The 70,797-nt window shown below is 44.6% G+C and overlaps 3 protein-coding genes and 1 non-coding gene across 7 annotated transcripts; 2 read left to right on the forward strand and 2 right to left on the reverse strand.

Annotated features, from left to right (window-relative positions):
* Positions 1-8,777: 8,777 nt before the first annotated feature.
* Positions 8,778-8,849, reverse strand: TRNAP-AGG (transfer RNA proline (anticodon AGG)). Its single transcript has one exon. It is a non-coding gene; the product is annotated as a tRNA-Pro (tRNA).
* Positions 8,850-16,506: 7,657 nt separating this feature from the next.
* Positions 16,507-49,607, reverse strand: LOC128328875 (C-type lectin BpLec-like). 3 transcript variants are annotated; one of them, XM_053259052.1, is made up of 7 exons: positions 48,686-48,758; positions 41,572-41,631; positions 38,539-38,766; positions 18,170-18,261; positions 17,478-17,618; positions 17,086-17,200; positions 16,507-16,805 (listed from the first exon to the last, which is right to left on the reverse strand). In XM_053259052.1, the coding sequence occupies exons 3-7, from the start codon at positions 38,573-38,575 to the stop codon at positions 16,738-16,740; spliced, it is 453 nt and encodes a 150-aa protein (XP_053115027.1). In that variant the 5' UTR covers positions 38,576-38,766; positions 41,572-41,631; positions 48,686-48,758; the 3' UTR covers positions 16,507-16,737. The 3 variants fall into 3 exon arrangements, with proteins under 3 accessions (XP_053115027.1, XP_053115030.1, XP_053115029.1); XM_053259055.1 differs by lacking the exons at positions 41,572-41,631; positions 48,686-48,758 and adding an exon at positions 49,501-49,607; XM_053259054.1 differs by lacking the exon at positions 41,572-41,631 and having other exon boundaries at positions 48,686-48,774.
* On the forward strand, positions 22,083-30,021 carry LOC128328874 (C-type lectin BpLec-like). 2 transcript variants are annotated; one of them, XM_053259050.1, is made up of 6 exons: positions 22,083-22,111; positions 25,900-25,978; positions 27,679-27,770; positions 28,548-28,688; positions 29,222-29,336; positions 29,901-30,021. In XM_053259050.1, exons 2-6 carry the CDS (start codon positions 25,912-25,914, stop codon positions 29,966-29,968), a joined length of 483 nt encoding a protein of 160 aa, XP_053115025.1. In that variant the 5' UTR covers positions 22,083-22,111; positions 25,900-25,911; the 3' UTR covers positions 29,969-30,021. The 2 variants fall into 2 exon arrangements, with proteins under 2 accessions (XP_053115025.1, XP_053115026.1); XM_053259051.1 differs by lacking the exon at positions 22,083-22,111 and adding an exon at positions 25,574-25,668.
* Positions 38,548-42,336, forward strand: LOC128328876 (C-type lection lectoxin-Enh3-like). Its single transcript, XM_053259056.1, has 5 exons — positions 38,548-38,720; positions 40,968-41,053; positions 41,135-41,278; positions 41,371-41,485; positions 42,269-42,336. Exons 1-5 carry the CDS (start codon positions 38,654-38,656, stop codon positions 42,334-42,336), a joined length of 480 nt encoding a protein of 159 aa, XP_053115031.1. The 5' UTR covers positions 38,548-38,653.
* Positions 49,608-70,797: the final 21,190 nt, after the last annotated feature.

The following is a 70,797-nucleotide window of genomic DNA, read 5'->3' on the forward strand; positions in this document are numbered from 1 at the left end:
AACGCAGAAAAGCATACCTGGGGGCTCAGATCTAATCTCCAGCCTGGATAGAACTGTTCAAGCGAAGGCTAACATTCATGATCCTGCATTTCAACCAAACTTTATTTATGATCAAATATCAACTAAAAAATGTAAGAACTAGTAACAGTAACCAGAACAAAACAATCACAACCAACAGGATCATGACTGAGTCATTTGTTGTATTTTCACCACTGATACACAAAATGTAGCTACCAATATACAGGCTGTAAATTGGTTTGTATCAAAAAGAAGTAACATGATCTAAAAACCCTCCATTCTACCTAGATACCTGAACAAGAGTGGAACAATATATTTCATACGAGAGTCCTTATAAAAGGGGCAATATAGCAAAACATGTTGTATCATTTTGATCTCCTCTGACCTACACGGGCAAGTTCGCTCCATTAATGGCACTTTAGAGTATCTACCCTGCCTGAGTGCGGAATGGAGAACATTTTGTGGTTTATTTCCTTCCATGTCTGCTTTGAGGTGCCTTTTCAACTTTGCTAAAATAAATGTTTTCCTTGCTTAAGCATCACACTGTGTCTAATCCTTGGTTGTTCCAAAGCCTCTGGCCCAAGTCCACAAAGACTGAAGGGAGTCAATTAAGGGAGGGCACCCACAATGACAACCTTCTTTTGATAATATTTTTAAAAATAAATAAAAATAAAAATCTTGAGGGCTCATATTCCCTGCAGGTAACAAGGTCAGCTGCAGAGCCACCTGAGACACCTTTCAGCAAAGCTTAAAAGAAGCACACCTGCATTTGGAGAGTCGGGCGGTTCTGCTCCTATGAACTCCTGAACAATCACACATCGCGATGTTACTGCCATTATTCTCAATAGAAGTTGCATTGGAACATGTGCTTGTGCTACAGTCAGGAGGAGAAATCACAAGAGATAGTCTTGCACTAGCAAGCATGAATTGTCCACTTTGCTAAGCAGGGCCTGCCTTAGTTTCCATTTGGATGGGAGACTACATATGAACACTGTAAGACATTTTCTTTAGGGGACGGGGGCCATAGCTCAGGGTAGTGAAATCCAAAGGAGACTCTGAGGAGCTCCAAAAAGCTCTCTCCAAACTTGGGGGGGGGGGTCGGCAACAAAATGGCAGATACAGTTCAGTGTTAGCAAGTGTAAAGTGATGTATATTGGGATAGAAAAGCCCCAACTTCACATATACACAGATGGGATCTGAGCTGTCAGTGACTGACCAGGAGAGGGAACTTGGAGTTGTGCTGGACAGCTCCTTGGAAAACTTAACTCAACGTCCAACAGCTGTTAAAAAGTCCCAACCCCTTACTTGGAACCATGGGGAAGGGGTTTGAAAATGAAACTGCTAATATTATAATGCACTAAGATATGGTAAACCCCTCCTGTATTCTACCAAAGACAACCAGAGGACACTGTGGTCGCCAGGAGTCGACACTGACTAGACGCAACACTTTACCTTTTATGCAAAACTATGGTGAAGCCACATCTGGAGTACTGCCTACAGTGCTGGTCACCATAGCTAAAGCAGGATGTTGTACAAATGGAAAAGGGGCAGAGGAAGAAAAGAAAAATGATCAGGGGCCTAATGCACTTTCCTTATGAGGCAAGGGTAAACACCTGGGGCTTTTTAGTTTAGAAATAAAGACAACTGAGGGACCATGATAGAGGTCTGTGAAATTATACATGGTCTGGAGAAAGTGGACAAAGATAAATTTTTCTCCATCCCTCATAACACTAGAACATAACACAGTTATCATGAGTTTTTGATCACTACACACTTACATTTCAACCAATCTTTATTTATGATCAAAGATCAACTACAAAATGTAAGAACTAGTAACTAGGGTTGTGCGTTTTGTTTTGTTTTTTGTTTGTTTTTGGCCCGAATCTGAAACACCCCCATTTTGTTCTTTGTTCTAAATCAGCCAATCTGAAACACTCCAATTTTGTTCTTTGTTCGAAATTGCAAAATCCAAATCCAAAACCTTTTGGATTTTAAAAAATGGCCCCAGGGAAAAACTAGTGGGTGGGGGTGGTAGTGCCCAATGGGTGGAAACTACAACCCAAATTTCAGAGGAATTGGGCAAAGGGCTGGTTTTTGGTGAATTTTTGAAGTATAGGATTTTTCCCATAGGGAAGAATGGAGGTTTTAGCAAAAGTATAGCTTCATGTTGTGGGGAAAGGGGTGGCCCAGAGCAGATTAGGGTGGGTGGTAGTGCCTAGTGGGGGAAAGGAAGCGGCCAGAATTATTTCAAAGGAATTGGGCAGAAGGCTGATTTTTAAAGATGTAATGGAGTTTGCGTGTCTGTAAAGTTCTTCCCCATAGGGAATGATGGACCTCCATAATTCCTGCCCCATAACTGCACTTGGGGGGGGCACCAAGGTGGCCCAGAGTGAGTGGTGGTGTAGAGCACATAGGGTGCCACCCACCCACATGGGTTGCTAACCCATGGGGTACTGGGTTCTGTTGTTTCTGAGATGTTTTGAGTGTAGATTCAGATTCTCTGGTAGCATATGAGAGTGGATTCATGGTTTGTCATTGAAAATCTCATATGCTACCAGAGAATCTACACTCAGAACACCTCACAAACAACAGAACCCAGCACCCCATGGGTTAGCAACCCATGGGGGTGGTTGGCACCCTATGTTCACTGCACCACCACTCACTCCCGGCCACCCCAGTGCCCCCCAGGTGGAGTTATGGGTCTCCTGAAACCTCCATTATTCCTTAGGGGGAGGGGAACCTTAAAGGAGTGTAAACTTCCAAAAATCCCTAAGAAATCAGCCCTTTGCCCTATTCCTTTGGAATCTGGGTTGTGGCAGGCACCCCTTGGGGCACTGCCACCCAACCCATTGTTTTGCCCCTCAGGGCCCCTTTCTGCCCCGTATCTGCCCCATAGACAAGTCAACTTCAGAAATTCTTTTAAAAAACAGCCCTTTTACCAATTCCTTTGGAAGCTGGGTGGCAGCAGGCACCCATTGGGGCACTACCACCTGAACCACTCTTCTGCCCCTTAAGCCCCCTTTCTGGGCCCCAATCCACCCCATTAACATCAACATCACACAACAAAAACAGCAGAGCTTTGGAAAAAATCAGCCAGATCTCCAAAGGTCATGCACATCCACATCCCCCCCGTCCGAAATGCAATTGATCTACACACAACAGTGTGAAGCAACAATGAAATGCACACTGCCCCACTGGCCAATGAGGGTAAAATTTACCCTTAAATTTGCTTAAAAGGAATAAGGAGGCAATTGCCAGCAGATCAGCCCATGCTTTCGCTGGCCAATCTGCGGGCTGGAAGGGCTGGAAATTCAAACAGATGTCAAAACTCAAAATGGAGACTGAAAGAGAAAGACCTTCTGCTATTGCAAAATGGAGTTCCAAAACAGCCGAAACAACAAAACATTTTTATATGAAACAGGGATGTTTTGTTTTGGCTACAAAATGTTCTGTTTTGAGCATTGGGTGTTTTGCTTTGGCTACAAAACAGCTGAAATGGCTAGTTTTGTGCACAAAACGTTTTGTATCCAAAACGAAATGCACATCCCTACTAGTAACAGCAACCAGAACAAAACAATCACAACCAACTGGATCATGACTGAGCCATCTGTTGTATTTTCACTGCTGATACACAAAATGCAGCTACCAATATGCAGGTTGTAAATTGGTTTGTATCAGAAAGAAGTAACATGATATAAAACCCCTTTGATTTACCTGGATACCTGAACAATAGGGGAGCGATATACTTCATACGAGAGTCCTTATAAAAGGGGCAATATAGCAAAACACGTTGTATCGTTTTGATCTCCTCTGACCTGCACGGGCAAGTTGGCTCCACTAATGGCACTTTAGAGTATCTACCCTGCAGGGATGCAGAATGGAGAACATTTTGTGTTTTATTTCCTTCCATGTCTGCTTTGAGGTGCCTTTTCAACTTTGTTAAAATAAAAGTTTTCCTTGCTTAAGCATCACACTGTGTCTTGTCCTTGGTTATTCCAAAACCTCTGGCCCAAGTCCCCAAAGACTGAAGGGAGGCAATTAAGGGAGGGCACCTACAATGACAACCTTCTTTTGATAAACAATTTAAAAACAAACAAACAATTAAAAATCTTGATGGCTCATATTCCCTGCAGCTAGAAAAAAGACAACTGAGGGACCATGATAGAGGTCTATAAAATCATACATGGTGTGGAGAAAGTTGACAGAGATAATTTTTTCTCCATCCCTGATAACACTAGAACATAACACAGTTTCATGGTCATCCCATGAAACTGATGGCCAAGATATTTAGGACGCACAAAAGGAACTAATTTTTCACACAACGCATAATTAACCTGTGGAATTCTGTGCCACAAGATGTGGTGACAGCCAACAGCCTAGATGGCTTTAAGTAGGGTTTAGGAAAGGTCTATCAATGGCTACTAGTCTCATGGCTATGGGCCACCTCCAGCCTCAGAGGCAAGATGCTTCTAAATACCAGTTGCAGGGGAGCAACAGCAGGGGAGTAGAGATAGTGAGTCAGAGGGGCTATTCTCACAATTAGCAAAAATTGGGCTAGGAGACCCTAGCCCGATTTTTGCTGATCATGTAAACCACCAGGCTTGCAGGCGAGCCCAGTGGCTTACAAGTGGCTAGCCCGCTTTTTTAGCCCTCCCCAAAGCCCAGGTTTGCAGAGCGAGTGCATCTCCCTCTCGCAAATCCCCGCAGTTGGCAAATTTGTGGTTGGCAAAGCATTAAAGTCAATTGAAAATGGGGTTAGGGGAACCACGATCATGAAGGTACTGAAAAATAAAGGAAAAAATACCCCCAAAATAGCTAAAACCCGCCAAAAATCCTGTAATATTGCCAAGTCACCAAGAGGAATGAGCAGATTGAACCTCTGAACATTTTTTGAACTCTGAAAAATCTCTCAAAGGTACTTTTAATTGGCAAGCCTCACCATGAGAAATGAGCAGATCAAACTTCTGAACTCCCCCAAATCGATAACCCCCCATCACTAAAATACCTCACCAAGCACAGATATTCAGGTCACGGTTGGCGAGACCCAACACAATTTCCCATTTGCAAATATTTAAAACTGTGGTTGGTAAAACCGCCGTTGGTGAGGGGTGACTGTACTACAAATCTTGGCGGACATACTGTGCAAAGCTCAGTGAACGGTGCAACAAAAGGTGCACACAGTTGTGCAAGAACGCTCCTTGCACAAATGCAAAAAATTCACAAACAGCCCCTGCTACACACTCTTGTTGCTAGCCACAATGCAGTATAATGAAGTCAATACCTGGCAGCAGCATGTAGCGGAGGTGGCCTGTTCTGGTGACATCAACAAAGGGCAGCACGGCTGTGGTGTCAAATGGTGGATCCAATGGGGCCCCAGTGGCTTGGTGGCCGATGTCCATAGAACACAGGTGAACACCGATAGATATGCCCCTGTGTATATGTTGTTTTAAGATGATTTTGCCATTTTTTGTGGTTACATTCCTTGTACACCAGTTTGGGAACTATATATTTTAAGGTGGCATGATCATATTTTAAGTTGGGAGGTGAGGCCTATTGTTGAATGGGCAATGCCATTTTTGCATAGATTGAATTTAGAGCAAAGTTCAAGAAATAAAATATATGTAGTAGAATTTTTTATTAATGCACTTGCTCCCACTAGCATCAACCAATGATGTAACTGGTTGTTATCTGGTATTTTCTATCTCTGTGTGTGGTGGGGCACCATTGAGATTTCTTGCCTCAGCAAGTTCCTCCTGAGAGCTATCCCTCCCATAAAGCAATGTGAGCCAGCCTGCTTCATGTGACAGAATTATTGGCCACAGAGTTATTAAAGAGCAGGAAATTGTCAAATATTTTATTTATTTCTTTATTTATTGTTAAATTTGTATACCACCTTTCATTAAAACAATCTCAAGGCGATTCACATAGAAAAATTAAAACAAGACTGTAAAAATTACACAATTAAAATATTAAGCTAGAATATAAAGACATAGGTCTGACTAAAAAGATTTAAAATACAAGCACAGTATACCCATACAAAATACAAATCAGCAGCAGTAGAGACAATCATACAAAAGCCTGGGTAAAAAGCCAAGATTTCACATGCTTTCTAAAAACTGTGATGGAGACTGAAGAGTGAATAGCTACCAGGAGAGCATCCCAGAGCCTGGGGGCAGTTATGTAGTAAAGAAAAGGAAAGGTTGTGCCATCAAGTCGGTGTCAACTCCGGGTGACCACAGAGCCATGTGGTTTGCTTGTACATGACTGAATTTTAATCCCTCATGGAGGCGCCATTTTGTTTTTCTGCATGAGACACCAACTGCCTAGGGCCTGTCTGTACTTCCACCCAGTTCTGCTTCCATCCATGTCTTTCTCTTCATCACTTATAGACCAAGGCAGAGACAGCAATGGTGCAGAAAGTGCCACATCCACAGCTGACCGGCTTGGTCCTCCTGCCTTGGGCCTGGCTAGCCATGGCCGGTGCTACAAGTTACCACAGTTTCCTGAGGGAGCACGTCGAGTACCCAATGACAGACGTTCCTGAGCCCCAGCATTACTGCAGCCTCATGATGCAATGCTGGAACATCACAACCTCCACCCACTGCAAATACTGCAACACTTTCCTCCATGTGGACCCCTCCCGTATACAAGCCATGTGTGGCCAGGCTGGACACCCCACCATGGGGGACCTCTGGGAAAGCAATGCCCACTTGTCCCTCATTGTTTCAAAGAAGCTCCAGGGCACACAGTTGTGAGTACAATGGATTCAGCACCACCAAAAGAATCATCATTGCCTGTGCCAATGGATACCCTGCACTTTCAGGCAGAAGTCCCATATTACATGGGGTAGGGCAAGTGAGATGTGGGGCAAGGAATACTCTCTCGCCCTCTCCCCCAATTCAGACATTATGCTATCAGATATCTGTACACTCATACATCTGTTTGTGTGGATGACTGTACATGAATGACTGTTCATGTTAAAAGTGAAACAGGATACAGGCCCCCTCAAATGCATGGCATAGATAGAAATGTACTGTTGCAACAGTGTTCAACATAACATGTGAATAACTACCTGTGCACAGATCTGTACAGCTGTGCACACTGTATATTGAAAATAGCATGTGCTCTCTCTCCCTCTCATTTCCCCACTACAGCTTAATGATTGTGAAATAAATCCGAGTTCCACATGTTTCACTTTTATCTTGAAAATAAACCTAGCTGAACTTAATACTTGTTTTTGCTTCCCTTTTTCAGAATAAATTGTTTGCTAATATTACAGGGTTTTGTTTTGTTTTTAAGGGGGAAACCCCACAATTTAGAAAATCAGTTGTTTTAACAACATATACGGTGCTCATATGCTGAAGTCTATTTGTATTTAGTTATCTATACGCTATATTGTAATGTTCCTTACCTGATTCTGTCACTCTTATAGCATTCTTCATAATTGTGAGCCGCTTTAAGGGCCCCTTACAGGCATAATGGTATAAAGAACTAGAAATAAACAAACCAAAAGACAGATTTATGTCATGTTCAGACTTTATTTATTCTGAACAATTTTAGCCTACCTTTCCATTACTAAAAACACAAGGTGCTTTAAAATCATATTTTTTAAAAAGCATTCAAAAATCCAATCCCATCTAACAATAACAAGTCAAGTTGTTCTAGTAAGAACTAATCAGCCTACTTTCCTTTCATTATCTGTACAACTGAACTAATTTTGGTTCAGATCAAGGTCCACAAGTTAGATCTCTTGCACCTCAAATGTTCATGCGTCCGTCATCTTCGATCGGGGTGGATGACATCATTACAAACTGCACCATTGAGTTGTCCCTGTGTGTTACTCACTACAACTGTACCATATTTGGTTCAAATTAGTTAGACTGTCCACAAGTTAGTGCACTTGCACCTCAAAAGTTTACATGTCTGCCATCTTGAATTGGGTTGGATGATATCATCACAAACTATGCCATTGAGGTGTCCCTGTGTGTCACTCACTGCAACTCTACCCACTTTAGTTCAAATGGGTAAGACAGTCCACAAATTAGCTGGCTTTCACCTCAGACATTCACGTGACCACTATCTGGAGTGGATGATGTCATCACAAACTATGTCGTGTCTCTATGTGTCCCCACAGCTGTACCAAATTTGGTTCAAATCGGTTAAGCGCTTCACAAGTTAGCCCACTTGCGCCTCAAAAGTTTATGTGTCCATCATCTTGAATTGGCATGGATGACATCATCACAAACTACGCCATTGAGGTGTCCCTATGTGTTCCTACAGCTGCAGCAATTTTGGCTCAAATGGGTTAAGTGGTTTACAAGTAAGCCCACTTGCGCCTGAAATGTTTACGCATCCGCCATCTTGGATCATAGTGGATGACATCATCACAAACTACGCCATTGAGGTGTCCCTATGTTTCCCTACAAATGTACCCGATTTGGTTCATATTGGCCCGGGCGTTGCGAAGTTGATTCGGGGGTGGGTGGGGGAGGGACACACATAGACGGATACACAGACACACACACAGAGAGAGAAAATGTTGGGTAATCTCATAAGCCTACTGGAAAGTAGGCTAAAAAAGAAGAAAAAGAAGCACCACAGAATATAATAATAATAATTTTACAAAACCAGAAAAGCAAGCCCATGCCACATATGTATTATTTGTGTGGTGAATACATTTCCCAGTGAGGAAGTCATTCCATGTGTTGGTGAGTGACAGGCTCCCCTGGTTTGTGATGGAATATGCTTTGCAAAAGATAGGGCTCGTCCGGGATTTGAACCCGGGACCTCTCGCACCCTAAGCGAGAATCATACCCCTAGACCAACGAGCCAGGTGGTTTTGTTAAAGTTGGAAACCAACTTTATGTGATCTATTGCCACCTACTGCTCACACTCTGTTACTGCCTTTTCTGTCCAAAAGGGATGTGTCATAACTTTTTGTTTTAAAGCAACTTGTTTTCAGATTCAGACAGAAAATCAAACTTCTCCATGGTCTTTTTTTAATTTAAAAACAAAACAAGTGAGAGGAGAGCTGGTCTTATGGTAGCAAGCATGACTTGTCCCCTTAGCTAAGCAGGGCCACCTTGGTTGCATATGAATGGGAGACTTGATGTGTGAGCACTGTAAGATATTCCCCTTAAGGGATGGAGCCGCTCTGGGAAGAGCAGAAGGTTTCAAGTTCCCTCTCTGGCTTCTCCAAGATAGGACTGAGAGAGATTCCTGCCTGCAACCTTGGAGAAGCCGCTGCCAGTCTGTAAAGACAATACTGAGCTAGATTGACCTATGGTCTGAATATATATATGTTCAGTATAGTATATAGTCAGTATATGGTCTATAGTCAGTATATGGCAGCTTCCTATGTTCCTATGTACTGGGATCAGTGTTCCCTGTGGCAGGGATCCTCAGAAGTTGTTGACTACAACTCCCATATTTCCCTGCCACAGGCTGTTGTAGCAGGGGATGCAGTGAATTGTAGTCGACATCTGGGAGTCCATGTTACAGGGAACACAGACTCAGATGAAACTATTTACAACATTATGGTGACAGAGATTAAATAATTCCTTCCAGAGATAAATTATTCCCCCTCTCTCACAGCACTAGGACCAGCATTATGGTGACAGAGATTAAATAATTCCTTCCAGAGATAAATTATTCCCCCTCTCTCACAGCACTAGGACCAGGGGTCATCCCACGAAACTGAAAGCCAGGAAATTTAAAACCGACAAAAGGAAGTGCATTTTTACACAGCAGACAATTAATCTGTGGAATTCTCTGTCACGGAATGTGGTGATGGCCACCAGCTAGGGTGGCTTTAAATGGGGCTTTGACAGATTCATGGAGGACAGGTCGACCAAGTTTCTTGGCTATAGGCCGGCCTCAGAGGCAAGATGGCTCTAAATGCCAGTTGCAAGTGAGCAGCAGCAGGAGAGAGGGCATACCCTCTCCTCTTGCTGTGGCCTTCTCAGAGGCCTCTGGTGGGCTACTGTGTGTAACAGGATGCTAGACTAGATGGGCCTTGGGCCTGATCCAGCAGGGCTCTTCCTCTCTTCCAAGCCGGAAACAAACAAGCAAAGAACATAAAGTAGCCTTTCAAAAGAGAAAGGGCAAGAGAGGCATCCAGGTGGACATCAACAGGATGCTGAAGTGCTTGAGATCATGAATGCCTCTGTTTCCTGGGGCCGGGATTATCAGACCTGGGTCCCCAGATGTTGTTGGACTACAACTCTCATCATCCCCAGACACAATGGCCCCACTCCACCATAGAACTCATTAGGTGATCTTGGCCAGGCACCTAATCTCAGTTTAACCCACTTCACAGGGTTGTTGTGGGGAAATGGAGAAAACCCTGAGTGCTATGGGGAAAGGATAGATACAGATATAGTGGGCGAAGGACATTTTCCAGCCGAGCAGCAGTCTCCTCATGTCAGATTGAGAGACACTTCACTGACCCATATGCTTAACTGTATAGGGGGTCAAACTGTCCTTCTTTGCACCTGGTCAGTCACGAGGATAAGTTGAGAGATCATTTTGGAACAACAGAACCACACCAAGTAATACATGCGTAATAAACCATCTATGAGGATTACAGTGTGCTGCAGTCAGGAAAAAGGGTCAGGAGAAGTGGCAGATTCAAAAGGCAGCCCTTCAGAGATGCTATTTTGAAAATGATGGATGGGAGCCAGTCTTTAGCTTTGGGGGATGGACACCCACAGAGCTAGTCATTTTCTCAGAGTCAGATCCAGTCATGTCCCAGCAGGCACTGCTTGGAGCTCCGGTTTATTCTAGAGTTCATGCTTGCAGATGTAAGCACTCTTCTTCTTGCACGGAGCATCGTTCCACTCTTTAAAATCAAAAATGCAAAAAGAAAAGACCCAAGTTCCTACTTTGGATGTCTTTTTGTCATCACGGATTCTTGTCTGAATGGGTGTGGTCTGGAAGATGCTGTCAGTCTCTTCAGAATCTCTGCTTTCATGCATTAAAAGAAAAACCTCTTGTTCCCAGATTTGTAAACTCCCACCCAGCCACCCCCCATGACAGACTGAAGGACCAGAGTTGCTGTCAGGGAAGGAATTTTGACCCAGGACAGATGAACTACTGATTCCACTAGTCTAGTGATGACCCATGACCTCCTGGGGCCTGAGGCAGGTTTCCAAAATGATGCCCCTCCCTATTTTTCAAGTGTCCGCAGAAATAGTCAACACTTGAGTTTGTGTGCCCACATGTGTGCATGCGTTCACCTCTGCCACTTCTTCCTCCTCCATTTCAATGGCAAATTGCTACCACACACCGCACAGCTCATGCACCACTACTCCACCTATAAAGCAGTGTGCTAATGCACTTTCCTTATTTCTTCTGCTGCTGCCTCCCACTTCTCATTATCAAGTCAACAGCAAAGAAGGGAAGCAGCAGCAAAAAGCAGGGAGAGGAGAAGGAGCTGCTGGTTATAGTGAATCACTTGGGTGGCACCAAACAGTAGAAGGAGATAGGTTGATGGCATCTTTCTGCTCAACAAGTGCCCCATTGTTTCATTGCCTGCCACATCTCATCTTGTGGAAGGATCACCCTTGCCCTTGCCTGTTTCTGTTTTTGCTTTCTCCTGCAATCCTTAGCCTGGCATGTTTGCTGTTATTCAGCTCCCGGATGGACTGCACTACTTCTCCATTGCAACTCATTTCTGTTGGTTGCTCATTATGATCACGCTGTTTCCCCAATGATCCAACCCAGAATGTCTTGGAAACGGGGTGGAATGCACTAGGGGTGTGCATGGCTCGGAGCCCCCCCCCCAGTCTGGCAGGGGGGGACTGTGACTTTAAGCGGGGGGTGGTGGTAGTACTTACCCCGCCCCCGCCACTCTTCCCCCTCCGGCGCTGGTCCTTGGAAAGATCTTCTTGGGGTGGCAGAGCTCCTCTCTGCCGCCCCTGCCCCCGTCATTGTTTGGAAAGCCTTAACAGAGACGAGTGCTAGCTCCATTAACCTCATTTAAGGGGAGGGTGTTTTAGGCAGGGTAGCCACCTTGGGAACGAGCCCGTTGGTTCCCATGATCAATGGAAAACGGGCTAAGCTCCCCTAGCCTGCTTTCTGTTGATCGTGGGAATAGCCTCATTGTTTCTTCCTTCCAGAAGGGGAGCTGTGTTACTCTGCAGCAGCAAACACTGCTGCAAAAAGTTTTGTGGCATCTGAAAAATGAACACAGGGGTCCTCAAACCTGAGTTACCATTGTTGCTGCTCCCAGATGTTTCTGGAGGCCATTGTGACTAGGAATGATGGGAGCTGTACATCAACATCTGGAGACCCAAGGACTAACAGATTTATTGTAGCATAGGTTTGTGTGGACTACAGTTCACTTCTTCAGATGCATAAAGTGTAAACATTTTGAACATGAAATGTAATTGCTGCTGCATGGAACCTGAATATGGAGGCCTTCTTATGGTCTGATGCAGTAGAAGGCTGCTTCCTGTGTCAAAATACATTCAGTGGTAGATTAGGGACAGGAGACAGAAGGCAGGGGCTGTCCCTGAAAAGGAGGGACTGTTGAAATCTTTGATATTTCCTCCTCAGTGATGTGGTTCTGAGGAGCAAAGAACAAAATGTAAAGAATAAAGAACAAAATTCACAAGAACAAAATGTAAAAGGTGTTAGGTGATAATAAGGCTACTACTCATTCATGCCTCAACTCAAGTATATCTAAGTGATTACAACTTGAGATGGCTCTTTCTCCAAAGAATACAGGGTGCCTGATGTGTGATTTCCAAGTAGTCTTTCTCTCCAGGCACCTCATAAGGCCATACCTGTTTAGCTTCTGTAGAAGAACAGCATAATCTGGCTACAGAACATTCCTTACATTAATATAACCATTTGCACAACAGCTCTGTAAGGGTGGTTGGGTTGCTATAAGCAGTAATTTCTGACCGTCTATGTGGCACAATCTTACCCTTCTATTAGACATGGACCAGAGAAAGACAGAATGGTCCAGGTAGGAAATCATGACAGGCAGCACTTTCTATCAAAATATAAGAATATAAGAACAGCCCTGCTGGATCAGGCCCAAGGCCTATCTAGCCAAGCATCCTGTTTTGCACAGTGGCCCACCAGATGCCTCTGAAAGCCTACAGGCAGGAGTTGAGGGCATGTCCTCTCCCCTGCTGTTACTCCCCTGCAACTGGTATTCAGAGGCATCCTGCCTCTCAGGCTGGAGGTGGCCTCTAGCCCTCCGACTAGTAGCTGATGATAGACCTCTCCTCCATGGAGTTATCCAAACCCATCTTAAAGCAATTCAGGTTGTTGATTGTCACCACATCTAGTGGCAAAGAATTCCACAAGTTGATTATGCATTGTGTGAAAAAGCACTTCTGTTTGTTGGTCCTAAATTTTGTGGCAATCTATTTTCATGGGATGAGAAAAAATTCTCTCTATCCACTTTCTCCACACCATGCATGATTTTATAGACCTCTATCATGTCTCCCCGCAGTCGTCTTTTTTCTAACCTATATAGCCCCAGGTGTTGTAGCCTTGCCTCATAAGAAAGGTGCTCTAGGCCCCTGATCATCTTGGTTGCCCTCTTCTGCACCTTTTCCAGTTCTACAATGTCCTTCTTTAGATGTGGTGACCAGAATTGTACTCAGTACTCCAGGTGTGGCCACACATATTGTGCTGATGGTCAAATTTTAGATGGGTAAATGAGATAAGGGGAGCTGTCAATCATCCCTGGGACCCACCTCCAGGGTCAGAGTGTGGTTTAGGCTTTAGGGGAAAGGAACTGTTCGTGCTGATGAACAAATGATAGATGGGCAAACGAGCTAAGGGGAGTCATCAATATTCCCCAGGCCCCACCTCCATGATCATTTTTCAAAGCCAGGAGTCAAGCAGCTGGAGAGCAACACAGGCTTTCCTTCATGCTAAGGAGCTGATCCCGGTGATGGACAAATCTTAGATTGGCAAATGAGATAAGGGAAGCCATCAATCATTCTTGGGCTCCACCGCAAGAGTCCGAGTGGACTGTTTTTCAGAGCCAGGAGCCAAGTGGCTGGAGAGCAGTCCAGGCTTTCCTACTTGGTAAGGAGTTTAGTTTAGTTTAGTTGTTTATTTATGATCTTAGATCAAACAGCAGTAGAAACAGAACATACTCAGTAAAGAAAAAAAACGAGAACAAAAACTAAAATATTATCACATACATAAAATCAAGAACCTTTGGCAGTAGGTGATTGTTGTGCTCTAGCCTCTCTTAATTTGGTCAAAACGTAACAGAATTTGGCAACCGCCAAGGATATTGTTGGGTTCCTATCTTCTAATAAACTTGTAAGAATCGTCTCCTCCGAGTGTCTTTTGAGACCTTTCAGGTACTGGGATAAAAATAAATCTCTTTCAGCGATATAAAGCGGGCAATGTAAAAAAGAATGCTTCAGTGTTTGGGGAGCAGTTCTGCAAGGGCATAATAGTCTCTCCTCATAGGGTTTTCTCTCAAATTTCCCTAATAACATCGCTGAGGGTTAGGGTATTCAAGCAAGCTCTTGTAAACGCCCAGCGAAGTTTTAGTGAATAGATTGTGTAAAAATATGAGGCTATGGACCAACCTTTCTTGGCGCTTAGCAGTTGTGGAGGCCTATTTATAGAGGCCCTTTCCTCCTGAAAGTTTATGTCCCTGAGCCTTTGTTTATCTAGGCGTCTTGCCATTGACTCGCCAAAACAATTTTGCCGGGCAAAAGCCCATCTTCCGGAGTCTCTCCTCAACCGCCTTACACCAACGGGGTTGTGGGGTAGCGGCAAGGAGGTTAGATATAAGTCCTACTGGGTAAATATAAATCTTAATCCCAAACAGGATGATAAGAAGCCAGGCCCTAGTCTCCAATTTCAAAAACCCAGTTTCCAGCCGTATTAAGGAGTTCGGGATGCATTTTGGTACCCCCAACAATGATCAGAAAGCCCGATGGGACTTTTTCTAAAGCTTGTAGGTCTTTTAATGGTCTAACCTGAACCCTGTATAGCAGCTGAGGTATTACTTTGGCCTAAAAGGCTTTATTTGCTGCTGGAATGTAGCCACTACCTTGTGACCAGAAAAATTTCCTGATTGCCATAGAAGATCGAATGGCATTCAATTTAGCGGCACTGGTGTGCATAGAAGTACCCCCATTAAACCGAAACACCACCCCCAGGTATCTGTAAGACTTTACCTGCTCTACTCTTGCTATGTCTATAGACCATCTGAAGATTGGTGGCTTCTTTGCAAATCTCACGATTTTGGTTTTGGTATAATTAATTTCCAAAAATTCCTCTTTACAGAGCAGACTCAAGCATTCTAGTGCTCTTTTTAGGCCGACTCTGGTCTGTGATAGTAAGGCCGTGTCAACTGCATACATGAGGATAGGTAAACACCTATCCCCTATCTTTGGCGCATGAGTTTCAACTTTCCATAGGCAGGTGATTAGGCCGTTTACATAGAAATTGAAAAGAGCTGGTGCTAGTATGCATCCCTGCCAGACCCCGCTTCCTACAGGGATCTCTCTGGATAATTGGCCATTATGGTCACGTTTTACTTGCATACTCATGTTCTCATAAAGTTTATATATTAGAGTTAGCAATCTCTTATCAATAGAAGAGATTGTCAGTTTCTCCCAAACAACATCTCTGGATATTGAGTCAAAGGCGCTCTTAAAGTATATAAAGCCTGATCCTGGTGATGAGCAAATCTTAGATGGGCAAAAGAGATAAGGGGAGCTGTCAATCATCCCTGGGCCCCACCTCCAGGGAAAAAGTGGGATTTAGGATTTAGGGTAGATAGGATGGAAGGAAGCTCTCCATAGAGGCCACCGAATGGGTGCCCATCACCCTGCTTGTGCCATTGGGAAGGTCCGAGAGAAGGGCCAAGCACCACCCTAGCAGGACACAGTTTCCTAGAGGTGGGTGAGTTCCCAGCAATGTGGGCCCCAAGTGATCTTCGAGATGGGGTCAGGAGAAGCAGGTGTGGGGCTACGTGCTCTTCCCTGTGAATGCCTCAATGGTCCACCTGGGTTTTGGAAAGGACTCGGTGAAGTAAGTATCAGCAGCTTCATAACCCAATTCAGACTCATCTCCACCCAGCATTTTCTGCTTGGTCTGTTTCATAGGAATATATTAATTTATTTTATTATTATTTATTTTACATTTATATCCTGCTCTTCCTCAGACCATTGGTGGATCTAGCTCTGTTTTGTCTGCACAGACTGGCAGCAGCTTCTCCAAGCATTCAGGAAGGAGCTTCTCTCAGCCCTATCTTGGAGATACTGCCAGGGAGGGAATTTGGAATCTTTGGCATGCAAGCATGCAGGTGCTTGTAACTCAAAGAAGCGGAAACCCAAGAACTCTAATTTTAAAAAATTCACTTAAATTAAAAATAGTTAAAAGTACAGGTGGAATCCTACGATCTTCCTTTGCATCTAGTCACCCAAGAGGTGGTTAAGTGAACTGAGAATTTTTTAAAAAATGACACAAACATACCAAGAAATGCATGCATAATAGCTAGTTTATTAAGTTTACAATGTGCAGCGGCCATGAAAGGGATTAGGAGGAGATGAGGAAGACCCAAAAAGCAGCTCTTTGGGGCGGACATTTGGGAAAATATGGATGGGAGCCCGTTTGTTGATTTGTGAGATGGAGATATAATGGCAGTAGATGCTCATCCGAAAAGCCAGCCAATTTTTCGCTGTCAGGACCAGTCACGTCCCAGCAGGCACAGCTTGGGTTAATCTAGAGCTCGTGCTTGCAGATGTAGGCATTTCTTTTCTTGCATGGAGCATCATTCCACTGATTAAAACCTAAAATGCCAAAATAAGTATCTCATTAAGAACATTGCAGAAAAAAGGAGAACGTCTCTCACACCCTTACAAGTGGTTTGGTAACCACCACATTCAGAAAAATGGAATGTAAATTATGGTAACTACATGCAACCAAATTTTGGAGATTGGCCTTGCCCTTCTGACCCATGAAGTGGTTTATGAAGCTGAACAAGGAGACCATTGCCAATCAGGCAGGTTTGCATAAACCTCAGAACTTTGGTTGAGTAAGGTAAATCACTTAGGATGTCAGCTTCCTTACCTGTAGAACGTCTCAGCTCCACACAATGCTCAGCCTTCCCATAGTTGTCTGGCTGGCCTGGCATCCAAGCCTTATAGTTGTAGGTTGATTCATCAGCCCATCTCCATCTCCCAGTCTATAAATATGAGACAGAACATAGCCTATAATTAAGAAAATGAAAATCCTAGAAAGTGGAAGTAACCGTCAGGATAGTGCAAGTATTAAGATCAACTAGAGACCGTGGCAGCCAATGGGAAGCTGCTGCAAACACAGATGGAGAATGTAGAGGAAGACTGCCATAGAAAATGATGGAAAGTAGTGTACAGGGTTCAGTGTAGATGAGGCTACAGTGGCAGCTCTAAGGAGCTACCAGTGAATGATCACCATGAATGGAGCATATTAAAGTTGCTCACCTGACAGACATCACTCAGCCCAATCCAGACATTGCTCAGGCCTGTCTGGTAAATGGAGATGTGTTCAGACACCAAATGAGGCTCTTGCACAATAAGAATGGAGGTGAAATGTGCCCTACGGCCATAACTCTGGCACTCAATCTGAGGGTGGAGAAGAAACAGGAGTTTGACCACACATTGTTGCTTCCCATCTGTAGGACTGGTACAGCATTTGAAACTTCTTTAACTACAAGGACATGTTTACAAAGCATAATTGTTAAACTCCCCCCTAAATGTGATAGGTCTGAATTGGGTGTGAATAATCAGGAACTTTGTGTTGTGCATAGGTCAGTGAATACATTGGTCCAGTGTGTCACTGTTGTGAAAAAGGAGCTTTAACGGCCCACCATGAAGGACTAAAGCATTTTAATTTACACCAAAAACAACCATACTTATAAAATTATGCATTATGGAGAGAATTAACATTTTCATGCCCTGCTAATGAGGGAGAGGAGTGCTGGTCTTGTGGTAGCAAGCATAACTTGTCCCCTTAGCTAAGCAGGGTTTTTATACATGAGGGTTTCTTTATGTGCTCATCAACCCTGAAATGCAGGAACCATCATATTTGGAGTGTCTGAAAAGGCTCCTGTATTCTATTCCCTGCTCTGGCGAGCACCAAGACATTCTATGACTTCAAGGAGAATGCTTCTTACTTCAGCCTCTTGCCAGGTTTTCAGATCATCGAAATACACATAGCAGTTGCCCTGGTTTTGCAGCCATTCTCTAGCACAGGTATCAGCCTCCGCTGGAGGGAGAGAGGAGATGAAGAGGAATACAAGGAAAGACAAAACAATTAGAGCAGGTGTTTTTTTAAAGTTCATTCTTAAACAACAATTTTAAAAATCCCTCTGTATTGTTTGCCAATACAGATTTCCCAGACTTGCATCCTATGAAATTCCCTTCGGGTAAGGCTACCTGGATCCCTCAAGATGGGGGCAGGCAACCTTTGGGACTCCAGCTGTTGCCTAATTACAACTCCCATCATCCCTAACAACAATTTACTGCGGCTGGGGCTGATAGGAGTTCAACAAGAGTTGGAATGCCAAAGGTTTGCACCCCCAGGCTTAATGTCTAATAGATCACCAGATTGGCTGTCAGAGAAGGAATTTTGCCCCAGGTCAAGCTGGCCAATCCTTCCATTTTTCTGTCTGCTCTTTGGTCCTGCCCCGGGAGTTATTGACCTGGATCCCTTGATCCTCGGGAGCTATTTTCTCTACTGAAGTCCTTCTCTACTGCACCTGTTTTCCATTGATTGACCTTTGCAGACAATCTATGGAAGAAATGCTTCAGAGGATTGAGTTCTCACTAGTAGACAGCCACACCCTCAGCAGAACATAGTCTGAGTGTTGTCAATATTGGCCGTTTCTCCAGAGATTGGTTCCATCCCATGATGCCCTGATAATAGCTGCGGGAGTCCACCCTTCATCTTGGGTCATTCCTTAATCTGGGCTCCATTGCCCAATTCATCCATTCCAGCCAGGGAAGTCAAGACTTACAGATATTTCTTGAAACATGGTTCCCCTGCATGCTAGGTACGAGAAAGGAGGAGTTGCTAGGCCATGGGTAAGCAACCTTCGGTACTCCAGCTGTTGTTGCCTACAACTCCCCTCATCCCCATCCAAAACAAATTGTGACTGGGGATGATGGGAGTTGTAGTTCAACAACTGCTGGAGTGCTGGATGTTGCCCATCCCTGATCTAGGCATTTACTCATTACTACACCTGCCCATAGGAAGGCATCATCCTTGCCTACCTTTTCAAGCAGTGAGCTGCAAATACTATTTATATTCCACTTTTTAACAAAAAGTTTGCAAAGCAAACTGCTGTATATTATATAGCTAATTCGTCCTTCCATCCACCAAAGCTAGCCGATAGGCAGGTTAACATCTTTCTATATGTGGATGATGTTGCGATTCTCTCTCAGACCCCTGTAGGCCTTTGCAGAGCGCTTCGCTCCTTGGCTCTTTTTTGCCACAAATACACCCTAGAAATTAATTATAGTAGGACTAAAATCCTAGCTTTTGCAAAACATCCAAAGATCTTGAATTGGTCTTTGGATGGGCATAAGATGGAACAAGATAAGACCTTTAAATACCTAGGTGTTGTTTTCCAGGCCTCTACGAGACGTTGTGCACATCTGCAGTATGTCACTCAAAATGCATGAAAATCGTCAGCAGCTATTCAATCCTATTTTCATCAGGGGGGGTGATCAATTTGTCCCAGCAGCGCTTACATTATTTTTAGCTAAATCCTGCCCTCAGATGATGTACGGATCACAATTGGGCCTGTATGCTAATTTTGCAGTTTTGGAGGGCGTTCAGACAAAGTTTTTAAGATCTATTTTGCAGACCCCTAGATGCATCCCAAACATGATCCTGAGGCTGGAAACTGGTATTACTAGAGTGCAGGCCTGGGTGTGGCTTTCCATTTTAAGTTACTGGCTGAAGTTATATTTCTTTCCTACAGGCCTTGCTCATCTTACCCTTATGGATAGTTTTAACTCCTGTTGGAAATCATCATTTTCAATTTTTTATTTTTTATTTTTGTAGTAAACTAAGCCTTTATGGCTTAAGCTTCGATGTCCTGCTGAAGATGGGATTCATCCGTGCGGGATTGGCACTAAAACAACAAATATATGATATGGAGGCACAAATTGATTGGTCTTTAATCCCCAAGGAAGTTTTTTTAGGGCTACAGCCCTATAACAACAAACCTGCGAGTTATTTAGATAAACTTACACTTGCTAAATACTGCAGGATATTCCTGTAGGCCCGATTTAATGTATTACCTTCAGCTGATTTGTAGTGTAGCTTCAGAAGGATTCCTAAAGAACAGAGACTGTGCCTGTGTGATTCTGGAGTTTGGGAACCGATTTTTCACATTTTACTTTACTGTTCCCTTTACAGGGACGTCTGTCAAGGTTTTATTGCTCTGCTATTGGTCAATTATCCAGGGCATACAGACATATTTTATGTTAATTACTTGCTTTCTGACCAGAAGAAGGAGATAACAACTAATGTCGCAAAATTCTGTGTGGTAGCTAGGAAAGTTAGGCATCAGATCGGAGACCAGCTCGTGTAACTGGGGGTTTATTTGTTAGGCTGAGACATTATACCAAAGTACTGTAAGCACTGTTGATTCTTATTTGTACATATGTTTTGAATTCTGGTCTTTGACCATAAATAAACTTGACAGTATGCAGTATGCATTGGCCAGCGAAATGGCCAGGCAGCTGCATAGGAGTCGATTCAGACCCGATGGCACAACTTAACTTTACCCCATCTATGGAATAACCTCCCCAGTAAAGCTTGCTTGGCACCTTTCAGTTCACTCAAGCTTTTTAAAATTGATTTTTTAAAAAGTTTTGAAATTTTTTAAATTGCTTTTTAAATTATTTTTTAATATTGTAATTTGTATTTGTAATTTGTTTGTTTAGTGCTAGTGTTATGTGTTATGTTAGTGTTAGTGTTATGTGTTTTAATTGGATGATTTTACTGTGTTGTTATTGTGAGTTGCCCAGAAAATAATTTGTTACAGGACAGCTAACAATGTTAACAGTATTGTTGTTGTTGTTGTTGTTGCTGCTGCTGCTGCTGGTGCTGCTGTTGTTGTTTTTATTTCTTTTATCTCTGAGTGCCTCTCTGGGGTGGCAATTGTTGTGGATTTTCTATAATTAAATGGCTTTTCACACCTCAGTATTTAGATTGGACTTAAGGTATATCAGGAAGCCACAGGGTGTGCAAAATTTGGAATTATAAGAATACTCCACGTTGTGAGTTTATGTTCACTAGAGTATAGTAGTGACAGTATTAAATATAAATAACACAAAAGTTAGCTTCTATTAAAATATTAGATTACATATAACTTCTAGGACAATGTATGTAGAACGTACGTAAAGCATTAAACATCAAATCAGAATTGATTACAAAGGGAGTATTTATATTTCTCATGATAGCTGTGTGTGTGTGTGCGCACACACACACACCTACCTATATGGCAGTTGTTTAAAAATACAGCAAAAATAAAAATGACACATTAAAAACAAAGCAGCTTAAGAAATGTTTTTATTAAGAAATATTTTTAGAAAGCAGGTGTGTCTTAAGGGTTTATATGGAATATAATTCTATGAAATATAACTCTCAACAAAAAGACCTTTTATGGAACAAAAAAGAAAAACTAAACGGTGGTAAACATAAAAACGTAAGGCTATGAAATATAATTCCAAGGAGCATACTACTTACAACCTGCAAAATAAGAGTCAGGGGAGGCTGTAAAAGCAACATTACTCTGCGTGGGGCCTACGCTCTTTTATTTTAAAACGTCTCATGACTGTACAGAAATCATGACTTTGAGAAACACGGCAGCGTTCCATTCCAAGCCTCCTCTTAGTAGAAAACTCAGGGTCAGGTAGACCCTTCCATTGTTCTATTGTGACTCTAACTCAGATATATAATTAACCCCTTTCATGCAAACACAGAATTCCTTCACTAATGCTTAACTCTGAGGACAGGAGAGCAAGCAATCTAGACAGCTAACCTAACAGGAAAAAGCATCCTGTGAAGCAGAAGCAGGACATTTCAGGTGAAAAGGTTACAGGTAAGAAGGGGGTTGTTTTCTAGTCAGAGCTGGTGGTCCCCAGAGCAGGGAATAGAATACAGGAGTTTGGGAGGCTGTTAACTGGGTCACGGAACTCAAGCTGTAACAAAGTGGAAATTCACAATCCAGTTCTCAGAGCCTGAATGTCTTTGCAACAATTCAAATAGAATACATGCTCAGGAATATATATATATATATATATAGAGAGAGAGAGAGAGAGAGAGAGAGAGAGAGAGAGAGAGAGAGAGAGAGAGAGAGAACGAACACACAACATTCTGTGTTTCCTTAATCGGAGCCTTTTCAAACATTCCAAATATGCTGGTTCCTTTTCTAGTCAGAGCTGATTTAAATGAGGTGAGAAAACCAGGGGTGGCTTTATTCTCAATATCCATGACAAGCATCCCAATGCATACCAGTAACTGGGAAACAGTAGCAGGGGAGGTCGATTGGCCCCATGCTGCCCACTGCTAGACTTAATAGACAGTGAGGCGATTCTCACAATCAGTGGAAAGCGGGCTAAGGGAGCTTAGCCCGGTTTCCACAGACCCTGGGAACCACCGGGCTCGCAGGTGAGCCCAGTTTCCACTAGCGGGTAACCCGCTTAAATAGCCCTCCCCTTAGCCCAGGTTAGCGGAGTGAGCACTCTGCTAACCTGGGTTTTCCAATTGTGTATTGCCATGGTGTGGTTAAAAAATTAACCCCCCCACAAATTCAATCCCTGTGGGTGCCGCCGAGTTGGCCCACTGCTGCTTACTGCTGCCGCCTACCAGAGCCCGCAACGCGCCCCCCCCCCACATGCACGACTCGCAAGTCGATCTCTGAGTCCTGGCGGGTGGACTTTTCAGCTGTAGTGCTGGAAGTTGCCCACCCCTGAGCTAGGAATTTACTCATTACTAAACCTGCCCATAAGACGGCATCATCCCTGCCTACCTTTTCAAGCAGTGAGCTGCTACTACTATTTATAGTCCACTTTTTAACAAAAAGTTTGCAAAGCAGTTTACATAGAAAGAGGAGAAGGAGAAGATAGTTCCCTGGCCCCAAAGGGCTCGCAATGTAGAAAGTAGCCCAAAGCATCAGCCACTGGAGTGGGATGGAGTGGGAGTGTGTGGGATTTGTGCTGGGTAAGAGGTACTGCTGTTGGATAGGATAGTGCCCTCATCCCCAATGCAAAACTCACCAACAATCTCTTCCTCCCCTCCTCCTTTGCTTTCCCCCTCACAGACAATCAAAAATTGAGAGTGCACAGACAGCTCCCGAACTTGGGTAGGACAGTTGTCCTGACCTATTGAGGATTGTGTGAACTGCCTTAATCTGTTATGGCTGAGAATAAAAAATGAAGAGGAGGGACAAGCACTTTGCATAAAAGACAGGGTGGTGATGATGATGCCATCGATATGCATGCCTCTTTACAAAGAATGAGTAGATGGTTCCCTGTCCCAAAGGGGCTCATAATCTTTAAAAAAAAAAAAAAACAAACCACAGAGGGAGGAGCAGAAAATAGAGATAAGGAAAACAGGGGGAAAACTATGTAGTTATTCCTTGGACATGTTCTTCAGATTAGGATTTAGGATCTTTAAGACTGTACAAAGTCTTTAGGGCTGATATGGTGCGGAGGTTAAGACTGGCACTTTAACTTGGAATTTCCATGCTATTTAGAGCCATCTTACGTAAAAGCCATCTTAACTCTAATCTTAAACTGAAGGTTTTTGGATGACTGAAAAGAATCATATGGGGAAGGAATCATATGGGCTTTGGGTGAAAGAATGTGTTTCAGGAAGAAACTAATTGAGGAGAGAAAATGAAAAGAACCTGGACAGAATTTGTGGAGTGGGATGGGGTAGGGTAGATAGTGAAGCATGACATGAAAATCACATCACTGCCTGGAGTAGAAGGGAAAGCAAATACAGAAAAATTGCCAATACATTCATCAGTGATAATGATCCTGTTCCACCATAACGAAATAGACCGAGGGCTATTATTTCAAGATGTATTTTCCTACCTAACTAAAGGGCAGCGTGGCCCCCCTTTTGCAATGTTGATGGCAGCTGTCACAGGCTGCTTTCTGCTGGTTTAGCCTTAGATTGTGCAAAAGTAAAAGGTTGCCGACCAGGACTTCCTTGAAGCGTTTGCCCCTATCTGGTATTGCACCATGTGTGCCTGGGGTCTATATAACAGCCACCCCAAAAGGGAGAGGCCGTCAGAGAGCTCACAGCTCACCGGGCAACAGCACCTGTCTGTGGAAGAGAAGAGCATCTCCAGGTGAGTGCCTGAATATTATGGGAAGATGATTCATAGCCCTTGGTGAGTGAGTTCCTGCATGCTGTAGATGTGCAGACTTAATTTTTTTTCTTTCCTCCAAGTCTTTTTCAAAGTCTTTAAGATCTGGTTCATGAACCAGAACATATGGGAGACATCACAGGAGATGTTAAATGAAAGCAAGAGGTTGATTAACCTGAGAGGGAAGAATGAATAGAAATACCACTCAAGGCAAAGTGTGCCGTCAAGCTGATTTTGACTCCTGATGCCCACAGACCCCTGTGATTTTGTTTGGTAGAATACAGGAGGGGTTGACCATTTTTAACTCCCACATGGTATAAGATGATACCTTTTGGCATCTTCCTATATTGCTGTGGCCCAATATAGTAGCAGTGGGGATTTGAACTGGCAACCTTCTGCTTGTTAGTCCAACATTTCCCCCCTGTGCCATTAGGTGGCTAGAATTATATATACAATGCTCTTCATCCAGAGCTCTCAAAGTGGTTTACATAGAATAAATAAATAAGGGCAACTTCCTGGCCCAAAAGGGTTCACAATCTAAAAAGGAAGAAACTCAAGGTGGACCCCAGCAGATACCACTGGAGAAATGCTATGCTGGGCTCTGAATAGGACCAATTAATCCAGAACTTGACATTTCCATATAGATCTAAAGGAGTGTGGAAAACCTTGATTTTAGTGAGGTGCAGAATGAAATCTGGCCTTCAGTTTGTTGGTGGAGTTGTAGTTGGTAACAAGGAGCAGCTCTGGGGCTTGGGACTCTGAGAGCCTCTTCACACATGAGTTTTTAGATGTACACCTTAAAGTATAATGTGTGAATGTGACAGGCACATGGTTGCAAATCTATATTCTGTGCAGGTGTAAGGTGCACACTTGTGAGTAAATATGCAAAGATTTACAAATATTTGCATATGTAAATATGTAAGGTCCACACTTGTGAGGAGTGTCTGCATGGTCCTCTTGGATATGCACCCAAGAGGCATACCTGGGGTAGCTCCCATCGAATGAGTGAAATGGCCCTTAAAGGCATTAATGCAGGGTTAGACAACCTTGGCTGTCCAGCAATAAATTGTGGCTTGGGATGCTGGGAGTTGTAGTTCAACAACAGCTGGAGAACTAAGGTTGCCTACCCCTACATTAGTGACAGGTGTTATTTTCCTGCTTGCTGCATCACATCTGAGGAAAGTATAACAGCGCAGGGCTTGTTTCCTCTGGTGTATATCCAAACTGGTCACCCTTCAGGATGAAACAATTAGTTTTCCTTTTAACAGAAAAGCCTGCAGGTAATTGATAAGATGCTTAAGTTAATAATTTTTATATCTGGAATGTGCCGTGATGTTCTCTTTCATCTTTCAACATTTCCCAGTTCTATGCAGTTCAAATGAAGGAGGAAATGTGCAGAACAGGGACGGGAAGAGGAGAAAACCATTTTCCTCCCCCCCCACCCCCCTTTCTTTGCCATAGTGATAATCAATGAACGCCACTCTTCTGTTTATTGTATATCCCTCCCAAAGGTCATCAAGAAGATGAGGAGTTTCATGTCCTTGGGCCTTTGCCTTCTTGGCATCCTGATCTGCAATGGTTTCTTAGGAGGTGAGTCCACTTAGATCTACATTGTATGCAGATACCTGTCTTAACATTCCTTTATTTGACTGAGGAATACTGGAAATCAGAATGATGGGGAAATCTTTGTCAGACTTGAGCATTCATTAGAACAAAAGCAGGTGCTAAGTAATGGCAAGCCAGCTAAATCTCTGAATCATTAGAACAAAGGAGCAGGACAGGATAACTGCCTACAAATGATCAGGTCTTTCTCAAATGATGTCACATTACAGAAGGCAGTGAATACATCCGTTGCAGAACAAACTTTCTGCAGCATAGCCTAGCAGTCTGTCTTCTAAACAGTTGACTTCTTTAAAAAGATGCAGCAGCCAAATATCCCTCCTTGTCCTCCCAGTATGTCCCTATGCTGCTCTTTGCATATGTGAAATCAACTTATTCATCAACAGACCTGCTATGTAGCACTCCTGCTAACTGTGCAAAAGGCACCTTTCAAAGGGGTGATGGTTCTTTTCATGTTAAAGAGATTCTCCTTATACTAAAAAGCAGAGGGTGGGCGAGTGGCCCTACTCAACCCCAGGAAATTATCCCTCCAGTGGCTGTTGCTGGTGTCTACCTCGGGCTTCTTCTACATTGTGAGCCGTTGGGGCCAGGGAACTATCTTCTACTTCTCCTCTTTCTATGCAAACTGCTTTGCAAACCATTTGTTGAAAAGCGGAATACAAATAGTAGTGTAGCTGCTCACTGCTTGAAGAGTCAGTGTGGTGTAGTGGTTAGAGTGCTGGACTAGGACCGGGGAGACCCGAGTTCAAATCCCCATTCAGCCATGATACTTGCTGGGTGACTCTGGGCCACTCACTTCTCTCTCAGCCTAACCTACTTCACAGGGTTGTTGTGAAGAGAAACTTAAGTATGTAGTACAGCGCTCTGGGCTCCTTGGAAGAAGGGTCGTTGAACTACAACTCCCATCAGGGGAACCATGTTTCAAGAAATATCTGTTGGTCTTGACTTCGGGCAATGGAGCCCAGATCAAGGAATGACCCAGGATGAAGGGTGGACTCCCCCAGCTATTATCAGGACATAATGGGATGGAACCGATCTCTGGAGAAATGGCCAGTATAGACAACACTCAGACTATGTTCTGCTGAGGGTGTGGCTGTCTACTAGTGAGAACTCAGTCTTCTGAAGCATTTCTTCCATAGATTGTCCTCAATGGTCAACCAATGGAAAACAAGTGCAGTGGAGAAGGACTTCAGTAGAGGAAATAGCTCCCGAGGATCAAGTGATCCAGGTCAATCACTCCTGGGGCAGGACCAAAGAGCAGACAGAAAAATGGAAGGATTGGCCAGCTTGACCTGGGGCAAAATTCCTTCTCTGACAGCCAATCTGATGATCTATTAGACATTAAGCCTGGGGGTGCAAACCTTTGGCATTCCAACTCTTGTTGAACTTCAACTCCTGTCAGCCCCAGCCACAGTAAATTGTTGTTAGGGATGATGGGAGTTGTAATTAGGCAACAGCTGGAGTCCCAAAGGTTGCCTGCCCCCATCTTGAGGGATCCAGGTAGCCTTACCCGAAGGGAATTTCATAGGATGCAAGTCTGGGAAACCTGTATTGGCAAACAATACAGAGGGATTTTTAAAATTGTTGTTTAAGAATGAACTTTAAAAAAACACCTGCTCTAATTGTTTTGTCTTTCCTTGTATTCTTCTTCATCTCCTCTCTCGCTGCAGTGGAGGCTGATACCTGTGCCCGGGAATGGCTGCAAAACCAGGGCAACTGCTATGCGTATTTCGACGATCTGAAAACCTGGCAAGAGGCTGAAGTAAGAAGCATTCTTCTTGAAGTCATAGAATGTCTGACATATTTGTTTGCTTGGTGGTCTCCGGAGCAGGGAATAGAATAGAGGAGTTTGGGAGGCTGTTAAGTGGGTCTCGGAACGCAAGCCGTAACAAACTGGAAGCTCACAATCCAGTTCTCAGAGACGGAATTTCTTTGAAGCAATTCAAACAGATCACATGCACAGGAAAACAAAAACAATACATATATATAATGGAACGCAACATTCTGTGTTCTCTTAATCTGAGCCTTTTCAAACATTCCAAATATGATGGTTCCTGCATTTCGGGGTTGATGAGCAAACAGAGGAAACCCTCGTGTATTAATACCCTGCTTAGCTAAGGAGACAAGTTATGCTTGCTAGCACAAGACCAGCACTCCTTTCCCTCATTAGCAGGGCATGAAAGTGTTATTTCTCTCCATAGTGCATGATTTTATATGTATGGCTGTTTTTGGTGTAAATTAAAATGCCTGAGTCCTTCTTCATAGGGGGCCTGTTAAAACTCCTTGGTATTTGTCTTTTTCACAACAGAGACACACTGGACCAATGTTTTCACTGACCTATTCACAACAACACAAAGTTCCTGATTATTCACACCCAATTCAGACCTATCACATTTAGGGGGAGTTTAACAATTATACTTTGTAAACATGTCCTTAAAGTTAAAGAAGTTTCAAATGCAGAAAACTTCCATTCTGCACCAGTCGTACGGATGGGAAGCAACAATGTGTGGTCAAACTCCTGTTTCTTCTCCACCCTCAGATTGAGTGCCAGAGTTATGGCCTTGGGACACATCTCGCCTCCATTCTCACTGTGCAAGAGAGTAATTTGGTGTCTGAACACATCTCCACTTACCAGAAAGACCTGAGCAATGTCTGGATTGGACTGAGTGATGTCCGTCAGGTGACCAACTTTAATATGCTCCATTCATGGTGATAATTCACTGGTGGCTCCTTAGAGCTGCCACTGTAGCCTCATCCCCTGCTAACTGGGCAAAGAGGAACCTTTTACCATGATGATTCTCTTTATTTAGCAGGGGGAGAGTAATTGGCCCTATCCACCCGCAAAACAGTAATTCCAGTGATGGTTGCTGGTGTCTCTTAAATTTTGTTTTAGAATGTGTGCCCTTTGGGGACAGGGAGCCATCTTATTAATTTATTATTTCTCTGTGTAAACTGCCCTGAGCCATTTTTGGAAGGGCGGTATAGAAATAGAAATAATAATAATCAATCATCATCATCGAACCCTATACACTACTTTCAAACATTTTCTATGGCAGTCTTCCTCTACATTCTCCATCTGTGTTTGCAACAGCTTCCCATTGGCTGCCAATGTCTCTAGTTGATCTTTATTCTTGCACTACTCTGACGGTGAGTTCCACTTTCTGAGATTTTCATTTTCTTAATCATAGGCTATGTTCTGTCTCATATTTATAGACTGGGAGATGGAGATGGGCTGATGAATCAATCTACAACTATAAGGCTTGGATGCCACGCCAGCCAGACAACTATAGGAAGGCTGAGTATTGTGTGGAGCTGAGACGTTCTACAGGTAAGGAAGCTGACATCCTAAGTGATTTACCTTACTCAACCAAAGTTCTGAGGTTTATGCAAACCTGCCTGATTGGCAATGGTCTCTTTGTTCAGCTTTATAGACCATTTCATGGGTCAGAAGGGCAAGGCCAATCTCCAAAATTTGGTTGCATGTAGTTACCATAATTTACATACCATTTGTATGAATGTGGTGGTTACCAAACCACTTGTAAGGGTGTGAGAGACGTTCTCCCTTTTTTCTGCAGTTTTCTTAATGAGATACGGTTGACCCCAGATGTGGAAAAAATGGGGAAACTCTTGAAATAGGAAGTATGAGATCAAACTACTAATTGACCTCTAATTTGTTTTACTCGCTTCCTCACTTCTCAAAATTAGTATCATTTCTATCTTTTAAAAAATGACAAGCATGAGGATAAGAAGATTTTTCTTTTTCTTTTTCTTTTTACAAGTGAATGCAGAGACACTGAAGAGATTGACAACCCTTGTAGACCATACCTATTCAAAGTAACTGTTACAAAAATGCAGCCAAAGAAGTAACTTTGGTCTTATTTTGGCATTTTAGGTTTTCATCGGTGGAACGATGCTCCATGCAAGAAAAGAAATGCCTACATCTGCAAGCATGAGCTCTAGATTAACCCAAGCTGTGCCTGCTGGGACGTGACTGGTCCTGACAGCGAAAAATTGGCTGGCCTTTTGGATGACCATCTACTGCCATTATATCTCCATCTCACAAATCAGCAAACGGGCTCCCATCCATATTTCCCCAAATGTCCGCCCCAAAGAGCTGCTTTTTGGGTCTTCCTCATCTCCTCCTAATCCCTTTCATGGCTGCTGCACATTGTAATCTTAATAAACTATCTATTATGCATGCATTTCTTGGTATGTTTGTGTCATTTAAAAAAAAAATTCTCAGTTCACTTAACCACCTCTTGGGTGACTAGATGCAAAGGAAGATCGTAGGATTCCACCTGTACTTTTAACTATTTTTAATTTAATTGAATTTTTTAAAATTAGAGTTCTTGGGTTTCCACTTCTTTGAGTTACAAGCACCTGCATGCTTGCATGCCAAAGATTCCAAATTCCCTCCCTAGCAGTATCTCCAAGACAGGGCTGAGAGAAGCTCCTTCCTGAATGCTTGGAGAAGCTGCTGCCAGTCTGTGCAGGCAAAACAGAGCTAGATCCACCAATGGTCTGAGGAAGAGCAGGATATAAATGTAAAATAAATAATAATAAAATAAATAAATATATTCCTATGAAACAGACCAAGCAGAAAATGCTGGGTGGAGATGAGTCTGAATTGGGTTATGAAGCTGCTGAACTTACTTCACCGAGTCCTTTCCAAAACCCAGGTGGGCCATTGAGGCATTCACAGGGAAGAGCACGGAGCCCCACACCTGCTTCTCCTGACCCCATCTCGAAGATCACTTGGGGCCCACATTGCTGGGAACTCACCCACCTCTAGGAAACTGTGTCCTGCTAGGGTGGTGCTTGGCCCTTCCCTCAGACTTTCCTAATGGAGGAGGGTGCAAGGAGGGCACAAGGAGGGTTATGGGTACGCAGTCAGTGGCCTCTATGGAGAGCTTCCTCCCAGCCTATCTACCCTAAATCCTAAATCCCACTTTTACCCTGCAGGTGGGGCCACGGATGATTGACAGCTCCCCTTAGCTCTTTTGCCCATCTAAGATTTGCCCATCACCAGGATCAGCTCCTTACCATGTAGGAAAGCCTGGACTGCTCTCCAGCCGCTTGGCTCCTGGCTCTGAAAGACACTCCACTCTGACTCTTGCGGTGGAGCCCAGGAATGATTGATGGCTACCCTTATCTCATTTGCCCATGTAAAATTTGCCCATCAGCACAATCAGCTCCTTACCATTTAGGAAAGGGTGTGCTGTTCAGTAGCAGTGTGGCTTCCAGCTCTGAAAAATGACAAATAAGCCACTCTGACCTAACCCTAACCATCATTCTAACCCACCCTCAGATTCTGGCTGCCTTCGCCAATTCTAACCCTGACTCCATCATTTAACCTGAGGGGACCCTGGTCTGACTGTCACCCACAGACTTAAAAATGGCTCCCCCTTATCACTGCCCATCTCAGATTTGCCCATCAGCACCAACAGCTCTGTACCATGTAGGATAACCCTCCTGCGCTGAAAAAATGGCAAACACACCATTCTGTACTTGGAGGCAGGTCCTGGGATGTTTGACGGCTCTCCTTATCTCATGTTCCTATCTTAAGATTTGCCCATTGGCATGATCAGCTCCTTACAATGTAGGAAAGACTTTGTGGGCACTGAAAAATGACAAACAACCCTACTTGTGACCTAACCATAATCCTCATTCTTAGCGAACTCTCCAATTCTGGTCCCCCTCTCCAATTCTAACCCTGACCACATCATTCTATCCTGAGGGGTCCCCTGGTCTGACTGTCACCCACAGAGTTAAAAAAGGAACCCTTATCTTGTTTGCCCATCAGTACCAACAGCTCCTTACCATGTAAGAAAGCCCTCCTGCTTTGAAAAATGACAAACATCCCACTCTAACCATGGAGGCAGGGCCTGGGGATGAATGACAGCCACCTGGCCCATCTTGTTTGCCCATCAGCTCCTTACCCAACAGCCTGACCTAAACCCTAGAGCTTAAACCCTAACAATATTCTCTGTTTCTCTGACTTTAATGTCAATCGCCAGTAGGGCTGTTCATGACTCTTTACTGTGTAGGACAAGCACCCTAATCCCAGCTTTGGGAGCTGTGTGTGCTCCCAATTTAGAGTCATGGGTGAGCTAAACGTTTGGTTGGAGGAGGGGAAATTGATCGTGTGGGAGGCAGGTGCAGGCTTCAAGGGTTCTTGGTAAAAGTGCTGGATGGGATGACACCATCTGAGCCTGAGACCGCCTTCCACACAATTACTTTCCCCTCTTCCGGCCCAGCTTTTAACTCACACAGATCCAAAAATTGCCTGTACACACAGCTCCCAAAGCTGGGTAGGATGCTTGTCCTACCCAGTTAATGGTCACAAGGACAGCTCTAGTTTCTCCAAACCTCCAGCTTCCCGCAGGTTCTGTAGAGTAGTAGTTCCCCGCCTTTTTCTTTACTGTATTTACCTGAATCCAGGAGTCGGTTTTTTCAAAGTTCCTTGGTAGAAAATCTGGGTCGGGTGGTTGTCTTAAATTTATTTATTTATTTATTTATTTATTATTGAAATTTTTATACCGCCCTTCCAAAAGGCTCAGGGTGGTTTACATTAAAACACCATTAAAATCAATGAACAATTAAAATAGAAATTATAAAACTGCATAAAATAATAAAAACAATTAAAACATCATAAAACACCAATTAAATAGCCAAAACAATTTAAATTTAAAGGAAATTTAATGAATTAAATTTAATGGATGAATTTAAAGGAAATATAAATATACATAGATAATATAGAAGAAATATATTAAAACAAATAGAAATAAAAATTCTGTTTTTAAGGGGGTCGCCTTAAATTCAGGGTTGTCTTCTACTTGGGTAAATATGGTATGTGGACCAAAGCTTTTGCAGATGCCCAAGTAAGCAAGTCATGTTGGACATTTTTAATATTGCCTATGGCTGACGGGAGTCAAATTCATATATTGGGCAAAATATTACACTTACTTAATAGGAAGACTGGAAATGGAGGTGATTTTCCCAACCTCCCCCCTCCTTCAGCCCAGTTTCCCCCCAAAATATCTGCTCCTGAGGGTTGGGGGACCTTCCAGAGTAGGATAGCATGGGGCACAGGAGGGCTGCATAAGATACACATGGGCAAAACACAGGTTGGGCACCACTATGGTAGAAAGTTCTTCAGGAGCATATCTAGGATAGGGCAGACAGGGCATGTGCCCCGGGTGCCACTTGAAGGGGGGGAGACATTTTTTTAAATTAAAAAAAAAAAAGACAAAATGGCTGCCAAAAACAAAATGGTCACCATGCATGCTCAAATGGCCTCTGTGAGGCGCTAGGTCATGCCAGGCCTTGCAGAGGCCGTTTGAGCATGTGCAGTGGCCATTTTGTTTTCAGCAGCCATTTTCATTTTTTAAAAAAAGGCCACCACACATGCTCAAATGGTCCATGCAAGGCCCAAGAGGGAGGGGGGGAGGGAGAACCTTTGCATACCCCCCCATGGCCCTTAGGAAGCCCCCCGAAGGGGCTACAGGTAATTTTTTAAACAAAAAATTAATATAAGTCACTGTACACATATTCAGTTTGGTACTATGTACACAGAATCAGGGCTTGTGAATACTGAGCTGAAGCTTATGAGCTAGGATTGTATTCATTTGCTCTTACTTTGCTTCTTGTGATAACTGAGTTAAATGTGATGTCTTAGTAATATGGCTATTAATGGTGAGTTTGTCTTTGAATCAGTGTGAAATCCTTAGTATTAAGGCCCACTGGGAGTTTCTTGCTCTCTTTCTCTCATTTTAACTTTCTTTCTGAAATACCAGAATATATTCCAAGCAGTGACACAGTTTACTCTGCATATCCTTTAATTATTTTCAGAGTATCTGGGAAAAGTCAAATTCTCCATTTATTTTTTAAAAACTTATGTAATAGTGATGCTACAGTGCATAGTAGCGAATTAGACAGGCACTTCAGTGTAGTTTTCCAAGTACACCTCCATATAGTATTTGCGTATTTCATGAGCCCCAGCATACTGAAATTTGTAGTTTTCCAGCATTTTTTGGTCTGGTTATGTTCACTGCTAAATAGTTTTTGAAATATTAAAAGATTAACGAGTTTGACTTGTATTTTTCAGCTAATATTATGGTAAGGTTATCTGAAAGATGGGTGTCAGATGTTTGGACAGTGGGCGCAATTTCAGTGCTTGCCCTAGGCGCTATTTTCCCTAGATATGCCTCTGAAGCTCTTTCTCCATGTCGTGAAGCTCCTGGCTCAAGCCTACTCGTTACACCCACATTCACCTCCTGCTTTGGGCCCTAGTCAAAAAGGCCAGGCAGATAGAGGGCTGCTTTAGAAAATGCAGAGCTGTTGTCAGATGGTTATCTCTGGTGCCAATAGTTCTGTATTACACAGGCATTAGCCAGCAGGAATCCCTGTCCATTCGTGGAGGAAGGTAGAATTATGTGTCACATTATCAGTTTTCAGAACATTCCCATGAAGCAGAGACTTGAAACCAGCTCTATTTGGACAAGGTTTACATGTTGCCTTTGAAATTCATTTTAATGTTGCTATTGTTTTTTCAAAAAATGGCCCCTTGGCTTAACTCATACTTGACTTGTGCAACAAGGGAACTTGTGCATAATGAAGTACTTTGACATTTTTTCTGCCCCAGGTCACAGCCGATTGACAATGAATAAGAGGTGGTTCAGCAGGAGACAGTCTCAGTAGGACATGGCAGGCCAGTGCAACTACCCAGTGAGGGTGACTTTAGAAAGAGGGTCCGGAGTGACTGTGTGAGTAAGTCATTGTATTTGCATTTCTCTAATTCAGGTGAATGGGAAAATAAGGGTATGTGTGCAGGTATGTAATCTACCAGTTGGAGTGTTTCTGTTCGTGAGCTTTTTATATGATTGCAGAGGCCATGCAAGTAGAACAATAAAAAAGATGATATCTTGAGCCAAGAGTTCTCTAAGTTGAGCCTTACCAGAGCTAGGGTGGTCTCCTGGAGAAAGAGCTATTCTCAGAGGAGGATGAGATGCTTGTCTTGAGTTCCCTTCTCAGCCTTAAAGGTTGCTGAGTGCGTGGGGCATGTGGGAATAATACACTGTCCCTTTAAGAGTTGTTAGTTTCACTACCGATTGGAATTGTCTGATTCTGCCCTAACAGAGGCACATGGGAGTGTGTGCTAAACACAAGCAGCTACAACTACTACTATGGATATTTATATACCGCTTTTCAACAAACGTTCCCAGAGTGGTTTACATAGCGAAATACAAATGAATAAATAAAATGGCTCCCTCTCCCCAAAGGGCCTGCAATTTAAAATAGAAACATAAGATAGACACCAGAAACAGCCACTGGAGGGATGGTGTGCTGGGGATGGATAGGGTCAGTTGCTCTCCCCCTGCTCAATAAAGAGAATTGCCTCTTTAAAAAGATGCCTCTTTGCTCAGTGATGGGGGGACTGAGCAGAGCAAGCAAGCAAGCAGAGCAGAGATCTTTCTCAACAGAGCTCTTCCATAGAACAATTGTGTTTGTTGAAAATGAGAAGACTCTCTCCTTTCTAAAGACCATTGCTGGGGACGCTCATGATCTCTTGAGCAACCTTTCTGACAGGGCTTCTGTGAGGTAGTGCTGGATAAATCCTTTGGAGGGCTTGGAGTACTTAATACATCTTAATAGAGAGAACTTAATATGTGTCATATTATTCACATGCCCCGCACATAAGAGTATGGGTGTGTGTATTTGTAAATATAGCTATCTATATAAAGTGAATATTTGTATCACACTTTTCAATAACAAAAAAATCTCAAAGTAGTTTATAAAGATCAAAATAAATAAGACACAAGTATTACACTCACAAACACACATATATCCAATGGAAGAGTTTTTTCCGCATTTTCCCGAAAAGCAATGCATTTTAACAGGGTTAATTGGAATTTTTTGGTAGTCTGGACGAGGTCTGGAATCTGCCTGTGAAAATGTCATGTTTCTCTCTTCTGTGGTTTTGACTGAGAATTTCATGTCAGTCATCAGTGAGGGTTTGCAGTTCAGAAGCATTTAACAGCTTAGCTTTCTGAGACTCCAGCCTTTTTCTATTTCTATAAGGTGTTATTCCCCCTGATTGCCAATGGCAGAGTTTTTCCACTTTTCATGGGAAAATAATGAATTTTCTGGAGTTTCTATCTTTTGTTATTTGGTCTGGGATTGGGAGTGTCAGTCAGTCAGCAGCTTTGTATTCTAGATATGAGATATATATATGTTTGTGAGTGTGATACTTGGTAAGTGGTAAATAAATATTATTTAACAGGCAGTTTGGTCAAGTCTACCACCACTCCAATAATCCAAATTAGCAACCATTTCCCTCCATAAAACATTTTTACTCTTACATTACCAAAGAGAAAGTATTTTGATTGATTGTATACTGTATTCTGTACATTAGTGTAATATTGATTAAATATTGTGTAGATACACTACAACAGTACTGAAATGTGTATTTCACTTCAGTTTTCAAAAGACATTGAGGCTCTTCTCACGTGCAGCATGAGAACCACTGGGATTGGGGTTGATCTGGGCGGGCCAGCTCTGCCCGGCCTGGCTTTTTAGCTAAGCTGCTAGGCGAGGTGTCGGTCGCTAGTGCTTTCTAAACCCAGGCTACTTGCTCAGGTGAGAGCTAGGCTGCTTCCAGCCTGGCCGCATACAGAGATGGAGGCCTAGAGTCTTATAGATGTCACATAGTGCATTGTGGGATTCACAGCAGCCAGGACAAGGAGTCCTGGCATTCGTGGAGACCCGTGAACGTGTCTCCGGGGAGGCGGCGGGAGGAAGCTTTAAGAGTAAAATCATTTGAGACACTCCTCCTCCACAGCGGCGACACCTGAACGCTATTCAGAGCCTCAACACGCCACCCAGCAGCCCCTCCGGCAGGGAAGCATCTCCGCCCCTCACCTGGCTTCCACAGAGCCAAGCCCCCACCAGCAGCTAAGTGAGTGGCGGAGGCACTTCCCCGCCGTAAGGGCTGCTAGGTGGCAAGTTGCGGCTCCGAATAGCATTCAGGTGCCGCCGCCACCACAGAGGAGGAGTCTCTCGAATGACTTTACTCTTAAAGCTGCCTCCTGCCACCCTCCTGGAGGAGTGTTCACCAGCCGCCACTGCCCAGCCTCAGATCGATCTGCCCTGCTCCATGCTGCTCCGAGCGGGGCTGAGAGTTTGGGAGCGCATTCCGCCGAGTGCTGAGCCATCACTGGGAGTGCATTTGGTTGACATCTGCTCCCACCGAGCACCAAACGATTTGAGAAGTCCCCAAATGATTTGGGAAGGCCAGATTTGGGAAGCCTCCCCCTCCCCCACCCGCCTGCCCCATAGGTCATGTGAATGGCCCCACTGCCTATTTTGTTTTTAGGAGACTGTAATGTGTCCTGTGTTGAGCACACACCAGAGAACTGATTCAAGCATAACATAAAAGATTGCATGATGGGACCCTAGAAAAACGGAGTGGCCATATGGAAAAATGAGATGGTGGCAGACTGGGGAGCTACTAAGAGGGGCCAGACATGATCCATGGGCTGCAAAGCACCAGGAAGTGCTCCTGTGCAAGTCCCATCAAAATGAGCAGGAAGTGCGCGGGAGCTTTGATGCACTTCCTTTCACTTTCAGAGAATATCACATCCAAACTCTGCATAAGTTCCCAAAGCTGAGGCTGAGATTCTCTGTGTGCAGAAGCTGCTTTGAATACACCTGAGCTGCACATCTTCAGCCCTCCAGCTGCTGTTGTTCCCAGCCACAGTTGCCAGTAGTCAGGGTTAATGGGAGTTGTAGTCCAACAGCAGCTGGAGTGGCAATGTGTATCCCTGAAATACATGCTCCCCATGAAGTTCCCCGTAGCCACAGCCATGGGTCCCCCACAGAACACACGTCCCTCAGCTTCTTAAAAGCTAGAGGGTGTTCTATCAAGATGCCCAGTCCATAGTATGTTCCCCTGAGCTCTGACACATCAATAACCGCCCACTGCAAGTCACTACCCATCCACAAGAAGCAGAGGCACTTCCCCCTGTTCCGCTTGTGACAGCTGACCCATGAGATCCAGGGCGCACAAGTGTGGGCAGGCAGCCTGTGGCCATGAGGAGGTTGAGTAGTGGCAGTGGGCCCACCTCTATTCCACAAGGCTCCACCCCCTGATTTCCCAGGCACCACACCTGAGCTCCTGAGCTCTACCCCCTGAATCTCTAGTTCTGCACCTCTGGAGATCTGGTAAATTTTGTTTCTGGAAGGAAAGCACAAGCAGATGGAGGGTTCCACTCCCCTCACTTGCCCACCCACGCTGCACTTTAAATCGACTCCCCACCTCACTAGTTTATAGGGACCTGGTGGCAGACCCAGCTCTGCCCAAGGGGCTGCTGCTGCCACATCTCATTAGGGAGAATTCTGCACATGCCACCATTAGCTCCTGGGAGGAAGGATACATAGATGAGTGCTACAAATATGCTTCAAGAAATCCCAACTTTGTGAATGGATTATGAAAATCTCCTCCCCACACACACACAAAAATATAAATATACCTTGACCAATTTCTCTTTCCAACAGCCAGGTGTTCATAGTGGCCTTGGTAACCTGTCTGCCTTTCTCATGCAGTCAGTCTCTTGCTCCTCTTGTTGGCTTAGGTGAAGCAGCTAGATGGCACCTCTGACCTGTGTAAACTTTTGGCTGCTTGGCTTCTTCATCTCAACTCTCCTCCAGAAAGGTGAGTCCCTTGAGGGTTTTGTAGAATGTGGCTAGCCTGATCTGTCCTGGAGATTAGATTAGATTAGATTAGATTAGATTAGATTAGATTAGATTAGATTAGATTATAGGCTTGTTCGGATGATTATTATTAAGGTAGGAAGAACATAAGGAGGCTATTCACACGGAACGGGGTCTCATGATCAGTGAGACCTGGATTGGGGCAGTGAGCGAGCCCTGGGCATCCAGATCAGCTGCCCACATGATTGCCAGTTCCGTGACGGAGCCAGCAGGAGCTGGGGGGAGCAGGGGCCAATTGGTCCCCGCAAGCTCCAGTGTGCGCAGGGCATGCTGGCAAGACCCCCGGAGCTGGGAGGTGGCTTTTCATCTCCCCTCTGGGGGTCTCCTCATGAGTAGCTGTGGCACGGAGCCTCACCGCAGCTACTCACAATTATTAAAACCAGGTTTGCAGAGCGCTCGCTCAGCAAACCTGGTTTAAGGGCAGGGATACTTAGGTAGGTTACCCGCCTAGGAACCACCAGGCTTGCAGCTGAGCCTGGTGGTTCACACAATGGGGCAAAATCGGGCTAGCCTCCGCTAGCCCGATTTTGCCCCATCGTGTGAATATCCTCACTGTCTGCAAAAATTGGGCTAAGGGAGCCTAGCCCAAGTTTTGCATACCGTGTGAACCACCAAGCTCGGCTGCAAGCCCGGTGGTTTCTGAGCGGGTAACCCGCTCAAGTAACCCTCCCCTTAAACCGGGTTTGCAGAGCGAGAGATTTGCAAACCCAGCTTTTCTGCTTTTGAGTTGCTGTGGTGCGGCTCTGCGGCATGGCTACTCACAAGGAGACCCCCAGCTGGGAGGCTGAAAAGCAGCCTCCTGGCTCGGGGTCTCTCCAGCATGCCCTGCGTGCTCGTGCAGGCTATGCTGGAACTACTGGGGGCCGCACAGCCCCCAAACTCCCCAGCCCCCACCGGCTCTGTGACAGAGCCGGCTGTTGTGTAGGTGACCACAGCGGCCACCCAGGAAGGACTTCCTGCTCGTCTGCAGGGAGAGCACGCTCTCTTCGCAAACCCCCTAGAGGCTCTTCTCACGGATCGTGAGGAGAACCTCAAGAACAGCCCTGCTGGATCATACTCAAGGCCCATCTAATCCAGCATCCTGTTTCCCACAGTGGCCCACTAGATGCTGCTGGAAGCCTACAGGCAAGAGTTGAGGGCATGCCCTCTCTGCAGCTGATAGCTTCTTCCCTTGTTTGGGAGCTGCACATGTCCCTACTTTCTGGTTTACTGTGGGTTTAAAACAAGTTTGGAGGCAGGAAGCTGGATTATATGCTAAACCCTAGGTGGGTAGGTTGAGCAGGCCCTACTCAGATTCCATTGCTATCTTTGGAATGAGGTAGGAAGGAAAACTACCCTACTCAGGTGGGGCTTAGCACACAAGTAAGCTCCCTACCTCCATACATGTTATAAACTCACAGACAATCCAAAACCGGGAGTGCTCCTGAACCAGGGTAGGAGGCTTCTCCTACCCTAATAATAATTGGGAGAACAGCCCTACTGATAAATATATATGATAATTCAGATGTAAATAAAATAAAATAAAACACTTCTCTCTGCTAAGTATTATTCTGCATTTCTGTGATATCATATTCAGAGTGGCCCCCAATGTTATAGGCCCCCATTCCAATTTAATAGAAAATTGCGCAAAAATTATAGCATAGAGTTGGTCAGATATCTGAAGTGGTGATGGCTTCTTGATGAATAATGCCTGAATAGTGATGTGAATAATGTGCTCATTTGCCACAGCCAAATGGTGAATTTACAGTTCATCCATTTCTAATGAAGTCCACCTTTTAAAAAATCCAGGACATCCTGAAATGCAATCTCGCTCTTTTTCTTTGGTTAAGGTTTCATAGAAGGGCCACTATGACTTTTAAAACAATGAACTATGGGCAGAAATTCAACAGGGAGAGAATTGCTATCCTTAGAATATGCAGCTGGATGCCTGAGGAAACCATACCTGTTGGATTTCTGCCTAACCACTGCCGAGAGGAGAGCAGGGATGGCCAACCTGAGGCTGTCCAGCTGTCATTGGACTACAACTCCCAGTTGTGCTACAACTGCAGCTGGGGGTGATGGAGGTTTTAGTTCAACAACTGCAGGAGACTGTACTAATGAATTTAAGTCTTAGACCATTGTCTATTACATTGCTCTTTGATGGCATAATCTCTCTCAATCTTTTCTTCATGTCAACAAGTTGTTCAAGCTGATGCTTGCCCAAGGCAGTGGCTGAAATACCAGGGCAACTGCTATGGCTTTTTCCAAAAGAAGTTGAGCTGGCATGAAGCTGAGGTAAGATTCATTGTTCAATAGGTGGTAGATAATGCAGAATGGACCCAAGAAGGCCTTGCTGTGTTTTTGCTCCTTTCCCAGATTGACTGTCAGAGTTATGGTCGTAACACCAGCCTGGCCTCCATCCTCAGCTGGCAAGAAGCTCTTATAGTGTCTGAGCATATCTCTGCTTACATGACAGAAGCAGGAGTTGATGTCTGGATTGGTCTCCATGATATTAACCATGTAAGTAGGAGTGTCCCCTGACCACAGGTTGGGTGTGATGGAGATTTTGGTTGGATCCACTCAGGATCTTCTTACCTCCTCTTTCACTGCAGAATGGGAATTGGAAGTGGTCTGATGGGTCTGCATATAACTACAGAAAGTGGTTACGAGGGGAACCCAACAATCTATGGAAATCCGAGTCCTGTGTGGCTCTGAGGGCATTGGCAGGTGAGCAAGTGGCAATCTCCCACTCATAGGAAGTGCATGTGAAAAAACTGACTCCAAACAAATTCAGTCTGCAATATCCACCATACCTGCTGTTTGTGAAGTGCCAGAGTTCAAGGCCAAGGGCCTGATCCTCTGTGGTTTCTGACCTGTGGAATTAATATCCTGAGCAGATCAGGAAGCAAGACATCATGATATGGACACTTTTCAGAGTATTTACAAAACAGGTTCAACATACCCAAGCCATTAAAAAGTAAACTGGTGGTCAGTTCAACATTTTAAAAAGATAGACTAAAGAGGATTGTCAGGCCCTCAGAGGCTGTGGAGGCCCTGGACATCAGCCCCGAAGTCCAGGGGTAAGAGCACCTCTGTCTACAACACTGGTAGCAGCTTCTCCAAGTATGCAGGTAGGAGTCTCTCTCAGCCCAATCTTGGAGTTGCCAGAGAGGGAACTTGGGACCTTGTGCATACAAGCATGCAGGTGCTCTTCCCAAAGTGTGCACAACTCCCCAAGGAGAATATCTTTGAGTACTCACACATGTGGTCTCACATTAAAATGCAAACCAGGATGGAGCCTGCTTAGCAAAGGGCGCAATTCATGCATGTTACCACAAAACCAGCTCTCTATGATGGCTGGATGATCATGAGTGCCCTGAGAAGTTGAATTATATGCAGGTGCTGGTAAAAACAACAAGAAAAGCCACATCAGAAACTGTGCCATGTGTTGAAGCTTTATGAGATAACTAAAGTGTAAAAGTGAAGCATGGCTTCTCTTTTCTTTTACAGCATATAGGAGATGGATTGATGCTGTTTGTAAGAAAGCAAAAGCCTACATCTGCAAACATGAGCTCTAGACTGAAGACCATCATCCCATTCCTGCATATGAAGCTTATCACCTGTTGGAAGTGAGGTCCAGCAACATGACCACACCCAACTAAGGCCTTCTGCTGAGAAGATCCTCCTTTGAAATATCTCTCCTGTCAAGGCAGTTCACATGATCATAAATAGGGTAGGTGGGGCCTCCTACCCTAATCTGGGAGCCACGTGTGCTTCCATTTGTTGATCATGTGTCAGTTAAAAACATGGTCCAAGGTGCTGTCCATGATTTTAACTGTCTTTGTTTCATTGTAAACTGCCTTGACCCAATTTTGGAAGGGCGGTATAAAAATTGAATTAATAAATAAATAATAAATAAATAATAAACTGACTAATCCATTGTTGTTTTTTAAAATATCTGTTGCTTTTTCATGTTTTTATGGTCTTAATTGATTTTAACATTTTAATGTGATTTTATGGAATTTTATTCTATTAACCTATTAACACCTTAAACTATATTTTATGAAAGGTGGTATATAAATTGAACCATACGTACATACATACGTACATACATACATTTTTCACATGCTGTCTCCATCACTCTAGGATGCTTCCAGATAGAACTATCACCATATTCTGGCCAATCATTTGACCATTAAAGGGATAACAGTTGAGTGTTAACAGGAGTGTAGCATTTTTATATATTATTAATTCACTTGGCCGGCCATGCATAGCAAGGCATTTTGCGGTGGAACACTCGTGACATGCTGTGAGAGTTCCTGGCATTGGGCGAGATTTCCCAGAAAAGAAAATGGTGGCGGGCGGTGGTGGCGGGTTGCTGAACGGCCTGAGGACGCAGCCTCAGTAGGCTGTCGGGAGGCAGGAGGCAGCGGTGGGACAGCCTGACTTTACCAGGCCAAACTAGCAAGATTGAAGCATCTAGCAAGAGGCTATTGAGTTGCAGGCTGTTGCACTCTGGACTCCCTTCCTCTGAAAGACTTTTTGGGCAAACAGACAAGGTTCTGTCCACCAAGGCTTACATCATGGAATTTAATGGTGGGGAGAGGACAAAGAATGAGGTGAGATTGAAAAATCATGAGGAACAGATAGGACCATCAATTTTGTTGTGGCTAGGGGAAGAAAACCTGAGGGGATAAGGAAGATTTAGCTAGAGTCTCACAGAAGTGGCAGAGTTGTGGAAGGGATAGTGAAGAGTTTAGAATAGGGCTACACAATTTGGGCCTTTCAGCTAGTTTTGGATACAACTGCCATAATCCCCAGTCACAGTGGCCAGTAGTTAGGGATTCTGGGAGTTGTAGGTCAACATCTGCAGGAGGGTCGAAGTTGTGCATCCTTGGTCTAGATGCATCCCACTGGGTGAGATGTGTGTCCAGTGCAATGAGGAAGATGAACTAGGTCATTCATGATTTTTATCTCCCTACCCCAAAATGATTACATAGGGCATGTACTTGCTGTCTTCATGATGCCAGCCAAATGAAAAGTCAAAGATTAATGCAGTGCATGCACTCCCAATGTCCAATCATAAGAACGCAGAAAATTACAGTGATGCCGGGTAGGCGCCCCATCAACCCAACATTAAACAAAAATCACTAATCTAGGCTTTGATCGACAGTGGCCAAACTCTGTTTAATGTTGGGATGGTGCAAGGCCAGCCAAACATTCCCAAAACCTCCCTGGTTCTTACTACTGGAAGTCAGGAGCACATACACTGTGTTCATTTCTGATTTCCCATTTAGCTGGCATCTTGGGGATCATAAGAACCTGCTATTGTTACAGGGCCTTTCTTCAAGGCCACATTTAGGTGCCATGATGCCCTTTCTGCAACATTGATGGCTGGTGATTGCAGTAAAGTGTATTTAACAGAACAGTGGCAATTGAAATGTTCAAAGCTTGAGGAGCAGCTTCTACCACCATGGGTGTCTGGGAAGAAGAATGTCCTTGTTGTGAGAATTAGCCACAAGATGGCTGTTGAGATCAGAAGCTCTAATTATTCTGTGTATGTATTCTTTAGTCTGTTAAATAAACACTGTTAACCTTCTCAGCAGAGTACGTTTTGTTCAGTACTGAAGGTTACAGAAGTTGGAAGTTCAGTTACAATAGTGATATACAATACAGGCAAACCTTATTAATCACAGACCTGGCATTTGTGGTTTGGCATATCTGCAGTTGGGTAGTTGCCAGCAAACTTTGTTATGCCTGATTAAATTAGACAATTAAAAGGTTAAGCCTTGCATATCCATGGGTCGTGGGAGGGCAAAAATGACCTCTGAGATAGTTTCTACCTGCCATTGAGGTCACGAGTCATTAAGTGAGCCGGATCTCACCATCAGTGAGACCCGGTTTCAGGAGCTGCACAGGGAGAGCAGGCTCAGCCGGATCGGCTGCCCACACAATTGCTGGCTCCATGATGGAGCTGGTGGGGGCTGGGGAGCTTGGGGGTTGCACGGCCCCCAGAAGCTCCAATATGCCTTGCGCAAGCTGAACATCTGCGCGTTATAAAAAAATGCAAATAAATAAATAAATAAATAAATAAATAAATAAATAAATAAATAAATAAATAAATGTCTGCTTGGCAGAACTACATACATGGCTCAGTAATCTGGAACAGGCCAATAAATAGACGCTGACTATTTTAAATACACTCAGACTATTTTTTTAAAAACATCTGAAGACCCATCTTGTCACCTGTGCTTTTTCAGCTTTTTAAATTTGTAGGTTTTAGTTTTATTCCGTTTTTGAATTGTTAAACTGTTTTAACCTTTTATATTTGTTTTAATTGTTTTTATGTCATTGTTAACCGCCCAGAGACGAAGGTTTGGGCGGTATATAAGATAGATAGATAGATAGATAGATAGATAGATAGATAGATATTGGATGAGAACATATAGAAGACATAGAAGAAGAGTGTTTTTGAAGACTTTGAAGTGTGATGGTGGAATATAGGATGAGAACATATGGAAGGCATCATAGGAAGCCAAGAAAAAACAAGAGAAGAGGTGTGATATCTTGCCACTTGAGGCAAGACAAGCTGTGACTTGAATCACAGAATTGGCCCTGCCTTGCTTGCTTTATTCTCTGCAAATGAGATGTGTATGGATCCCATGTCATTTGGGGACAGAGTCAGTGGGGAGGGGGCTTTAACCCTATTCCTGCTGTTATCCTGAATCTGGACAAAGACTGACAGGTAGGGGTGTGCAATTCGAATTTTCAGTGTTTCGATTCGGATCTGAACCGAAACACCCCTGTTCTGTTTTGTGTCCGAATATTGCCCATCCAAGCCATCCAAATCACTCCTGATTCGATTTGGATCCAAATCACTCCTGATTCGATTTGGATCCAAATTTATCTGAATCCAAATCCAAATCCAAATTGATTCGGATTTTAAAAAATGGGTCCCAGGGGCAAAATAGTGAGGTGGAGTTGTAGTGCCCAATGGATGGAGGCTACCACCCAAATTTTTTTCAAAGGATTTGGGCAGAGGGCTGATTTTTGGTTAATTGTTGAAGTTTACGCATCTTTAAGGTTTTTCCTCATAATAAGTTATAATGGAGCTTTCAGCAGCCCCATAAGTGCACTTGGGGGGTGCTGGGGTGGCCCAAAGCAAGTGGTGGTGTAGTGCACATAGGGTGCCAACCACCCCCATGGGTTTCTAACCCATGGGGTACAGGGTTCTGTTGTTTCTGAGGTATTCTGAGTGTGGATTCTATGATAGCAAATGAGATTTTCAATTAGACACCATGAATCCACTCTAATTTAGAGACTCCGTATGTCCGTGTAGAGACTCCGTATGTCTTTTTGTTAGTACGTTTTCATTAGGTTTATTCAGTATTGTTGTATGCATTTCAAGCCAAAAATGCTCTTCCTCAGAGGCAATAGTTGGGCAAATGAAACTGATCACAATGACATTGTGAACAATTTTATTTACCCAAGAATTGTCTCTGAGGAAGGGTGTTTTTGGCTTGAAACACATTAGGCAATACTGAACAAACTGAATGAAAGTGTATTGACAAAAAAAACCATACTGAGTAAATCTATGGAAATTCACCAGCAGCTTTTGGGAGTCCCTCCCTCCTTTTTTCTCTTTCTGAATGGGCTTCTCGCCCAGAGACTGCTGTGTCATTCCAGGGGCCTGTGGAATAAAACCCATTTGTGGATGGTGAGGGCAGAAGGAAGCAGGCTCTCATGTTACTGCTGCCTTCTCTCACCCACCTCCCCATCTGGAACGAGGAATGCCCTGCCCACACACACGGTTCATTCCCATTTGTGGGTGGTGTTTCATGTGATTCTTGTTAATTGTTAAGAGCAAGTCAGAGGGAAGGTGAGTGGATTCTTTAAAAAACCAAAACCATCCCTGTGTATCGCTGTGCTTTCTCCAGCTTGCTTTCCTTGCTGCTCGAACCGAGCTCCCTCCCTTTTCCCGGTGCCCTCATTCCAGATGCTCCCTCTGTGTCCCCCTATCAGTCTTCCTGCCCACAGATGATTGGCTAGCCTGCCCTGGCCAGCCGGATTGGCCCAGATGAATACTGGCTCCGTGATGGAGCCGGTTGGGGCGGCAGGGTTTGGGGGGGGGCCTCCTGGACCCCAGAATGCCCCACGTGAGTGTGCATGGTATTCTGGGGAGTCTCCTGATGCCAGGAGGCCACTTGTGAGTCACTGCAGTGCAGAGCTGCGGCATGGCACCACACAACCTTTTAACCCAATTTCCCCAGCTCTCGCATCTGGAACCCGGGTTAAGCTGCGGGCTCCATAAGTGGGCTTGCCGCTGAGCTGCCTCTAGGAGCTCCCGTTGCTTCCCATGATTGGGAGAAATCAGGCTAGCCTTCCCTAGCCCAATTTTTGTCGATCGTGGGAATAGCTCCATCAACTGCTTGGCTTGGGTTTGTCAAGCATCTGGGGCCAGGACATTCAGGGCTACTGGCACTGATGTGAGGAAACAGAGCCAGACTGATAGGGAAGTCTTGGGCTAAGACATCTTGCCGTCCTAACTGACTGGGCAGTGCCATCACAAAGGGTGCAGCCCTTCCTTCAGATCACTTCAAGGCTTTTCATAATGTGCAACTGGACACCAAACGTACAGTTTAAAATAAAAGAAGAAAGAAAAAGACTGCTGTTCTAGAAGAACATTTGTGCAGTTCAAAAATTCAAGTTACGCAGAAGCTGTATTATTTTAGATTAGAGGTTCCTAAATGGTAGCCCTCCAGATGCTGCTGAACTACAGCTCCCATCATTCCTATCTACACTTTATTGTGGCTGGGGATGATGGGAGTTGTAATTCAGCAAAATCTGAAGGACCACAGGTTGGGAATCCCTGTTTTAGATGATGTCAAAAGTGACTGATAACTATGAGAAAAGTGAAAGGAGTCATCCAGGCATCTCGGGAACCCAGGCCCTGATCAAGTGGGCCCTTTTCTCCTCCCCTTTCCAAAGACCCTTCCCACTGACTCCACTGTTACTCCCCACAGAATCTTGGCCAACGAATATTACACTTCTGCAATAGTGCTGTCAAGTTTCCAGTTTTGAGAATACCTCCACGCAGGGGCGTAGCAAGGTTGGAGTGGGCCCAGAGACAAGATTTTAAAATGCCCCCCCCCACAAAGTCCAGGGCCTCCGCACACCCCAGGCCCCCAAGGATTTAAGTCTGATATTCCAAAATAAGTATGCTGCCTGCAAATACATTTCACTGAATACACACACACGTCACAATATATAGTGATATACATTGAGTACTATACCTTTGTATTACTTTTAATGCCTAGAACACACTAGAAAGATGAATGATTAAAATGGCCCCCTCGCTGCAGATTAGCAAAGGAGACTTTCAACCATGCAGGGTGAACCTATGTTTGTTTTCCCAGAATTCTGAACAAATTCAGTCAAGTTTGATTGCAGGAGGTTTTTCACAGGAGGCTTTTAAAGCCCTTTAAGACACATCTCCTCTGGAATGGAGGTGCTGCATTCACATGTTGGCCAGATTGACCCTGAAGTCCCTGCAAGTTATTGGGGAGCAGTTCACACACAAGAAAAATAAAATAAAAGCACCACACATGCTTCACAGTTCTCACTCAGACCTTCTGGGTTGCAAAACAACTTGAACATAAGTGCATTTATAAATGAATGAATGAATAAATAAAATTAATAAAATACTGTTCCAAAAGTTTTTGCAATTTTCTGCCATGAAACAAGCCACTTATAGGACTTTTTAGATAGTTTTTTTTAAGTCAGCAAATTTTCCAAGCTGTTTCAAAATAAATATTCAGAGACTTCTCGGTCCCTCCCCCCCCCCATATCCAAGCCCTATGGCAAGCAGATCCCTATATATGGGGGGGGGGCGGGAAAGGTAACCACAAAAAGGAGTTCACACTCTACCTGGCAAATGCTGGTCTGGGTTAAGCAGGGCAGCAAGGGGTCTTCTGCTGCAGAGAACACTCTGGCTGCCTCCTCCTTCCTGGCTTGCTTGGGCCCTACTCGAGTTCAGGCTTCACTGCGGCCTACACGGAGGCCTCCGTGGAAGCCCCGCCCACCCACCGATCAGCTGAGAGGCGGGAGAAAAGGAGCTCTTTGCAGCTTGCCTGCTGCTTCGATTGCGGGGCTAGCAGAACAAGCAGGAGAGACGGCGAAGAGGGCAAGTGGCTGAGAGGCTATGGGGCTGGGCAGGGGGCAATGGGGAGTCACATGGGGTGCCTCTGGGGTGCCCCTCCAGGCAGTGGGGCCCCCAGACAACTGTCTCCCCTTGCCCTATCATTGTTACGCGCCTGCCTCCACGTAGACTTTAAAATGATGTAGAATGCGACTCTAGGCAACAAATTACACATGTACGGACAAGGAAAGTGTATAGGTGTGTGCTTTTGTGGTGCATGCCACACAAACAAATATTTCACTTGTATACTATTGTGCAGTTGTGAATTTTCCTTTTTTAAAAAAAGCCCCGGATACCTCCCAGTGCATCCCATTTGAGATTAAAAGTACGAGTTATGCATTGTCATTTAATTTCAATATGACTGCTTCAAGTAATTCTCCTCATCATGTCAACCTAATTTTCCATGAAGGCTTCAGCACCACCTCTTAGTTATCATTCCCTACTGAAGTATGTGTGACCCTTGTCCCCATCTTTCTTCCCTCCCTCCGTTGATTATTATGTGACAAATTTCATATTGTAAGCTTGGGGGGGGGCAGAGACCTACCTTCCTCTTTCCACTCAAAAAGCACGATGCACACTGATGTTGCTGTATGAGTAATAAATGTCACAGAGGATGCTGGGTGGCAACATTTGGAGTATTTGTGGCCATCTGAGAGTCAAACCTTGCCTTCCCCTGGCAAAGGATTCTGGGTAGCAGTTCTCATAGTGGAACACAGAGTTTCATTTCTGTCCTATGAAACATGGCTGCCCAAATTTGTTTATGCTAGCTGGCCAGCCCCGACAGAGATAAAATCATAGGAAACAGAGTCAAACTTTGCTTTTTAGGAAATATATTTATTGTGGAAACCATCACAGGATCTCCAGTTTATATCGGATTGAGAGGATGTGGTTGATTTGGTTTTAAAGCCAGTAGCAGACCTTAGTAGTTGAGAAATAACAAAGGTGCATCAATACAGCTAATTGACCACTAGGAGGCAGTAGGAAGAAAGGATAATAAAACAGCTCTAACAAACTGTTCAGGAAATAGCAAGAGCTTTGGGAAGAAAAATTAATATTGCAGTTATATTTCAGCAAGGAAGTGTTTCATTCATTCCAGTCAGAGACACATAGCTTTTTTAAAAAAAGTAGATCTAGTTTTCCCAGTTTTAAATCCTTTTAAACTCTGGGAGTTCCAATAGCACAAGAGCATCCATATTTTGAAACAAGGGGTGGCCATCTGCTGGCAATTCATGAAAAATACATCTCTTTTCAATATTACTTTTCAATATGCAGCATTGGAAAGTGATTGGGTTTTTTCATGAATTGTCAGCAGATGGCCAGCAGATGGAGCTATGAACTTCTGCAGCATCCTTTAACGTCATCTGAACACATTATTCTTCTATCTCCATCTGAAGCTGGAATAAATTCCTGTCCAGATAAGCCCATGGTTAGGTGGATTTTCCACAACTCTAATGGTCTAGCAATTTTAAGGACTCTAGTCCTAAATCTCAAACTTTGGGGCTATTGACATGAGAGCATCTTTCTGTCCTGGGGCGTTGTGATGCCCACAGAGGATCAAGGGCTTGGGCCCAGAGCATTATGAACTTTTAAAAACCTGATTTTTTTTTTTGTTCCTGCTGGGGCCCTTTGGCACTCCTGCTGCCGCTAGGATGGCAGCAGTGTAACTGAAGAGCCTGCTGCTACCTGGCATGTGAAAAGCCAGATGTGAAGTGGTGCATGTGCACCTGCCACCACTGCCTTGCTCCCTTTCCACATGCATGGCAGTGGTGGTGCTCTGTGTAGTTCCTTTCCTGCTGTCCTTGCAGCGGCAAAGGAGGAGGCGAGGTGAGGTGAGGCAAGGCAAGGGCATCATGGGGTGCTTGCGAGGGGGGAAGTGACTGCTCAGGTTTGTGGGGTCTCCGCAGCCAAAAACAGCTGATGGTGGCCACTAGCTTGGATGGCTTTAAAGGAGATTTGGACAAATTCTTGGAGGACAGGCCTATCCATGGCTACTAGTCTGGTGGCTATGGTCTACCTCCAGGCTCAGAAGTCGGATGCTTCCAAACACCAGGGGATCGACAGCAGGAGAGAGGGCATGGCTGCTCTTATGTTCTGATAAAGCCTTGAATTCTTCATGGAAATGTAAGTCAATATGAAGATAACAAGAAGTGTGTCCTTACACAGAGAACCCGAAGTAGCCCTAAAGCAGGGTTGAGGTTCGAGACCCAGCCAGCGAGGACTTAGACGATTCCAGCCAAACGCACAGGGAGCCCTCTGTGCCCACAAACCACCTGGATCATCCAACTGTCAGTTACACCCGTGTATCTGCAGTGGGTTCGGCGGATGAGACCGTAGATGCGGCAGGTGGTGATCCTGTAGGGGAGTTTGCTCTTGAAAGTGTTCCCGGAAACATGTCTCCCTCCAGGGCCACAGATGTTTTGGACCTGCCTGCCGCTGGCATGGATGAAGGTGAGGGTTGCCATACAGACATGTTGACTCAGGCCTCTCCGTCGCATCATACTTTGGCAGTAGTACCTGGGGTGGGCTGGCAATGGGCTGTTGTGGACATGCCGGTTCCTGAACTGTGTGTAAGTGTCCCCGCTGATGTTCTCCACGAAGACCAGGAAGATGACGGAGAGCAGCAGCAGCAGTAGTGGTAGCAAGGTGCAGTGGGGAGCCATCAAGGCCATGGCTGCCTCTTCTACCCCAGCTGCCTTTGTGAGAAAGGAATAAGAAGGAGACACCGATAACGGGATGGAGGGTAGGGTAGCCTTAGTTCACACTCACAATGGCAAACTGGCACGATGTCCATCGCAAGAGGTTGCTGGAAATGGCGTGGCTTTCCTGGTGTCTGACCACCAGGAGGAGTGAAGCAGAGCTGGTCTGGTGGCGGCAAACATGAATTGTCCCTTTGCTAAGCAGGGTCCACTCTGGTTTACATTTGAATAGGAGACTACATGTGTGAGCACTGGAAAATATTCTGCCCAGGGGATGGGGCCACTCTGGGAAGACCTCCTACATGTTTGTATGCAGAAGGTGCCAACTTCCTTCCCTGGCATCTCCGAGATAGGGCTGAGAGAGATTCCTGCCTGCTGCCTTGGAGAAGCCGCTGCCAGTCAGTGTAGACAATACTGAGCTAGAGGAACCATGGTCTGAGTATAAGGCAGGTTCCTATGTTCCTGAGTTCCTATGTTATATGCACAGGAGTATTCCCCCACAGGGAGGTCCATGCTCAGACATTGAGAAAGGGCTGTAGCTCAGTTGTAGATCTCTTTCTTTCTTTCTTTCTTTCTTTCTTTCTTTCTTTCTTTCTTTCTTTCTTTCAGCACATTTCTGTACTACTCCATATAAAAATCTCTGGGCAGTTTACAGTTCGAGACATTAAACAATAATAAAAACATAAAAATTATTAAAACAATTTAAAATATAGATAACCCTCCTAAAACCTTAAACTTTAAAACTACAGATTAAAAGTCTGATCAAACAGGTTATGATCATCTGCTTTGCATGCATAACATCTCAGGTTCAGTTCCTGGAATCTCTAGGAAAGCCTGGGGAAGCCCTCTGTCTGAAACCATGGGATGCTGCTACCAGTCATTGTAGACACTATTGAGCTTGATGGGCCAATGATCTGAAATGGTCCCTCTGAGGGCATATGAAACTGTCACACTGCTAAAGCTAAGGAGGTCTTAGTCTGGTAACAGCCTGAATGAGAGATTGCTCCCTTTTAAACTGCTCTGAGCTTCCTGAAGTAAGCATAAGTTTCTTCATCTTCATCCTTCTGTCACTTCACAGTGGGAAATGCTGAACTCATTTAATGTCTACCTGCCATGCAACTGTTTTGAGGCACAGGAACCCAGCCACAGGAAAGGGGAGCACCCCCCCACCCCGGAAACAGCATGAACACAAGTTGGCATTCAAATATTCTGCTGATGGATTTTCATGGAAAATATCTATGTAGAAGATCAGCAGTGGTGCAATATCTTCCATATATATTATTCCTCAAAACACTCTTGCAGCAGAAACAATATTATATGGACAAAGAAATGCTGCAGTTGTTGGAAGGGGGATTGGAAAGTAAACAATTATCTGCTACAAGATTACGATGTAGAGGAAAAATCAAGGCAGGTGAAATATCTAAGGTTTGGGGCAATGATGATGAAGAATAGGAATTTTATTCTGCTTTTCAACGAAAAAGTTCTGAAAGTGGTTTAATAAAATAACAAGAATAAGATAGTTCCCTGTTCCCAAAGGACTCAGTTTAAAAAGAAACACAAGGTAGACACCAGCAATAGACACAGGAGGAGGGATGCTGTGCTGGGCCTGGATAGGGCCCATTGCCATTCCCCCTTTTAATGTAAGAGAAACACCACTTTGAAAGGTGCCTCTTTGTCTGGTTAGCAGGGTTTTTGCAAATTTCTCGGATCCTCTTCTTGTTTGGGAAGCTAGTAAGGAAAATAAAAGGAAACTTTTGTTTGGTCTGCTGGAACATACTCAAGGAGGCGAGTCTCATGATCGGTGAGACCCGCCATAAGGGGGGTTGCAGGGAGAGCGGGAGAGCGATTGCTGGCTCCGTCATGGAGCCAGCGGGGGCTGTGGGGATCGGGGTCCGCATGCCCACCAGAAGTTCCAGGATGCCCTGCTGGAGAGACCCTCGAGTCCGGGAGGCTGCTTGCAGCCTCCCAGTGGAGGTCTCCTCATGTGTTGCCATGGCGTGGAACCACACCATGGCAATACACAATCGGAAAACCCAGGTTAGCAGAGTGCTCGATCCGCTAACCTGGGCTAAGGGGAGGGGTATTTAAGCGGGTTACCCGCTGGGGGAAACTGGGCTCACCTGCGAGCCCGGTGGTTCCCACGGTCCGTGGAAAGCGGGCTAAGCTCCCTTAGCCCGCTTTCCACTGATTGTGAGAATCGCCTCATTGTCTATTAAGTCTAGCAGTGGGCAGCATGGGGCCAATCGACCTCCCCTGCTGCTGTTTCCCAGTTACTGGTATGCATTGGGATGCTTGTCATGGATATTGAGAATAAAGCCACCCCTGGTTTTCTCACCTCATTTAATTCAGCTCTGACTAGAAAACAACCCCCTTCTTACCTGTAACCTTTTCACCTGAAATGTCCTGCTTCTGCTTCACAGGATGCTCTTTCCTGTTAGGTTAGCTGTCTAGATTGCTCTCTTGTCCTCAGAGTTGAGCATTAGTGAAGGAATTCTGGTTTGCATGAAAGGGGTTAATTATATATCTGAGTTAGAGTCACAATAGAACAATGGAAGGGTCTACCTGACCCTGAGTTTTCTACTAAGAGGAGGCTTGGAATGGAATGCTGCCGTGTTTCTCAAAGTCATGATTTCTGTACAGGCAGGAGACATTTTAAAATAAAAGAGCGTAGGCCCCACGCAGAGTAATGTTGCTTTTACAGCCTCCCCTGACTCTTATTTTGCAGGTTGTAAGTAGTATGCTCCTTGGAATTATATTTCATAGCCTTACGTTTTTATGTTTACCACCGTTTAGTTTTTCTTTTTTGTTCCATAAAAGGTCTTTTTGTTGAGAGTTATATTTCATAGAATTATATTCTATATAAACCCTTAAGACACACCTGCTTTCTAAAAATATTTCTTAATAAAAACATTTCTTAAGCTGCTTTGTTTTTAATGTGTCATTTTTATTTTTGCTGTATTTTTAAACAACTGCCATATAGGTCTGTGTGTGTGTGTGTGTGTGTGTGTGTGCACGCGCACACACACACACACACACACACAGAGCTATCATGAGAAATATAAATACTCCCTTTGTAATCAATTCTGATTTGATGTTTAATGCTTTACGTTCTACATACACTGTCCTAGAAGTTATATGTAATCTAATATTTTAAAAGAAGCTAACTTTTGTGTTCTTTATATTTAATACTTTCACTACTATACTCTAGTGAACATAAACTCACAACATGGAGTATTCTTATAATTCCAAATTTTGCACACTCTGTGGCTTCCTGATATACCTTAAGTCCAATCTAAATATTGAGGTGTGAAAAGCCATTTAATTATAGAAAATCCACAATTGCCACCCCAGAGAGGCACTCAGAGATAAAAGAAATAATAACAACAGCACCAGCACCAGCACCAGCAACAACAACAACAACAACAATAATAATACTGTTAACATTGTTAGCTGTCCAATAACAAATTATTTTCTGGGCAGCTCACAATAACAACACAGTAATATCATCCAATTAAAACACATAACACAAAACAAACAGATTACAATATTAAAAAATAATTTAAAAAGCAATTTAAAACGTTTCAAAACTTTTTAAAAATCAATTTTAAAAAGCTTGAGTGAACAGAAAGGTGCCAAGCAAGCTTTACTGGGGAGGTTATTCCATAGATGGGGTAAAGTAAAGTTGTGCCGTCGAGTCTGAATCGACTCCTGGTGACCACAGAGCCATGTGGTTTTCTTTTGGTAGAATACCAAACTTATGTGTGGGAAACATACCAGCAGGGATTTGAACCAGCAACCTCTTGCTCCATAGGCATGTTACTTCCCTGCTGCACCATTAGGTGGCTCACAGATGGGGTGCCGCCACCCAAAAAAGATCCTCTCCCTTGTAACCACCTGCCTCAGCTCATTTGGCAGGGGCACTCGGAGCAGAGCCTCCAAAGAAGATCTTAAAGTCTGAGTTGGGAAATAATAATCTCTCTTGGTGAAAAAACCCAAGTTGAAATTAAAATGAAGAAAGTCTGGTGAGAAAACCAGTCACATGAAAAGGAAAACTTTCCCGATTAGAATTCCAATTAATATTTCAGACACAAAGTGTTTCAGAGCGAGAACTGGCTTAAACATTGCTCTTGAGCCTATACAGAGTACAATCAGAGACCTCAAAGAGACTGGGGTCCTCGAGCAAGTTCCCAAATGGTTACTTTTGCCATTAATTAAAAAGCAAGGACAGCAGCCAGGACAGTATCCAGATTTAGGATGAATGTGAACCCAGTTCCTAATATACTTTCTGTATTGCTCATCACAGATATACCTTTGGCACAAATGATGGGGCAATGAATTCTTATGCTAGTAAATACCAGGAGAGGTGGGGTCAGCTTTTAGACAAAATTGAACTCAAGACACCAGGGAAGTTATCCTCTTCACTGCTAGAATAGAGGCCAAAGGACCAGATTTGATGGGCGGTGAAATTCAGCAGTTGGCTTCATAATGACATAACATTAATTAATTAATGTTGTTTTAATGGTTTAAATGCTGTTTTAAAATATTATTTAAAAATTTTTAAATTGTTGTAATGTGTGTGTTTCCCCCCCTTCCCATTTTTGTCTTAACGAATGTTTTACTTTGTTTTTATCCTGTTGTAAACTGCCCAGAGACGTAAGTTTTGAGTGGTATAAAAATGTTTAAAGAAAATAAATAATAATAAAATAAATAAAAATGAGCAAAGCGCCCATATGCAGTGAGATGCCAGAAGTGTTCCCTCTAACAGGGATTCCCAGATGTTATGGACTGCAACTCCCAGAATCCCCAAGGAAAAGCCATTGCAGCTGGGGATTCTGGGAGTTGTAGTCAACAGCATCTGGGAATCCCTGTTAGAGGGAACACTGGGTGCCAGTGCCTAGGAACATGGCGCTCACTAGGCACTGGGAGAAGCAGGCTACTCGACTAGGGGTTGCCAGGCTAATGGCAGTAGAGGCCAGCTAAGGCCATTCAAGAGAGGTAGGCATTGGGGTGAGGAGGCAGAGACAGACTGATAGTTAGGGTAGAACTGGACCCAGACATTGTGTCATCATAAGTGTCCTGGAGGTGCAATCTGGAAGGTGTAATCGTCACTTCAAATCCCGGCTCAAAAGTCCCCTCTCCCACAAAGTATTGGGCACGACTCCTTAGTAGGGATGTGCACAAATGGATTTTTTTGATTCCATTTGTGCCCAAATCGAATCACCCCTGATTTGTTTTGTGTCCAAATCAACCCTCCCATCACCCCAGATTCTATCGGTATTTCTTTTGATTCCATTTGGATTTGGATTGATTCGAACCACTTAACAAGGTTTTAGGGGCACCAAATTTGCACCGGCCTTTCTGGGTGCTGGTTGTGCCCCCTGCGTGTGATGTCATAGACAAAGTGTGTGGCTAGCTCCTGTCAGGGGCCACTGGGGAGACGGACAATTATAGGCCCCTCTCCCCTGGCTATGAACCTGCTGCCCACCTTCTCTTCGCTCGCCCCTTTGCCTCCCCTCCACTCACTGCTCACTGCTTCCCTTGCTGCTCACCCCACTGGTTCTTGCTGAGGTGGGGGCAGGGGCAGTGAGGAGACCTATCTCCCACGGCAAGCCAGCATCCTATGCAGCTGCCTGGCCACTTTGCTGGCCACTGCATTCTGCATACTGTCAAGTTTATTTATGGTCAAAGACCAGAATTCAAAACATATGTACAAATAAGAATCAACAGTGCTTACAATAGTTTGGTATAATGTCTCAGCCTAACAAATAAACCCCCAGTTACACGAGCTGGTCTCCAATCTGATGCCTAACTTTCCTAGCCACCACACAGAATTTTGCGACATTAGTTGTTATCTCCTTCTTCTAGTCAGAAAGCAAGTAATTAACTTAAAATATGTCTGTATGCCCTGGATAATTGACCAATAGCAGAGCAATAAAACCTTGACGGACGTCCCTGTAAAGGGAACAGTAAATTAAAATGTGAAAAATCGGTTCCCAAACTCTAGAATCACACAGGCACAGTCTCTGTTCTTTAGGAATCCTTCTGAAGCTACACTACAAATCAGCTGAAGGTAATACATTAAATCGGGCCTACGGGAACATCCTGCAGTATTTAGCAATTGTAAGTTTATCTAAATAACTTGCAGGTTTGTTGTTATAGGCCTGTAGACCCCCCCCCCAAACTTCCTTGGGGATTAAAGACCAATCAATTTGTGCCTCCATATCATATATTCGTTGTTTTAGTGCCAATCTCACATGGATGAATCCTATCTTCAGCAGGACATCTAAGCTTAAGCCATAAAGGCTTAGTTTACAAAAAAAAAAATAATAAAAAATTAAAAATGATGATTTCCAACAGGAGTTAAAACTATCCATAAGGGTAAGATGAGCAAGGCCTGTAGGAAAGAAATATAACTTCAGCCAGTAACTTAAAATGGAAAGCTACACCCGGGCCTGCACTCTAGGAATACCAGTTTTCAGTCTCAGGATCATGTTTGGGATGCATCTAGGGGTCTGCAAAATAGATCTTAAAAACTTTGTCTGAACGCCCTCCAAAACTGCAAAAATTAGCATACAGGCCCAATTGTGATCCGTACATCATCTGAGGGCAGGATTTAGCTAAAAATAATGTAAGCACTGCTGGGACAAATTGATCACCCCCCTGATGAAAATAGGATTGAATAGCTGCTGACGATTTTCATGCATTTTGAGTGACATACTGCAGATGTGCATAACGTCTCATAGAGGCCTAGAAAACAACACCTAGGTATTTAAAGGTCTTAATGTGTTCCATCTTATGCCCATCCAAAGACCAATTCAAGATCTTTGGATGTTTTGCAAAAGCTAGGATTTTAGTCCTACTATAATTAATTTCTAGGGTGTATTTGTGGCAAAAAATAACCAAGGAGCGAAGCGCTCTGCAAAGGCCTACAGGGGTCTGAGAGAGAATCGCAGCATCATCCACATATAGCAAGACGTTAACCTGCCTATCAGCTAGCTTTGGTGGATGGAAGGACAAATTAGCTATATAACCTACAGCAGAATTGATATAACAATTGAAGAGAGCTGGAGCCAGAATACAGCCTTGACTCATTCCCCAATAGGTGGGGATTTCTTTAGTGAGATTTCCAGCAGAGCTACAGCAGACCTTCAGACATGAATTCCTATATAAATCAAAATTATAAATCAAAAGAATCAAACGATGGTCAATTGTAGAATGTACTAACCTCTCCCATAACTTATCTCTTGATATTGAGTCAAAAGCCAATTTAAAATCAATAAAGACAGCATAAAGAGTAGAGTGAGATCGATTAGAGTATTTCTCTGCTAGGTGCTGTAAAACTAATGCTTGATCAATAGTAGAATAACTGGCCCTGAAACCTGCCTGCTCATCAGCTAATATCTTTTCTTCGTCCAACCAGTTTTGAAGTTTGGTAAGCATATGAAATGCGTACATCTTACCAATAACATTTAGAAGACTGATGGGATGATAATTTGACGGCAAATGCCTTTTGCCTCTCTTATATATGGGGATAACAATCGCCATTCCCCAGTCATTTGGGGGCGAAGCCATCTGATCAGCGCCTGGCTCTGATAATCTACTGGTAGAAGCCAGGTGCCTTTCTGATAGCAATTTCTGTACACGTAACTGGAGCCCATTTGGTTAGTGTGACAAGATCCAGATCCAGTTCTATTTGTGTAGATACCAAAACCGATCCCTCCCTAGCATATATAGTGTGGAAATAAGCAATCCATTCACCTCGCTGGCCAATGCATGTACAGACAGCAGCCATTTGAAGGGTCCACAGACAAAAACTCATTCATTCCTTCAAATGGGGTCTTGCTTTTGGACCCTTCTCATGGCTGCCACACACATGCCCATTGGCCAGCCAATGCGGAGTTGGGGCCAACAGCATTTGGGGCCTGTGGGCCTCAAAGGTGAGATAATGATGTGGCAAGTGCAGCCCCCAGGCATCCACAGCCTGGGTTCACTGCAGACCCTTACCCAATGGAGGTTATGCCACTGTAGAGCCGAATTCTGTTGCTACATTAGAGGTATACACAGAGTCACAGAGGATGCTGAGTAACAAAGTTATCAGTCTGCAGGGTGTGTGTGATCGGAAAACCAGCCTTTGCCATCTGCGTGATGTTGCAAAGGATTCTGGGTTGTAGTTTCCACACTGGAACACAGACCTTCACTTGTGCCCCACAAAACAAGGCTGCGCCAGTTTGCTTGTGCTGGTACGCCAGCCCTGAGACGGAGAGAAAATCACGGGAAACAGAGTCTAGTTTTGCTTTGCAGGAAAAACATTTATTGCAGAAACCATCATAAGGCCTCCAGTCCAGTTTATATCTGATAGAGAGGATAAGGCTGGATTGATACTAAATCCAGCAGCAGACCATGGAAGCCAAGACATGGCAAGGGGGAATCAATACAGCAACATAGCCACTAGGTGGCCGTAGGAAGAAAGGGATAATATGAGCAGATCTAAGGAAATGTGAAGGAACCAGCAAAAGCTTTGGGGAAAATAAATGCTTTAATTTTATTGCAGTCACATTTCAGCAAAAAAGTGTTCATTCCACTCATAGACACTTAATGGGGCTTTTTAAAAAATTAGGATTTGCATTTCCATTTTTACATTCTTTTAATACAGAGTCTGTCTGTCTGTTATATTTTTGTATGGCCCACTCTGATTATCTCCATAGGCCTTTAGAAGCACAGGAGGCATTATTTTGAAATAAGAGGCGCCCAACTATTGATAATCTGTGAAAAACTAATCCTGCAACTTTCCTGCAGAAAAATGCAACTTTAAAAGTCACATTGAAAAGAGAGTCCCCCCACAACCACCCACAGATTCTCGGAAGATGGTACTATGAACTTTACCAAAACCCTTTGTCATTATTTCTCCTGCAGAAATTTGTGCTGAAGTTGGAATAAATCATAGTCAGAATAAACTCATTGTTTGGTGGACATTCTACAGTTCTAATGGTCATAGTTGTCTATCCTAAATCCACAATTCTTTGGCTGTTGACGCAAGAAACTCCCCCCTCCCCAATTATTTGTTCTTGGCAATCTCCATAATTTCCCATCCTAAATAGTGACATGTTTCAATCATTCACTCCATCCCAAAAGCCTGGAGTTGCTAACAAAAACATTTCAATTAGCAATATTCTGAAATATCTCTGAATGAAGTGCAATCTTCAGCACAGATGAGTTCATTTCACTCAGGGGTATTTCGTTGCCCTTTCTCCAGTCCCCAAGGTCAGCCCAAATATTGGCATCTTATTAGACATCAGTGAAGATGGAAGAGCAAATGGAGGAGAGGTTATTCCTTGTGGGGGAGGGACAGCAGATAGCCTCTTGCTGAGGGACCACCACCATGTGAAGTTGGCTCTGCTTTTCCTGCGCTGGACCTTGGAGAGCTCAGTATGAGAAGTTTTCTAAATAGAGAGAGGCTACAGTGACAAAGTCCCTTTATGCTCTAAGTCTGCTACCCAGACCTGATGCCCAGATGATGCCGTTAAGATGATGTCCATCTTCGCTGGATTGCAGAGGACACCATGGGGCAGGCTTGTTGGGTCTCAGTGGCTTAAAGCCTTGAACTGTGGTTGGGAAAGCAAGCCCGTGAGAAAAGAAATAGGAAAAGTGTCCTTACATGGAGAACTTGAAGGCAGCTTGAAGCAGGGTTGAGGCTTATGTGCCAGGAAGTGAGGACTTAGAAGATTCCAGCAAAATGCACAGGTAGGCGCCTCACGCAAGATACCCGGATATTCCGGGTCTCAGTATGGCCCCTGTAGCTGCAGTTGGGTGGGCGAGAGCGTGGGATGACCCGGCAAGTGGTGATTCTGAAGGGGTGTCTGCTCTGATAAGTGTTGCCAGAAACTGGCCTCCCTCCTATGCCACAGATGCCTCGGACTTGTCTGTCGCTTGAATGGATGAAGGTGTTGGTTGGCTTACATACAGGACGAGTCATGCCCCTTCTCTGCATCATCTGATTACAGTAGGTGCGAGGGTTGGTTGGTGGTCGGCCGTTGTCAATGTGCCGCTGCTTGAACTGGCGGTAAGTGGCCCCGCTGACAGTCTCCAAGAAGACCAGGAAGGTGAGGCAGACCACCAGCAGCAGAACACAGCAGGGTGCCTTCAGGACCATGGCTAAACCTTTGTGGGAGAGGAATAAGGAGGAGTTATTGATTCTGGTTGCCAGCCTGGCTGCTGCACAACACTCCAAACTGCTGCCACCACCCAGTTAAGCCCCGCAAGGACATGTGGAAAGCTTCCCAGGGTGGCAGAGGCCCAAAGCACTTTGCAGGGGCTGTGCTGGTGGCACCATCTGTTTTAAGGCTTGTGAACAGGTCAGTTTATTAGCCTGAGCCTGATCCTGGCCCTTCATGCATCGTGTTAACGATGCAGGGGGTGGCGAAGATTGCATCAAGCCAATAATTGGCAATTGATGCGTCAGGATGGGCCAGGGCTTATCTTTTAATATAAAGTGTGAGCTCCCGCAAAGGAATCAGTAGCCACATTGTCAGCATTCGTAATCGGCACCCTCCTCATCCTGGTCTCATCCTAGAATGCACCAGGAAAGCATGGAACTTGTCCTGGTGCATTATTGGGGGGAAATGGTCATGCCCTATAGTTACAGGATGTCGCCATTTTCTTCCCAGTAAAGCAGTAGGAAAAGGATCCAATGCCATGCTGTCGCCTCCTTTCCTGGTGCATTAAGGGTGGGACCAGGAAGAGGAAGGTGGCAACTTCAAATGCTGCTGCTTTAGCTGACCACATGGCAGCCAGTTCCTTCACAGAAGAGGGTTCTTCCTTAAAAGGTAAGCCCCCACCTTTCCCTAATGTTTGGCATTATATCAAACTCTATCCCAGTATTGGGGACATTTTTCATCGTAGTCCTTGGCGACGAAAAATATCCAAATACAACTTCCATCATCTCAGATCCAATTATTGGTACAATGTGATGCACACCTTTATAAACAACAATGAAATCTGCCAGCCCCAATTCTGTATCAGCAACCATACAGCCACCATGAAACTCTTTGGGCTACTGCTGATGCTCTTGCCACAAAGGGGCCTCCTATGCACGCTCCCTATCAATGAATGGGCTTCCTTCTCAGTGCCCAGAAGAGATGGCAGCTGAGCGATTTGCGCCACTTGCCCTATCCTCTCTATCTGTGGAATGAGGGGAAAATGCCTTTTCTGAAAGCTGCTTTGTAATTACTTTGTTCTCATGGAATGGGAAAGTGTCTTTGCAAAAAGAGTAAGACAGAACTCAAGTTTGCACTGGTCAAGAAATGGTTAATAGAGTCTGCAAGTTGCCTTGCCAAATTGCTAGCTGTAAAGCCATAAATTTGCTGACAAGCTAGAGGGGGAAGAGCCCCCCTCTCCTTGTATCTCCTGAAAGCAAGAGTCAGCAAAGGCCTGTAAAATAACACTCCAAGGACATCTGGCTAGAAGAAGAAGGAAGACAGTTTCGCTTATCAATAGGCAGTAGAAAAAGGTTTCATTGTACTAGGGAATGCTTGTCTAACTAGCAATGATTATAATATTTGTAATATGATGGACAATGATGTTAACCAATGAACTAATTGGTTCTTTGGGGCTGAATGTTGATGCCCAGCTATGTAGTTATGCCAAAGTATAAAAACTTGTGACCCAGGCAGCTGCGCGCGATTCTCTGGTAGGCCGTGAGGCACCAAGAAAAGCCCCAGCGCTGGTAAACTAAATAAATGGTGATTATTGCTTCCTTCAATCATCCTTGTTCGTCTGGTTTGTGGTAACTGGGGGCCTCCCAGGTAACATATCTGCAAAAAAGTTTTCCTCCAGAGGCCCCGGGGATCATTGCAACAACTTCCATGTGGAAGCTCCCTTTAGTGGAGGGGGTGGGCAAGAGGTGGCAGTTATGGAGCAACTCAGCAGCCAGCATCATCTGATCTCATCCACAAATCCGGCCACTTCACTGTTCACCCCTCACTCTAGATCTTTTATGAAAATGTTATCTAGTCCTGTCCCCAGTACAAATCTTTGGAGGGTGCCACTTATTATTTCCCTCTGTTGTGAGAACTGGCCTTTTTCTCCTATTCTCTGCTTCCGGTAGTTTAACCAGGTCTCCACTAAGTTAGGCACGGGTTCTCGAACATGGGTTCTCAACATCTCCCATCATCCTGAGCCTCTATGGCCTTTGCCATTGTGGCTGGGAATGACAGGCATTGTAGTCCAATATCTGGGGACCCAATTGCTAGGACCCCTGGGGTAAGGGGTTATCAGTCAAGAGGAGGTATCTGTCCAACTTCTTCATCAGTGATGACAGAAGCGAAGAATTCATCCAGCTTCTCTGCAGGGTAAAGTGTGCCATCGAGCCGTTGTCGACTCCAGGCTGGTGACCACAGAGCCCTGTGGTTGTCTTTGGCAGATTACAGGAGGGGTTTACCATTGCCTCCTCCCGCATGGTATGAGATGATGCCTTTCAGCATCTTCCTATATCTCTGCTGCTGATATAGGTGTTTCTCATAGTCTGGGAAACATACCAGCAGGGATTCGAACCGGCAACCTCTGGCTTGCTAATCAAGTCATTTCCCCGCTGCACCACTCTCTGTTTAACTCCACTTTCACTCTTTTGTTGTCTAATAGTCCTGCCACTTCCCTGATCAGTTTCCTTATGCTTAAAGGCATCTGTATTATTGGTCTTAATATGTTTCAATTAACATTTCACTGGAGTTTTGAGTGCTTAATTAATGCTAGGTAAGAGCCTTTATCATCCATCCAATGGGTTATAATATAGTTTAGCCTAGAGAATGTTTAATCTAATGGGGCGGGGCGCGATATCATAGCTGTATTGAAATATCGGAAAGGCTACCACATAGAAGAATCAGTGGACTTTTTTCTGTTGCTCCCGAGCAGGGCTGGCCCTTGGGTTTTTGGCACCCTCTGCAGAATGTGATGTGCCCCCCACCCCACCAATCTGTTAAAATTATATCCTGTACCATGCGGAATATAATTTTAATGGAATGTGGGTTTCCTTGTGCTTTCTGGGGCGAGGTTGGGGTGGGGTGAGGCAGCAGATTGTACTTCTACATTTTTGTAGGAGGTCCTGCCACTGCTGCTCCATGCCAGTGCCCAGCTCTACAGAGATTCCACCCCCACTGTACACCATGCCCATGCCACTCAGCTGGCCAGCGCGCATGTGCAGTGACCACACATGCTCATCGGACAGCTGAACAACATGGCGGGGCGTGTGGTTGTAGTGGACCTTGCCTAGAGGGGGGCAGCATGGCAGGATAGTCTGTGGATTTCTAAAGCTCTAATCTACTTCCTCACTGCCCCTTCTGCCTCAGCTGCCACTGGGAGCCACAGAGGCTATTCAATGTGGAGGTAGAGGCATGGGCACCCATGCTCTCAAGATTTTGTGGCTTAAGTCTTTTTTCCCTTTCCTTTCCTTTTCTTTTTTGATAATTGTCTCAGCCTCACATTTGTTTTGCTGAGTTTGTGCCTTTTTTGTTGTTGTTCTCCCCAAATGCTTAAGCAGTATCTGTTGTGGTTTTCAATAACCTTCAAGTGTCTTGGAGAGATTCAATATACTTGACTTCCCCTTTCAACTTCCTTTCCACCTAACCCTTCATTTTTCAAGATGTTTGTCCTTTTGAAATCAGAAGTGACCATGTGGGGACATGCAGGTTTCTACAGAACTTTCCACTAGGTAGAACAACAACAGCCAAAGGAAAAAAGGAAAGGAAATATTAGGCTAAAAGGGATAGAAGAATCCATCTTGTTGATTGGGGTGATTTCCCAATCTGGAAATATTCCTGTAGTTAATAAAGGGCTCGATGCAATCTCTGACAGCCAGATTAAATTCCTTCTGAGAAGCCCTGTTGAAATTAAATAGTTCTTTAGACTACTCAATGAGTAGTACTATTCAGAAAGTTAGTCTGGAGGTCAGCCAGTGCCTTGTAGGGATGTGCAAACAGGTTCACTATTGAACGTGTTCGACGTCGAACCTGTTTGGTTCAACGGTTCAACGGTTCGGGGTTGAACCAGACTGAACACCCCCCAACTGTTTGGGGGTTTGCAGACATTAAAAAAAATTGCCTCCTTCGGGGGAGTTGTTGGCGGAGGCAGGGGCGTCCGTGGAGGTTCCTCCTCCCCCCACCCGCCGGCCTCCCTTGCAGCTCAAATCAGCCCGTTCATCTGGCTCTTCGGCCCATTCGGGCCTTCACCCTCTGGCGAAGTGGCCATTTTGGAGGCTGCTGTACCTGTGCAGTTGGCCTCTATGTGGCCTAGGTCACGCAGAGGCCCAGTGCAGGTGTGGCGGCCTCTAAAATGGCCGCTGTGCTGGAGGGGGAAGGCCCAAATGGGCCAAAGAGCCAGCTGAATGGGCCAGTTTGGGCTGCAAGGGAGACTGGTGGGTGGAGGGGGAACCTCTGCAGACACCCCCCCATCTGCTGCTTCCAACAACTCCCCCAAAGGGGGTAAGGTAACAAAATAATAATATTTTTAAGGTCTGTGAACCCCCACAGACCGAACCAAACCGGGGGGGGGTTCGAGGGGGTGCCGAACCAAACTGGCCCAGTCCGGTTCAAGTCCGGTCCGCACTCGAACCGAACTGGGCAAGCCATTTCCATGCACACCCCTAGTGCCTTGCAAGTATTTGCATATGCTCAAATATTTGGCATTTACAAATAGGGACAGTTCTAATCCAATCCAATCTAATTCAATTTTTGCAATTTCAAACAAACAAAATTGGGGTGTTTCAAATTAGCTGATTTTGAACAAAGAACAAAATGGGGGTGTTTTGGATTCGGGCCAAAAACAAAACAGAAAAAAAACCAAAAAGCACAACCCTAAGAGCAACTTTCTGTTTTGTTTCTGCTAAGACTTCCTCCCCAGAGCTTGAAACTGAACCCAGGACTCCTGGCTTCACATTCATTCTCTCCTCTCTAATGTGAAGTCTAACACACCTCAGATGAATCTAGAATCAGCCCAATAGAGACGCAAAGGTGGAGACCCCTGGAGTTCTCAACTTCCCTTGACTCACCCAAGGCTGGTCGTGACAATGAGATGGATTCAGGCTTCAGGCAATTTCAGAAGTCTTCAGAGTCCTTTCAGTCTAGCACCTTGTTATATAAGCACTTTGTGTTGCATAGGGAGGAGCAGATGAGGGGAAGAAGAAACTAAGGGCCCCCCAAAAGAGGAAGGAGTTATGGAGGAAGGGGCACCAGCTAAGGTGGATTTCAAGACAGAAAACCACAAAGACAACCTGAAAAGGTTGAGGCAATCAGCAAGTCTTCTTAGGATCTAAAAATTCCTCTCAGACAGGGACAACATTCATAGTCTAGTTTTAAAGTCACCTTTTCATCTCACAACCAGACACCAAGAAAGCGGCCTCTGGTCATATTCTAGGGGGTTTACTTCACCAGCCATTTCCCCCAGTAGGCCTCACACATCTGAGGGCTTCCTAGTCCGAGGTGTGACCTCCAGGGCTGTGGACCTAAGCATCTGAGTGGCAGCCAGTTCCTCAGGATGGCACCAGAGAGCAGAAAAGGCCTTGAATAATGACTTGGAGGCTGGCTCGTGAGACTTTACTTCCTTGTGTGGGGTAGGGACTTCTGAGTGCAAATTGAGAGAGCTTCCTAGGGCCTACTGGAACATTGCAGAGGATTCTGGGATACTTTCTTAGTTCCCATATGGAGCTGGCAACTTCTGTGCTGTTTGCATCATGTTGGACACAGCTTCAGTCATGTCCCTCAGATAACTATTAGCTGGCTCTTCCTCTATCATCTTAAGAACATGCTTAATTCATCTTGTCAAAAAGAAAACATAGGCTTGCTTGTATGTTCAAGTTGGCCCTGAGAAACCACTCCATCCCTGCCTCAACCATCAACAACGTTTTTAAAACCAGTGGCTCATATACCACGCAGTGCCCTGTCATTCCAAGAGCAGGTTGCTGTATCCACACTGTTTTGGAGCTTGCAAAGCTTCTGTGGTGGTGACTAAGAACTGCATCACCACTATAGTGACGCTGCCCCTATTAATCCCAATGGGACCAGCCTTGCTGCAGCAGTGACGCATTTCTTTTGTCATGGATGCTCTGCAGATTGGTACCAGTCTAGATGCAGTTTCGAATTAGACAGAAACAGGGCAGGTGCACTGCCCTTCGATCAACAGGGTGCTGCACATTGCGAGCCCTGTGCTTGATAAGGAACTAGGGGCTAAGTTTTTCATCCAGACTTTTGGTTGGCTGATAAAATATAAGAGCAGCAGAACTATGTCCCATCACAGAACCACTACAGGGGTCCATTAGTGAACTTCTGTTTCTACCACAGATCTGCTCTACATTCCCCTTATTGATGGACCAATGGTCTGACACAGTATTCCTAGGGGAGACAAGACATAACATCTCATCCACCCACCCCAAATATACAGATTTTTCTGCTTAGATTTAAACCAAGACAAATGGCATGAAAAACCATCATACTCAGCTATGAAAATCTAATGGCCCAGGATCACCCAGGATGCTTCTTTGCCAAATGGGGTTTTGAACCTGGGTCTTCCCACCTGTAGGCCAACACGTGGTTGTGCCTAGGACACCAGGTGCCAATGCTGCTCCTGCTCTTGCTAAACTACTGGTCTCAGTTATTGTTACTTCACTGGACCTAGAGGAGGAACGAAGCATGGCTGTCCCAATACTAATCCGTTGGTGGTTTGGGATGTTGGGTCATCTCTGCTCACTGGGCCTCTGTGGTTAGATGACAAATTCTCTTCAAAGTGGGGAACATCCTGTGCCTGGAAAGAGTGATTTTCACAACTTTTTGAGGCCAGGGAGTCAGGAGTCCCCTTGAGGTGGAGAAACTGATGCTCACACCTGTACTTGGTAGTACAGCTGCATGGATTTGGAACTAAACAGAAACACAAAAATGGGAAAGGAAAACACCGCCCCCACCCGCAAACTAGGTACTGAAGCCTTTACAATGAAGTTCAGTCAAACAGGTTCGGCAGTTCCGTAAAGGGGGATCCACTGAGGATCCAGTTACTTGTAAAGGGGGATCCACTGAGGATTTACGCAGGAGAGCGGCAAGCAAGGTTTTTTTAAAAAAGTTCCTTACCCTGCCACAGCATTGAGCAGTAATCCCCTAACACCACCTTATGGATATGGGCATCGAGGTAGGAGGAGAACCACCTCCAAACAGTGCCTGCAATTCAGCCAGTCCACCCGAAAGGATGCCATGATCAATGGCATCAAAAGCCACTGAGAGGTCCTAGAGGGTTAACAGGGTTTCACTCCTCATCTCTCTCTCTGCACAGGTCATCCCACAGGGCAACAAAAACAGTTTCTGTTCCAAAGCCAGGCCTGTAGCCTGATTGAAAGGATCTAGAAAATCATGAGTGTCCCCTGTAATGGTTCATAGAAATGAGAGAGTCTTCTAAGTTTAAACAAACACAATTGTTTTCTTGGAGATCAGTTGGGAGAGAGCTCTGCTTGCTGGTCTTGTGGTAGCAAGCATGACTTGTCCCCTTAGCTAAGCAGGGTCCACCCTGGTTGCATATGAAAGGGAGACTAGAAGTGTGAGCACTGAAAGATATTCCCCTCAGGGGATGGAGCCGCTCTGGGAAAAGCATCTAGGTTCCAAGTCCCCTCCCTGGCATCATCTCCAAGGTAGGGCTGAGAGAGACTCCTGCCTGCAGCCTTGGAGAAGCCGCTGCCAGTCTGTGAAGACAATCCTGAGCTAGATAGACCAACGGTCGGACTCATGATATGGCAGCTTCCTATGTTCCTATGTTTCTATGCTTGTGTTTAGCACACACGGCCATGTGCCTCTGTTAGGCCAGACTCAGACAATTCTGATCAGTAATGAAACTAAGAACTCTTGAAGGGGCAGTGTACTATTCCCACATCCCACCGACCCTCCCAGCAGCCTTTAAGGCTGAGAAGGGAACTGAAAGCAAGCACCTCAATCTCTTCAGAGACTAGCTCTTTCTCCAGGAGACCACCCTAGCTCACAGTGATGCTTGGCTTAGAGAACTCATGGCTCAAGAGATGATCTTTTAAAATGTTCTGTATGCATGGCCTCTGCAATCTAGAATAAAGAAGATCTAGAATAGAATCTCTCCAACTGGTTATAGACATTATAGATTATAGACATGCAAATATGATTCACTCACTTACTCAGGACTCTCTTCCTAAAGCTGCTCTCACTGAGTCGTTGAGCCTGCTGTGTCCTACTGAGATTATCTCCTGCTGAACCACCTCAAATTCATTGTCAATTGGCTGTAACCTGGGGCAGAAAAAAATGTCAAGGTACTTCATTATGCACAAGTTCCCTTGTTGCACAAGTCAAGTATGAGCTAAGCCAAGGACCTTTAAAAACAAACAAACAAACAAACAAACAAAGAAACATTAAAATGAATTTCAAAGGCAACATGTAAACATTGTCCAAATAGAGTTGGAGCCGGGTCTCACGATCAGTGAGACCCAATTTAGCAGGGTGCATGGGGAGGGCGGGCTAAGCCCACATGATTGCCAGCTCCTACTTGCGGGGCCTACTGGAGAGACCCCCAGATCTGGGAGGAGGCTTTTCGCCTCCCCTCCGGGGGTCTATTCGTGAGTAGCTGCAGTGCAGAGCTGCGCCACGGCTACTCACGATCGGAAAGCAAACCTGGGCTTTAGGGGGGGCTATAAAAGCGGGCTATCGGGCTCACCTGCAAGCCCGGTCATTTACACGATCCGCAAAAATCGGGCTAGGCTCTCCTAGTCCAATTTTTGCTGATCGTGAGAATAGCCCCTTGGTTTCAAGTCTCTGCTTTATGGGAATGCGCTGAAAACTGATGATGTGATTCACAAAATTCTGCCTTCCTCCACAACTGGACAGGAATTCCTGCTGGGTGGCTGATGCCGGCATAACACAGAACTATTGGCACCAGAGATAACCATCTGACAACAGCTCTGCACCTTCTAAAATAGCACTCTATTTGCCCGGCCTTTTTGACTAGGGCCCAAAACAGCAGGTGAATGTGGGTGGAACAGGTAGGCCTGAGCCAGGAGCTCCACGATATGGAGAAAGAACTTTCTACCGAAGTGGTGCTCAACCTGTGGTCTGCCCATGTGTCTCTTATGTAGCCCTCCTGTGCCCCATGCCATCATGGAG

This window comes from Hemicordylus capensis, chromosome 6 (assembly GCF_027244095.1).
Source record: "Hemicordylus capensis ecotype Gifberg chromosome 6, rHemCap1.1.pri, whole genome shotgun sequence".
Taxonomy (NCBI): domain Eukaryota; kingdom Metazoa; phylum Chordata; class Lepidosauria; order Squamata; family Cordylidae; genus Hemicordylus; species Hemicordylus capensis.

Coding starts and splice junctions, on each gene's coding strand:
- LOC128328874 (XM_053259050.1), top strand. CDS start 25,912: ATGAGGAGTTTCATGTCCTTGGGCCTTTGCCTTCTTGGCATCCTGATC. Junction 25,979..27,678: donor CTGCAATGGTTTCTTAGGAG/GTGAGTCCACTT, acceptor CTCTCGCTGCAG/TGGAGGCTGATACCTGTGCC. Junction 28,689..29,221: donor GACTGAGTGATGTCCGTCAG/GTGACCAACTTT, acceptor TCATATTTATAG/ACTGGGAGATGGAGATGGGC.
- LOC128328875 (XM_053259055.1), bottom strand. CDS start 38,575: ATGAACACCTGGCTGTTGGAAAGAGAAATTGGTCAAG. Junction 17,619..18,169: donor AAACCTGGCAAGAGGCTGAA/GTAAGAAGCATT, acceptor CTCCACCCTCAG/ATTGAGTGCCAGAGTTATGG. Junction 17,201..17,477: donor GGCTGAGTGATGTCTGTCAG/GTGAGCAACTTT, acceptor TCATATTTATAG/ACTGGGAGATGGAGATGGGC.
- LOC128328876 (XM_053259056.1), top strand. CDS start 38,654: ATGGCACCTCTGACCTGTGTAAACTTTTGGCTGCTTGGCTTCTTCATC. Junction 38,721..40,967: donor CTCAACTCTCCTCCAGAAAG/GTGAGTCCCTTG, acceptor AAGTTGTTCAAG/CTGATGCTTGCCCAAGGCAG. Junction 41,054..41,134: donor TGAGCTGGCATGAAGCTGAG/GTAAGATTCATT, acceptor CTCCTTTCCCAG/ATTGACTGTCAGAGTTATGG.